This window comes from Lipophrys pholis (genome assembly GCF_963383615.2).
Source record: "Lipophrys pholis genome assembly, chromosome: 10".
Lineage (NCBI taxonomy): Eukaryota > Metazoa > Chordata > Actinopteri > Blenniiformes > Blenniidae > Lipophrys > Lipophrys pholis.
In genome coordinates this window covers 10659204-10731292 of record NC_137640.1, presented here as the reverse complement: position 1 = coordinate 10731292, position 72089 = coordinate 10659204, and the positions used below count along the sequence as shown (strand labels likewise).

The following is a 72089-nucleotide window of genomic DNA, read 5'->3' as shown; positions in this document are numbered from 1 at the left end:
TGGAGACCTGTCCAGGGTGTATCCTAGGGTTGGCTCCAGTGCCCTGCCACCCTGAACAGGGCGAAGTGGTATAGAATATAAATAAAAGGAATAGTGTGCAAGTGAATTGAATCGAAAGGCTGCTGGAAATGCATTTTGAAAGTGGCTAATAATGCAATAGAGTGGTTCTCGGGAAGAAAAAAAAAAGGACTTTGTACTATTGCTTGAGTATTTTTAACAGCCATATTTTCATTCTAATAAAAAAAGAAAATCTGTTCTCTTTCCACCTCCAATGTCATGAAATGGCGCAAACACATGGTAAATAAATGTTTTAATGTCGTGTAGTGCCAATAACTTAAACAACCAGGAGAGGGCGCCCTTTGTCAGCAGCTCATCCAGGAATTCTTACAGGCCCCTCACATACTCACACAATACTAAAGTTAATAGGGCTTCTTTTTTTTTTTACAAGTGTCATTTGTTTGTACATGCTGCGGGGTGAAAATTTAAAGACACTACTAATTTAATATTTGAAGATTGCTTCCCTATGAGCATGACACTTTGTTTAATATCCCACCACTTCAGAGGTGAGAGCAATTGAGAGGAAGGAAAGAAATACACCCACCTAACTCCTGGTGGCTCAGTGTCCTGGCTGTAGTCACAGCGTTGCACGTCACAGGGCTCAGCAGAGGTAATTGCCCTGTCTGCCCTGGACTGGCTCAAAGCAGCTGCATCATCCATCCACTCAATTTGCCCCCTTAATGCGTGTTACTGATTGAACCGGCAACAGCCAGGGCAGGAAAAATGAGGAGGCCGGATAGAATCACCTCCTCTGTCCCGCCGCCCCCCACCACTACCACCACCACCACACACACACACACACACACACACACACACACACACACACACACACACACACACACACACACACACACACACACACACACACACACACACACACACACACACACACACACACACACACACTTGCCATTTCCTTCCCAGCTTCCTTCCTGTGTTTAGTTTTGCACCATGTGAGACCCTCCAGCAGTTCATTAATGGGGAAGGCTGATGTTGGTGCACGCGCTGCTCATATAAACCGCACGCTCTCTCCTCTTAACCCAACCACCTCCCCCTTCTCTCTGGCCCCCCCTTTCCTCTGTGTCATCTTTTCCACTCTCTGTAGCACTCTCACTCTGCTGCCAGAGGAGGGCCCTGGCTCAGTCGTGACTGAGGGTCTCCCTCTGTGTCAGAGTGGCTGTTGTGCAGCTGATCCCTGCTGCGGGCTGAAATAACCCCGGGTATTAACCTCTCCATCAACACCATATGCTCCTACAGTCATAAGAATTTGTTTCAAGCTGTCAAATGTTTTTGTTGGTCTTTAAGAAACCCTAAATCTCTAGGAACACCACAAATAGACGTGACAATGTTGAAAATGCATCTATCTTCCCTTAAATTCTGAAGCTGATTGAGAATTCCACTGTTATTTCCTATGTTCACCTAAACCTAGTTAGAATGAGGTTTGTAACAACCAATAATGCAATAATTGCAATTAAAATGTAATTGGTGCCAATATGTAATAAGTTTGTCCTTTTTCATTGTTATTAAACACATAACGTAATAACCAATCTTGTAATAAGATATTTGATCCATTATCATAATTTTTGGTATTACATGATTGAGGTACATGAGCATTAAAAACATTCTTACAAAACGTAATAATTGTAGCCAAAAAGGGCTGCATTTCTTGGAAATAACGTGTTTTTTTTTGGGGGGGGGGGGGGGGGGGGGTTCAGGTTTTGGACGGTTTTCTCATGAAAAATAGGTATGGTGGTTGGGATTGTCATCATATTCATTCATTCATTCATTCATTCATTCATTCATTGAGGATACACATTTTGCAACACTCTCGATTTATTATATACAAGCCATTACTTTAACGTAACAATGTTACAGTGAAAATGAGCAGAATGATTACATTATTGACACTTATTATGTTATTGGCCATTTGTTTTCCGCTATTGGTTGTTACAGGGTTAAATTTTTGCATCATGGTTCATTTCAAACAGTTTATTTTTGAAGTCATAGTTGGTCCACCCTTCAATTATTGTTTCACTAGTACTGACTTGCCGGTTTGGTTCAAACTTCATTTCTTTACTTACAGTTATTTTCCAAATCTTGTGTTTGGCTCATGGTTTCCAGACTTTGGTTTGTGACATATGATTTGATTAAAACTTTTCCCCAAAATGACGAGTTTGCAAAAAAACTACAAAAGAGACTTCTTGAGAATAACTTACTCTCACCAGTTCAAACATTTCTGGAACTCTCTTGACTATCTTGGTATACAAATGATAAACATTTGTCTCATTTGTGTCACGGGGATGGATATGATGTTATAAATGCATGCCTAATGTCTTGTAAGTTTCCGCAGCAAAACATGCTCAACCAAATTTCTTTGAATTAAAACTATCTGGTTCATTGTGGATCTGGAGCACCCACAACTGACGCTGGTATTGAGTGAGTTAACATCCATATAGCCAACATTTTAGGCAACCAATAAAGTCATTGTCATGTAATCTTCATGTTCTGTAGAAAAAGGATCTAAATTGTTTTTTCATAACTGATGCCAGGGCCCTAGAATGCCTCAGTCGATAGTTGTCCCCATCGCAATGTATTAATTTCCTTAACAGTGTTATGAGTTGATGGACTACCAAGTGTGGGGACCGCTGCTGAAAAGGCCAGAGATTTTTTTTTTCCCCAGAGAAAATGATTCCTGTATATCGAGTCTCTTGCTGTGTAATTACTTACATCAATAACTGCCGCCACGTTTTCATTAGCGGAGTTTTCCTGCCAGGTGAAACTTGTGAGAGCAGATTGATCATAAGCTCACCTGGTGAAGAAGTCTGCTGCATGCTGGGGGCAAGAAATGTCCAAATATATTCGTTTTAGCGCCGTGAATGAAGCAACGCATTAGGAAAACGCCGCCGCTTTCAGCCGGTTCACTGATCGAGCTCATGTTTGGTAACACAGTTAGACTTACGGACGTTTCGTCAGACTTGTTCGTCGTATCGTACGTGAAAAGGAGTGGGAGAGCTGTAAAGTCTCTTTTACATTCGTTTTTTTTTTCTCCAGTGAAGAATAGCTCTGTTACCTGTCGTTTACTGAAGGACTGCCTTTTTCAACAAATGAACTCGGTCTTCTTTATAGCACCATGAAGGATGTAAATAACGTCAACATCCGCCTCTTTCTACAGTTGATTACATTTAATGCAGCAGTTATGAATAAACATGAGCTTGGATTCATTTAAAGGGATGTCTGCTGTTGTTTACACGTTGGTAGTTCGTCTCAGCCATTTTGTCGCTGCCTTTTCTTCCTATAATCAATCAATTAACTGATGGATGGAACATCTAACGTGCAGATTATAGAGCAGCACAGCTCAGCTACTGTGCTACAGCTCAAGTAATATAATACAGCTATGTGTGCATGATTTGAATGGTTTTAATTGAGAGAATAAAAAGTCAAAAGGCCAACGTTACTTTTCCAGGTTAGTTTTTAATTACAGTAAACGACAACATTATTCTACTCTGTTTGCTGTTAAAGGTGCAACAACCAATTGAAATTATTTTTTCTAATTTTTAATTTTATGAAATGCTGTGGATCTTATATATTTTTGGACCTGGTAAGAAACACTGGGTGACTGTTTGACTGTGAGTGTGACCACGATGCAAAATACCTTTGCAGCAGAAATGGCAACTGGCATAAAAACCAATCAAGACCAAAGGGCAGGTTACGATCACTTAGTAATCCCTGTTTTGTAAAGATAATCACCGGAAGTAATTGGTCTTTACTGAGTTGTTTTATATTCTCATTTCATGCCCCCTTACAACCAAACTACAACTTTGAAGATAGATACCCAAACATATATGTACATATTATGAGTTTAAAATGCATTACATTATGACATATTGCACCATTATTACATAATCTGGCACTACACATTCTAATCCAATGGAGAGTACACTAGAACCTATTCACGACCCTGGGAACAACCGTGGGAGTCAAAAATACATGAGGTTACAGTTGTAGGTAAGTGCAAACTAATGACCATTGAAGTTGGTCCCTGGGGAGGTTAAGTTTAAAAGGTTGCTGGGATGGTGGTGGTTGTGGGATCAAGAGTGGAGTTTGAAGGTGTAAGAGTTATTCTTGTTCGAGTGTTTGGTAAAAAGCTATTAGGTCTTCCTCGTGCAGCCTTGTATTTTTCTCTGACCTCAGCGGAGGATACGGCTGGCGAAAGGGATGAATATTGTCTTGACTTTTACACTGGTTGCTGAATTCCATTTTTGTATTGTGTAAAAAAAAAAAAAAAAAAAAAAAGTCACAACAACAATTAAAATGTAAGTCTAAATTGCCATGCAGTGTGATGCACTAATTGGTATTTGGTCTTAAAACAAATATGAGAAGTGAAGGATGACTTAACACAAATACATCACAACTCTACCATTTTTTCTATCACCTCCTCTAAGCCTAATCATGGTTTCAAAAATACTGAACTTTATTTTTCTTTACCCCTTTGAAAAATTGAATGTGAAATGATGAATTTGTTAAATTCAGACGACGGTAAATTCCAGCTGTGCCCTGATCATGGCTATACTGCAGCCATATTGGTCTGCCTGCCCTGCTCGTCCTGCCATCGCTGCAAACCATCTGCTGGCCTCGACACTTCAAGCTGCCTCGTGATGCTTTGAGAAACACTGTTTGACAGACTTCACTCGAAACTGCCATATCCAGTACTGCTAATTGGGATTCAATTTGATATGACTCATTTACTGTAGGCAGCCAGCCACTACTGACAGTAGTCACTTCCTGGACTGCTGTAGCAAAATTATATAATAGGGTAAGAAGGGAAACTCTCACCAAAGTTATGCTGATGTGTGCGAAACATAAAGTGCATTAGATAGAAAAAGAGGCTGAGGTTTTCCCAGCAATTCTGAAAATACATGTAGAGAAAATTGTGAAAGACCGAACCCTTGCTTTGAATTAATGCCTCAATGTCCATCTGTCCATCCATCTATTTATTCAGTTCATGGTTGCAGTGTAAACAAAACCAGTTTTGGGGAAAGAAAAAAGTATATACTGGTTTTAAAATAGAACCATTGAGGGGATAAAATCAATGCAGAGATTGTATCACTGTATCTGCTTTACTGTTAGGATGAATGACTGTTTTGGTCTATGTAGGGGTTTTATTTGGCGACCTGTCCAGGGTGGATCTCGCCCTGGCTCATAGTTAGCAGCGCCCAGGATGAAGTGGTAGAGAAGATGGATGGCCTACGTGGACGTTTGTCTTCATTCATGGTCATGTGGTTTTTTTTAATCTTGTATTTTAACCTTATCGTTAACTCAATTCTAGTTATTAATCCCGTCTCATCTTGACTTGTTTTAAAGGTTAGTTGTTCTCCTCTATCATGACCATTTGTGTCCCATTACATTTGTCAATCCTGTTGTGTTTAAAAAGTGGTTTGTCCTGTATCATCATTTGCTATTATCATTATTATTATTATTATTATTATTATTATTATTATTAGTAGTAGTAGTAGTAGTAGTAGTAGTAGCAGTAGCAGTAGCAGTAGTTGTTGTAGTATTAACATTATAATTACTATTGTTAAAGTTTCCCTTTCTCACACTCTCTCTCTCGCTCTCTCATGTGATGCTGTTGATTCAAATTGTGTCTACTCTGCCTCTCGCCCAATGTAAGTTTGGAAAAGTGTTTCGGTCCGTCTGTGGACCTAAAATGGATTTAAAAAACAAAAAGGGGTATAAGAGATTCGTGAATTTACAGAATCCTCTCTTTAACCCTCTGGATATCAACCCTGCCTTTTCTTTATCAGGCCATTTTAGTGCACTACTTTAGTTTGAGTTGTGAGTATAGTCACCTCTACGTCACCTCAAGGTGCAATCTGCATGAGTCACCAGTGTCTCCGCTAAGTCTTATATAAAGCTTTGTTCTCACCACACAATTGAGATATTCCTGCTCGCATTTGCCGCATTTATAGCCGAAAACGGAATGATTGGTTAGTTTGCATAAACATCAAAATGACGTCCTTCAGTTTATCAAGCGCTGTTAAAAACAACCGTGTCTGGTGAAAAAAACAAAAAAATCTTAAAAGAGCGGATAATGTGTTTGGCCTTGAATTACACTGAAACCACGGCCTCTCTCCGTTGTTCCAGTGGGCTTGAATATGACCTTGCAGAGAGGCTCCTGATGCAACACGCCACACAGCATAAGTAAGCAATCATTCTCCTGCCTCAGATGCAGCAATTACGCTCACCTTTTTACAGGTCTGAGAGAAAGAACTTCAAAAAAGAAGGCATACAAATGACATTTCAGATGGAAAGCAACAGTCCCTTCAGTAAATTTCATTTTGGGTGTGTGTGAGTGTGTGTGTGTGTGTGTGTGGGTGGGTGTGTGTGTGTGCGTCAGTATAAAGGGGCTTTTGTTTTGTTGTTTGTCTTTTTTTTGGCTAAAAGCATATTTGTTATGAGCCTTTCATCATCCTCTTACCTGTGTGTGAATGGATTTAGCAACACGACAGAGGAAACCACTCCTCAGATCACACAATGTAATATGAGACAGACAGGGGAAGTAGTTCAACACAGACAATACTAAACAATTATATGTCATCTAGTATCAAAAACATAAATTAAATGCCGTATTCTTGGAGTTTTTTCTCCTTCATGACACACTGTACTAGTAACCATGAAATAGGAATACAATGATTTCTTTGTTTGGTGTTTTACTCCTTATTTTCTATCATAGTTTTTAACTTCTTTATGTGAATTTTACAATCAGTTATGTTTCCTGTTTAATAGTTGCTGTATAAAAACAAATTTGATCATAAGAAATGTCATATTCACAAGAGAGTATTCTACAGCGTTTCGGATTTACATTTCTTATTCAGTAAAAAAAAAAAATTAAACGTTAAAGCTTCTGTTTATACTCGGGTCAATCATTATCAGACATATTACCATGTCGGCTGACCTCTTATTCCCCAAAGCTGCGAACTGATCAAAACATAAACACAGTGATGTATACATTGTGATGGGTGTCATTTGTGCAGGATTTTTTGGAATTTTGTGGAAAACTGATGCACATTTGCTTCACACTTCTCATAATATCGGGACTATTGCTGAGACTCTATAACTGCCATTAAGATCCCCTCATAGCTGAATCTTTCTTCACCTTGTTTCATCTGTTCGACATACAACTTGTGACAGAGTCACTATGTCCTTTAAAAATGACTAATATATCAAATTAAGACCTTTATTTGTCACAAGCACAATTATACACAGCATAACATGCAGTGAAATATGGTCAGCACCTGCTCCACATCTAAGCAACAAAGGTAATAGTACTTGGCAACAACATATTCTAATGTTTTTTAACAGTGTCATTCAATAGTACATATTTAGGATGTGGTAACAAGAACCTTCACTGAAAAACCGTCATTAATTCATCTTATGCAATAACACTATTGAGCTTCATACATTCAGAAATAGCTCCACTTCTGGTTAGTTTTACACTTACTAACATATTCTCTTATCTATGAATGGCATATAATATTTATTGTTACGGCTAACTTAACATATTCTTTAAGAAAAGTTGCATTTCCATTATTCTAAAGCTTGTCCTTGATAGGATTGGAAAAGATAAATTCTATTGTTTATTTAGTCGTACTGGATCTCCCAAAAAAACTCCTCTGTTTCCAGCCTCACAGCCCATGTCTGCGGCGAGCCCTTTAAAGACTCTTGACTGCAGAAAGAGCCCAGTGCTCATGGCAGCAGTTACCATGGCAACAGATGACTAACGTGTATCTGTTGCCATCGCTACGCTGAAAGCTGTTAGAAACAGATATTTAAAAGGCAATAGAGGAGGGGAAAGTTTTGATTCTCACTTTCAGTGCTTCGTGCCATGTGACAGCTCTGGGACTTTGGTTCAACAAACCATGACTCAAACGTGCACACACACACACACACACACACTGGTATTTGTTACTGCCACTGTTGATGCTAATTTCTTTCTACTGATCTGGATATTAGCAGCAGGTCTTTTTCTTTTGGTTGCAGTATGATGTTTGACAAGTTAATCAATGGGCTTCTGTGATTGTCAACAACCATGAATTATTTCAGAGAATTTAATCAATTTGTTTGCCTGATATTGGACTTGCTCTCTTACAGAGGCAGGAAGACCGGCTGATTGTCAATGAGAGCCAATGTAAAAAAAAAGAAAAAAAAAAGAAATACCTGACTGCTGTTTAAATATTTAAACAAGCAAAAGGGCAGATGGGTCTTTAGAATTAATTACCCTACTCAGTGTAAATATGAATGTTAGGAGCGACCTCATGAGGGGAGGCACCATGCTGGAGTCCATGCAGTATTAATGACAGGCTGCAAAGGCCCCTTACCTCTTAAAGTGGAATACGCTCTCTTGGGAACTGAGGCGCGCCTTCGGGGTAGCTCTGAGAAGAAATACCCCTACCACTGATATTTCAAAACACTTTCGCCAGAGTTCATGTTCACACAAAGGCTCCATGCAGAAATCGTGCTGAGTTGTACGAGGAGGGTACATTTTACTATTCACACAAGGCTGCAGAAAATCTTCCAAAACTGTTTTATGAGCGAAACATGGTGGAGTTACAAAAGTATAATGCAGGTACTGGTGTGTAGGTCAGCAAGAAACAAACAAGCAAAGAACCCTGTAGAAAATATGATGCTAAATATATTGTTGAGTTTATAAGTAGTGACAGTGTGACAATATCAAGGTGACGATAAAGTAAGGTTAGTTTTTTGGGGCAGCGGTGGCTGGAGAATCAGACTTGGGATTGGAAGTTTGCAGTTTCGATTCCCGCAGTGGAGAAGTCATCATCATCATCATCATGCTTTGAGCAAGACCCTATGTATATATAGACTGTGTTAAATGTTTAAAAAGAGAAAATAGAATATCATCAGATTCTTCATAGCTCTGGGATATTAGTCTCAAGCATCCCGTGTTCAACATGCAGGCGATAATTGGTGTTGAAGTGTCAGAAAGATTTGAAAATTCTCAAAATGGACTATTGGGAGAGGAAACATCGGATTTAGCACTTGCTCATTAAAAAGAGAGCTCTGCTAATTACACTGTGACATTAAATCACAGTGCATTATGCATGTGGAGAAACTTGTGAAGGAGCTGAGGCTAAAAACTGGGTTTTCATTTCAAACGGTAACAACAGTTGTGTTTTTCAGTTAATGCAAAAGGAGCTGCTTGTCTCTTTTTTAACACGCGTTAGATGATGGAGGTCTTTATAAATGTTTCTGTTCAATGTCTTAATGGTCGACCCTGCTTTTCATGCATCTACGGTTCATTACTAATTTGAATATGGTAACACACCATTGTGAGCTCCACTCTCAGGTGGGAAGGCCTGTTCGGGGAGGCTGAAGGATCAGACTAATGCCTACCTACAGTTCATTCACTGCCTGTGGAGGTGTTGAACCTGACTCTGGGTGCGTCCGAATAATCCCTCCTATCTCCTTTCCTATCTACTGGCGGCAATGGAAAGGAACGTTCAAATTCTCAATAAGCGAAGGAAAGGAGGCTTAATGCTTCCTTTATAACCTCCTTGAGCCAAGGAAACACTGATGCATCCTTTACCAAAGGAGACCAGATCATGTTGACCCCACACTTCTTTGCCAGCGACAACATATAAAGGGACCTGCTCGCCCAAGCGTTCAGGGAAACTCACGATGACTGAAAAGGGAGCAGATCATGTTAAGTTAACAATGCAGTAATTTACCTTGAACAACTTAAGATAATCTAAAACCCATATGCCACCTGTGAATGTTATGCAGATGTTGTAAAGCAAACAGGGTAAAGTAAAGGTTTTGTACATCACCAAGTGGAAGTGCGGTCCGATTGTCAAAACAACGTGATCGGCTTTCCCTAACTCCTTTAGGAAGCCTCCTAACACCTTTCCTTAACCCCCTGACGTTATCCAAGGGGTAAAGGAAAAGTCGATACATAAGGAGATAGGAGGGACTCTTCGGAAGCATCCTACTTCTAATCACCATTAGTAGCTTCCTGCTCCACATGCCTGTACTGAATTGTGTAAAAGGGATTTTGTCCACACTGCACCTTTTGCTTGGAATATATTTCAACTGAGTATATTGTTTATTTCATTGTCAGTTTTAAATCCAAACTCCATGTTGACTCCACAGTATGCACTTCTTAATTATAATGCGTGTAGTTTAAATTTGCTTTCACTTTTTCATTGTGTTGTATCTGTTTTCATTTTGTGTCATTTTGTATTTGTTTCTGCATATCTTGACAAGGATCTCCTTGAAAACAACATTTACAATCTCAAGTGATTTTCCCCAGTTCAGTAAAGGTTAATTAAAAACAATGTTTTAATCATTTGATTGGAGATATACGATGGGGTTTTGCTTTTAATAATATTGCTGCTGATGTAAATTTCCTCCTTAGTCCAGAAATACATGCTCAACACCAACAGTGCCTGTCAAAATATAGTCCAATAATACACCCAACTAACACGTCGCCATGACAACTTGTGACATTTTAATTGGCAGCATTGTCCAAATATAAACATTAAATTAGCTGTAGATAGAGGAGGAAATTATGTCCTTGTGACAAATTAAATACTAAAATACATTTTTGGTTGACTGTTCAATTCACAGATAATCGCTCCCTTTTCATGTTTTTTTTTCCCCATCTTATTCTTTCATAACCGCCGCGGTGGAGGAGTACGAAAAGGTGTTTAAACACTGGGAAATGGGAGTGGGTAGGAGAGCTCTTAGTCTCGGCCAAAAGGAGGAAAAAGTAATTTCCGGACATAATGGACACGGACGACTGAGAGAAGAAATAAAGTGGAACGATAACAAGGCGCGCAAACATGGACTGTACATGTGACCGCAGCCCAAAGAGCCAGAGCTTCTTACTGTCTACCTACAGTACATGAAAGCATACACATGCACCTCCCACGCATCACACACTCTTCACTACACTGACACCTACCACGCTTGTGCCCACGCATACACACATACTCGACTTCATGCGGCACAGTTATAAAAAAGCAACACACACACACACACACACACACACACACACACACACACACACACACACACACACACACACACACACACACACACACACACACACACACACACACACGCACACACACAGCAGTTGTCACTCACAACTATCTACCTCATGCGCCTGTGGCTCAGCTCTCAGCTGGCATCACTCATGCTCTCTGAGCGGTTACAAAACAAAAGGTCTTCATCTCGCCATCGACAAACATTACTCACTGCTCATGCAGGGAGGATGCTCCCTGTTACATGTTGTGTGCTTCTCTATTCAGTATTTCAGGATAGAGAGAGGACATGTGGGCCATTTTTGCCTCCTGGATGACACGTAATGCAAACAGAAGAAAGCCACCTACTGAGGACACATGGAGAAGACCATTATAGTGAAAACAACTATTATAAAACCATCTATTGTAAACTCTCCCTCTTTCCTTATTATAAATATAAAAAATCACACAACCATCCACCTCCTCCTCACCATTCATTTTTTTCCCCCTTGCCGTTATTTCCCTTCGCCTAAGCGACTGCACATTCTTTTCTCCGGTTTATTTGTTTGTCCTTCACAGATTTGTGACATTGTTTGTTTTTAGTTAACAAGTTCTCAGGAGCTTTATGTGTTGCTTTTGCATCTGCTCCAATTCAGAATGTCAGTTTAATGTTGTATTTATAACTACCGAAAAACATGTTCAAGACAAAGGGCCAAACCCCAAGATGATAGAAAAGATATTTAACATTTTGATTGTTGGCTGTGTTGCAAAAAAGGGGAAGAAAGACAAACACGAGTCTTCATCTGAAGAAAATGGTGTAATTTCCCTGTCGGTAAGTGTGTGCTATATAAGGCACTCCCCTGGAGAGTATGTGAGAAGATAATTGTAGGAGAGGGGCTGAAAGAGTTGAGACAGACATGACTGAAAGTGAACCCTGCCAAACCATTCACTTTTTTTAGTGTTTTGATCATTTTCTGCCTAAATTATTGGAAAATTTAATTTTTTTCCCCTTTCATCCCTCAATAACAACAAAGCTATTAACTTATATGCGCAATGCATAACATTCTAAACATGTACAGATAAAATATGGAGGGTAGTAGATGTGTTGTACAAGGCAATAAGGACTTGAAGTCAACATCAAGGAAACTGTTACATTACACAACATTTTTGGGCTCATTTTTGAATTAGATTTTGCATTTATCCTCAACTGAAAAATATGCGACAAATGTGTTTTCTTCTGCAGACTCTGCTCACTTTGATTGCTCCTTAATTAACTTTCTTAACCTGTTTGCCCTTCTCCTGTGTTCCTTTCTTGCATTGACAACGATTGAATCGCCTCTTGCCCTTCACTGACTCAGAGTGGAGCGCTTTCAGGAAAACGCCCCACACCTACACTCCAGCTGTGATGAAGCACCTCCTCATGCGCAGGATGTACAGGTGCAGGCTTGATGATGGGCTGGTAATGATCATCTGTTCCTTCGGGTATTTCTCCTTCACAGTTTTTCCCTTCACACTTTGATGCGACAGCCGGGGCCGATCAATGGGGGTCAACTGAAAGTGACAGACATCAAGGCTGCCAATGACAGCTGCCAGGGAAACTTTCACTCCCAGCCTTCGTTTTAGATTGTTCACTTTGTGCATTTATTGTTCCGTCTTGCTTTTGTTTGCCGAGATTGTTCTTTCTCTTTGTTAAAAAATGTTGCAGACGGTTTTTCACACGGTTCTTTTAGACATCTGCTGTTCCATTGCAATTAGTAAGCCGTTTAAGAGAATCCTGGACAGCTTGAGTGGTGTGAAACATACACGAAACTAGTCAACAGTTAACCATTTCTTTAAGCTTTTTTTTTTTTTTTTCTTTTCCAGTGGAATAATGTACGGAAAAAATCCTCAAAAGGGAAATCAAAAACATATCCAATAACCTTTTGCAGGGAACTCAGTAAAGGGTTAGGAATGTACTGATGACCTTTTCCAGGAGTTCTCTGCGTTTCACCCAGTGCCATCTCGGATTCACTTCAGCCCCCCATGATCCTAAACTGGATGAAGTGGTTGTCAGAGAAAAATGTTTTACATAATACTGTTTTTCAAGTTTTGCTGGTTTTCATAAGTACTACGTTTCCTAAAGATGCTCAAATACATAAAAAAAACAAAAAAAAAAACACTGTTGGTATATTGAACTGATCTTATAATGTGATAAGTTCTTTTAGCTTTCGGAGTAAAAAAGGTCTTCTTTCTTTCTTTCTTAATCTTTCACCGACCTACTGCGCACTGACTAACAGCTTCTGCTCATATTAGCATTTAATTTGAGAGAGCTCATCAGAAGACTACCAACTGAACACTTCTTCCACTTTCCTGCTAATTAAACCCGAATCACATTATTCTTTCTGACAAACCTCTAAGGAAAAAAAAAAAAACCCCAGTAACAGCAGTTGGAAATTACAGACTCATGAAAGACGCTACATCTCATCTTAGCTGTGCAGCATGCATTATATCGAACCCTGTATCACACATGGGAAGTGATTTTTTTTTTTTTTTAGATTTAGATTTATGCAGCAGCATAAAACGGTACGCGGCGCTGTTCGGGACCACACTGTAGTTGTGTCAGCCGTGATGGCCTGAAGAGGGATTTGCAGGCTGACTAACAGAAGGTGCTAGCAGCGCTCAATATGTCACTGTCTCTTGTTTGGCTAATTGCAGCATGGCGCTGGTGTCAGCCCTCCAGCAAGCCGACACACACAGACCCGCACCGCACGCACACACCGTAGCACAACGACCTGTCCAAGCAGAGAGCCACCACCTCTTAATCGGCTGGTCTTTCTTCACCGATCCCACTGTCACTTACGCTTGCTCATTGGAAAATTGTTGGGTCCATCCACTGATTCACTTTGTGTCCCACGTTATCCGGTTCAGGGCTGCAGCAGATTCCAGCTGACTCTAGGTGTGGGCAGGTTAAGACGATACATCACCTGGCAATTATAAAGACAGAGAAATTGAGAATTAAATACGAGATGGATTTTTGGACGGTGTGAAAAAAAAAAAAAAAACTGCATAGAAAGGCCCCAAAACCAAACTCAAACTGGCAACCTTCTCTGGCTGTAAGATGAGCGCAAGATAAGGAAAAAAGTGATTGTTATTTTTTTGTAGAGATTTGTAGGTTTCAAATCAAGAAAGGAAGTCAAACAATTTCAAGATCTGTTTGCATAAAAATGACTTTCCAAAGTCTAAATACATGAGCATCTTTAGTACGCCTGTTGCTTTTATTTTGTAAGTTTGTGTGCTGATCCTTCCTTAAACTTTCTTAAACATTTTCTCCCTGTTCCCGCTCTTATTAGAGGGTGTTTTTGTTGAGTCAAGTCGGGTGGAAATAGGCTGCGACGCCACCGTTTCTTTGGAGTCTGTTATAATCAGGATCCCCTCAATCACAAAGTCCTATGGCAAGTAGACGTGGTTCGAGAAAATTATCTTTTTATTTGCTCTTATTGCGTTTTTGTGTGACTGCACTCAAGTCAGATCCAGCTCAAGGGTCATGAGGGAAATTATGTCTATTTATTTATTAGCTTCTGTTGCTTTGTTGTGTTAGTGTTTGAATTGGAACATTTATTTTTCCACAGTGGAGCTTAATGAGCTGCCTGGAACTGTGACTGTGTCCACACAGGAACCAATTAAATTAAACACGAGGACCATCATTCTTTTCTCCCCCTCCCCCCGCCCCCTTTCTGTGTTTTGTGTTTCTGCCACCTCCAGAATAGTAGGACGTGGAGAGGGGCATGGTCTGATTCATTTTATATTGCCAATTAATTGTAGGTTAAGTATGTCAGACCGGAGCTTTGTTTATGTGTGTCGGTAAAATAGATGACATCTTTTTCCATCCATCTGCGGACACACATAAATTCAGCCTATTTCGGGGCCAACAAAGATCTATGGGTGGGGGGATAAAAAGTGCAAAGTGACAAAGTTTTAAATAAGATGGTATAATAAACGTGTTAGGATTCTTAAGCAGATCTGTCCTCTCGAAAGCCGAGACCAGAAAAAAATTAAAAGTTCATTATACAAAAATTTGGAGATTATGCCAAATCCCCCCCAAAGACACATGTTGTAGGCCAAAATACAAAAGGAAATTTGACCAAAACTCACATTCTGTGTGAAAGCATTTATACTATGTCTTTGAATCCCATTGGATTGGTATTGAGTGTATGTTACACATGTACGTTCACATGTATGTTGCAAGAAACTCAGCAGACATTCACACAGTACTTTTTTTTTGTGAATTTCTGTGCTGACATCTTTTAATGGAGACCCAAATGTCCTGCAACAGTTTCCAACATCTAACCAAGTAATTTAGGTTTTATCCAACAAATAGATGTACAAGGTGTCTCCCCAATCCCACAGCCAACATGTCAAGAAACATGAACATTACTAATATTTCTCATCCACTGAAACTCAGTTGATCAGGTTTCGAGACATCCAGAACAACCATTAAACTATTTTGAATGGAAAAAAAGTCCAAAAGAAAGGTTTGTAATTTAATTGAACGTGTCTAAAATATAAGCAATTCTTTTGTACTCACAGGCACTAGACAAGCAACAGGAAGACAGCATTATTTAAATGAAGGGGTGACTAATATGATGACAAAAAACCCCACATAAGATAGAATCAAAAAAACAACTTTGTTTTACAGGCCCAACAACACTGAAGCTTGCAACAGGTGTGGAACCCAAAAGCAGACTGAGGCAGAATCTGAGTATTTAACAGAGTTTATCTGCAACAGTGTCCAAAAGGGATAGAATAGTAGATGTACAACAGTAGATCGAGCTATGTGACGAGAGGAAAGGCGGTTTAAAGACAAAGGGGAATGGGGAGACAGGTGAATCACATTGAGACAAATTAGATGCACAGAAGAAGGCTGACAGAAAAGACAAATATGCGGCGATGTGGACAAGACAAACTCAAACAGGAAGTGACAAACTTGTACACTTGACTAATACCCAGAAGGGGGCCTGACATTAACGGGGTCTTTCCACTGCTATGCTTGCCTCGGTTTTCAGGCTTTTCCATCACGTGTTAGTACCTGATACCGAGTACCTTTCCTAATACCTCCTCGATTGCGGTTTCAAGCAAGTGGACAATGTGTTTCTCTTATTGTAACGTCAGCTGCTCACAGCTAGTAGCAGAAGTCGGTCACCAGTTAACAGGGAAACCAGTTAAGCCAGAACACTGGACACTAAGTCACATCTTTGACAATAAAGCATGATCGTAACGATCCACTTTTTGTCATATTAATAATTTCAGCTGATATCCAATATACAGTTGTAACGCCACCTTTCCGAATGCATGCAGGTATTTACTTTGCACGACGGGGAAAAGTTCTGACGACTCTGCCCATGCCTTGGTCGCACTATATTTTTATGGAAAACGACTTAAACCGATAAGGCCAGTAGTGATAAAACTGTGTCATTAAAGCGCCATTACTCCCAACTTATATGCATACAGTAATCTTTTAACACTCCCATATAATTCTACTGTCCATGGAGGGAATATTTTATCTCTTTTCACTCAGCATTATTATTTCATCATTCATTTCCATATTCACTTGCTCAGATGAGGAGATCTGTTAACAGAATGTTACAAAATGGGTCATCCTCAAATCCTGCCCACTGACAGCCCAGCAAGATATTGAAGGCTTCATTTTCATATTCATTTTGTAGTAGTTTTATAGTCATGTTTTCATTTTTTATCAGATCAGAAATGATTAGAAATATATCATTCATAGGGGACCTTTTCTCAACAGGAAAATTGAAAAACTTTTGTTGAGCATGAAGTCTAAAGTTGTTTTTTTCTTTCTTTCTGTCTTTCTTCTTCTTTTTTTTTGCTCTGTGGTGCGAGGCCAGACTTTATCCAACACGACTTTCCCTCACCAAGGGCATTTCAGCTCCACACCCACACACATCAGTCCACTACAGTGGATAAAGATGGAGCCACTGGCTTTCATACCGCAGTGCTGACAGCCACACAGACAAAGAAAGAAAGAAAGAAAGAAAGAAAGAAAGAAAGAAAGAAAGAAAGAAAGTAGGACAGAAAAGGAGAGAGAGAGAGAGAGAGAGAGAGAGAGAGAGAGAGAGAGAGAGAGAGAGAGAGAGAGAGAGAGAGAGAGAGAGACCACTGACTCGACACAAGCCTTTTGTATTTGCTTCGTTAAATCATCTATCTTTTTCATTTTTTTCTTTAAGCTCGCTGCCGATGCTCATTCGCTGCCCTCCTCGACCTCTTTATTCCCTTTGGTGATTCCCTAAAACCTGCGTTTGTCCCCGTTAGCCGTCACTCCTCCACCAGTTGTGGAAATTGCACATTAGAGGAGAGCGTGTCTTTAGGTTGTCATAGCAACAGGGTGAGTCATTCTGCTGCAGTGGGTTTAATCACACTCACACTGCCTGTATGTTTTCCTTTGTAGCTTTTTTCCATTTCACTGTCCCTCTGCCTTCACACACACACACACACACACACACACACACACACACACACACACACACACACACACACACACACACACACACACACACACACACACACACACACACACACACACACAAACAAACAAATAATTGTAAATTGTGGCCGTAAAAAGCTTGAGCAGGTGTGTATCTCTGGTGGATGTGAACGACACAGCGGTTTGATAACAAGGGTGAGATGAATGTTGTTGCATTTGTTTTGATTACTTATTTATAGAGCAGGCTAATCAGTAAACCCACAGTTTAAAAGCGCGGCATGAAGGAGGCTCCTGGAGAGACATGAGAGGCAAACAAGGGGGCCACCTAACACTCGTCGTCATCCAAAAACTCTTGTTTGCGCTAATTGAAAGAGCATAATTTGCAAGAAACAGATTTTCTTTTCTTTCCATTCCAAATCTCCTTTTTGGGAAGTGATTTCCTGTTTTCCTGTAGCAGGACTTGACAAGTTTACAGCTGCGTCTCCCAACATTAACACTACACCCCTGCTGAAGAAATGAATCATCAGACGCCTCATTGTCACTTAATTGTCAGAGAGCTCAGAAGATGACATGCTACTGCGAAGGAGAGAGAAACAACTTTTGAATTCATTGTCAAGGAGCGCCACAGATCTGCTAGAAGTAACTCGTTCAATCCATATTAGTCACCACCATTACAAGTAAGCGTGCAATTTAGACTGTGATTAGTTCTTAACTTCTTATTGGCTCGTTTGTCATTCCACTTCCTCAGGTCCCGTTTGACCTGTTCATATACTGATATCTCTGCGACGGAGATCATTTGAGTCATAACCCCCTGCTCATATCCCGATGGTGGTGTTGACATCGGTGTTGATGTTTTGTATTGCATTTCTCAGGATGTAGTGAGTCACGCTCATCTTTAATTTACCTCAGTGCGGTCCCATGTCTCCTCCAGAGTGGCCTAAGGAGGACTGAGGAGGTTATTAAGGTCACTCAGGTTGGGTAAATGAAGGCCGAGAGAGAGAGAGAGAGAGAGAGAGAGAGAGGTTATCTATGTGCAGGATCCCCCCCAAAAAAGGGATTAATCACAGAATACACACTGATCAAAAAGGTTAATATCATAAAATTATATGTTTTATTAACAATACAATATATTATTCACACTCATTAAAGTTGGGACAGAAGTAAAAAGGTAGAAGAAGAGAAGAAGTAGAGAGAAGACGGAGGTACTTATACAAAAAGACAGTACACAGACTGAGTGATCGTTACACGGGAAGTGTCACTGACATGACTGCTATAAAATGAGTATCTCTCTCTTGAGTCCACAACTTCAGTTTTGCCTGCTGATCCACCTGCAACATCTCACATCAGATTAGACAGTTCAATACATTTTTATTAATGAGTGACGGCCAGAGCAATACTGATATTAATCATTCTATTATTATTAGGAATTTATTCTATGTGATCCTTTTCATCAAAAGTGTCAATTGCTGATTATCTTTTAACCCTCATCATGTTCCTCATCGTTGTTTCATCTATATATTTCCATTCCCAGTTATAAAACGAAATTGAATCATCCTTTTGAATTTAATTTAACATTAATTTGAATTTAAAGTATTTTCTGTTTATCTTCTATTTGATGTCAACACATAAAAGCATCTCTAGTTGGATCACTGTGCACATCCTTCTCCTTTCCTGTGTCAGTGTCCCCCATGAGGCCTTTCATTCACAAAAACATCATCTGGCGAGGAGGTCACGTTTCCACCTCATACTCTGTGGCGTTTCCAGTGATGCCTCACATCAATCTCTGCAGAGAACCCACGTTCTGTCCTGAACCTTCCCTCTCAGGCAGGTGGCATTCCCTTATTATCATGAGGACAGGTTACGCCTGGACAGGTCTCCAGTCCATCACAGGACAAACACACATCGAGGGGGAATTTAGGGTCACCAGATAACCTCACATGCGTGTTATTATATAACAGAACCTTCATTCTCCTCCAAATAAACAAACACACACACACACACACACTCTTACATATAACACTCTACATCTATCACAGCACATGGCTATACAGCAAGAACCCAACATCAATGGTACAACAGTTTTCTTCCAAACTCGAGCAACTGGTCTATTTCCAGGCAGGACAGTGACAGAAAGGTGTCATAAAACGAGGCAATAAAGAGGAAATGCTCATATTAAACATGGCTTTATCTTTATTGAGCCGAGTCCCTGATACCGAACTCAAAAAGCTATCGTATATAATGGAATCAGGAAATGCCTAACTGTCTGAGATTTCCTCCATGTTTCATTGTGAATTAAATATCAGTTTGTAAGACTTGCAAATATTTGCATCTTGATTTCATTTACATTTTTCACATAGCTCCAACTTTTTGGGGATCTGCGTTGCGTGAAACTAATAACCACTCACTGCACCACTGAGGAGCCCTCATCATTCATTCTACTTAATGCAAATGTTCTCATATTACTCAGAAATGTTGCAAGCGTCATCGGGCAATCAAGTAAATTTGAATCTTTAAGTATGTGAAAATCCCAGTGCAATATTTCAGCAAACTTCGAAATACACATCGGGAGTTAAGTTAAAGGGATTTTACAAGCTGATTGATAAATAAATGTCTCTTTTGTATTTTTCGCCTTTTTCACAGTGGAGCCACCGTAAGCTGCAGCCTGTAATAACAAAGCTAAGCTGTGGAGAGTTCTGCTCCATCCCCAGAGAGATGAGAGGAGGCGTGCACGCTCACATGCACGCCCGCCCGCACGCACACAATGGGGAAAGCAGGATGACGCAGCTGAGAGAGGAAAGGGAGGGATGCATGGAGCAGAATCCTGAACGAGGAGATGAGGAGGTGGAGGAGGATGAAGAGGAGGTGGGGAGAGAGAGAGAGCGAGAAAGAAAGAGAGAAAAAGAGTGTGGGCAGACTGCGTGGGAAGGACTTGCTGCATAATCAGCTTTCTAGGGTTTTCTCCCACTCTCCTTTTCTCCTTACTTTCTTCACCCTATTTTTTTTTTTTCCTGGCAACAGTACCAGCCTATTCATCTCAGTCTGCCTGGCTGTTGTCCTCTTACCCGCTTGGTTTTCTTTTCATCGCTCCCCCAATTTTCACTCTGTTCTTTGTTTCCGCTCATTTCTTAGAATATATCATTTTGCTGTAAAAGATGAGGCACTTTAACCGAGCATCCTTGCACTGAAATTCCTTTGAAAATCGAACCACAAAGGAAAAACTGTTAAAATCGATAACAGTTTTCATCACCCCCAGTGCTAGTGTCTCCGGACAGACTTTACCCATAAAACGGAGAAAAGAGATGCTATTGCCATTGTCTTTCACTTCTATTATAGCATTTTCCTGTATCTTGAGTAATAAAAAAATTAAATAAAAGCAATATTTTGGTAGTGTATTTTTTTTCCTCAAAGGGCATTTCACAAAACAACAAGATAGTAGTGGAATCATTTTTTGCTTTAAAGGCTGTCTAACACACAGCTAAGTCTGCTCAGGCAGCATTTCTCACACCTAACAGCTTTTGGCATCCCCCCCCCTTTTTTTTTTCTTCCTTTTTCGCTTAGTATAATAAGTGAGAAAAATAAGAGTCATCTAATCGTGAGGAAAGAGTAACCCGATGAGTCATCGGCGTCTTTCGTAAAATGCCTGGAGCTGCGCTGTTAAAACGCAGCGTGGTATAAGAGGCAAAGAGAGAGGGGGAGAGGAAATGTGTGGGTGGAGGAGGGAGAGCAGAGCAGGTGATGGTGGTGCTGAGGGAGACAGAGGGAAGGGGGAGAGGGAAGGATTCCGGGGGGGTGGATGGGGTTTTCCTCTCAGCTGCATTCGTGAATACTGAGCATCTCCCTGAGCAGAGACTTCTGCTGGAGAGGGCAGGGCAGGTGGGGAGGTGTGGGAGATGTGGACTGCGGAGGCAAATATGTGCTCATTTATGTGTGTAAAGCAGACTCTGAATGCGCAGCATGTGGGTGGGTGTGAGAAGACGGGATACAAGGCAGGGAACACCGTTGCCGTCCCTGTGTGTAGTTTTTAGACGATGCAATAGTTAAGTTGTGAATGAGACAATCTGGATAAAGTTACAGTGTTTACTCAATGGACCGAGCATCAGCACAGATATCACACACCATGGCAGAGGAAGCCCTTCATAGCATCTGCACTCATGTTATTTTGATTTGAGCAGCTTGTCAGTTTGTCTCCAAAATCCCCCAAGATAGTTTAAGGACATATTTTTCCTTGCTAACATGACATCCAGCAATACATTCACAAAGCAGGAATGCTAAATAATTGGAGGATGGGGGATGTAATGCTTGGATGGACTTTCGTCTATACACGAGGTGAAAGTTCAACACCCCGGAGCAGCTGTTTTATCTTACAAAATCCCTGTAGAGAATACTTTGCAGTCTATTTTGAATAATATTCATCTGTTGAGAAAATATTGAAAAAGTGATCGGTTAATCTAATCATAGTAAAACCAAAAGTATGTGGATTAGTCTTTGTTTTGTTTTATGTTGCTCCATGCATACATGTAGCATTATAATGTTTTGTAGCTGGAGGTCAAAATTGTTGTTATTGTTTGTATGGGGGAAAATATAATTCTGAATGTAGCTGAATACACTAAGAGAAACATTTGCTGTTGCCTTGTTAAATGCACATGAAGCTTTAGGCACCTACACTCAAAGTCTTTCATACTGTACAGTAACTCGGAAACTACTCAGGCTCCTTGATCAAAAAAAAAAATCTATCTATATATATATTATTTTAAATCTAATCAGTTTGTGGTCCTTTGGTAAAATGCTACAGCTGTAATATTGTTATTATTATTATTATTATTATTATTATTATTATTATTATTATTATTATTATTATTATTATTATTATTATTATGTAATGAATTAATTAATTCATTCATTTTCAAAAAATCAATGTAAACACAAGCTATATTAAATCTATCCAAAGAATTCCTGCATTCATTCAAACAAAGTCAACAGATTATGTAATGGCGGTGGTAACTTTATAATCATCATGAAAGAGAAGTAAGCAATCATTATAGAGTAGATGTTTATTGAATGGGGTGTTTGATTTCTGTGTACAGCAGTATGTAACAGTTCTTCAGTTTGGCCAGCTAAATACCATGAGGAGCAGCACCTGCAGCATCTGCAGTGTAAAAACGACCTTCATATTCAATAACAAAAAGATGGATTTGATATGTTATAGGACGAGACTTGGAAATGAACACTGTATACCGAGAACCTCAAGGGAATGTTTCAGTGGATTTGTCACACAGACGGTGACGTAGCTACACATACTGAAGGAAACCCCTGTAAACGCCTTACAACTGGCTGACTTCAGCAGCGTCTGGCTCAGCGATTGGCTGGCACATACTGGAGATGGTGATGGGGGTCTGCTTCAGGATGATGCAAACAAGTGAAACAAATGGAAGAGGAGAGGCAGTATGAAACCATGGCTGTCTCCCTGTTTTTCAGAAAAGATTTATATGCATCTCACCCCTCCCCCACTTTGTAATGAATGAACGGAGCTTGTTTCAGTCTGCTCTTTTCACCCTGCTGTCCATCAGTGCTAATTACAAAGTGATGTGTACTAACTCAGCACACTGACATTTATTCAATCGACAACAATACATTTTCTCTTGTGACAACTGGCTTTACCATTTGAATGAAATAAACAGCTTAGACAGATAACAGGGACTGGTAGTCGGTCAGTTGAGTGTACGAGGGTTTTCCCATTGATTGTTGAGGTCTTCGGTTGTCACATCAACAACATAACTGCAAATATGATATGAATGAATAATTAAACGCACTCATGTACATGACATGATTTCTTTTCAGAATATCTCTAACATGCATCAATACTAATGCTGGGATCTTTCTTACCTGCATTAGGACTTTGTGTATTTCCCCTGCCTACTGTACATCTCAGCATACCAGCAACACTTTGCAGTTTACCTTGACAGTGATATATGGTTTTGAGTGGTAGGTTTGGCTGTAGCCCAGACTTGGATGAGGCCGTTTGTCACCTCTGCTGCAACAATACTAACCCAGTATTTCAAAAGTAAGGCTTTGCAATATGTTTGATCAGCCCTCCACCTTCGATTCCGGTGTCTGGATATAGTTTTCTTCTGTTTCAATTACAGCTAAAAACTGATATATTTGGCCTGGCAAAAGATGGGGATTTATTTAAATGTTGATTATCCAATAATTATTTATGTCACACCATCAGTGGGTCAACCTCATGTATGTATGTATGTATGTATGTATTTTACCTTTTGTTTTTGCAAAAAACACAGACCTGAATTAAATGAAATCTTCAGGGATGATTTGTCATCATCCAAGGATAGACAGCTCCTGAAGAAGTAAGATATTTACTCAGTTGTCAACACACCGGAGCTCCACGGTGAGCCGTCAGTCAGGGCTGCTGCATGGACAATATCACTCCGCTCCAACTGTGCAATAAGTGGTGCAATAACAATAATAATTTATAAAAACGTATTTACTATGTGCAATACATCCACCCCCATATTCTGTACTTGTCCACACTTATTTGCACCGTGTGCATAATATTTAATATCTATCTATTTCTATTTTATAATATTGTATTTTTTTTTAGTTTCTGCTATGTGTGCTTCTTTTCTTTTTTACTATCCTGTCTGTTGTACCACTGCAAATTTCTCCACATGTGCGATAAATAAAGGATATCTTATCTTATCTTATCTTATCTTATCTTATGGAAGCCGCCACGCAAACTCTGCTATGGAGCTCGCAGCTAATATCTCAGTTTGGCAAGTATCAAGAAGCACAGGTATGAGCGCACTGACTCAGGTAGTCCTTTATCAGTGTGCCCCCGCTCAGTGTTTTGCACAGTGATGTTGCTATTTGACAGGCTCGTTAGCATTGATATGCGCTAATGGCTAACAAGCAAGCGATGCTTACTCAGTTCCGCAAACAAATGTGGTGTTGGCAAAGGTCTACGCTCTACCTATTCTAGTTACGGGAGATTTAGTTTCCCTTCAACTTAACCATCCATCTATACAGCTGTACCTGATCAGGGTCATGGAGGGCCATGAAAAGATCCAACACAGATAGACAGGCATAATAATTCCTAATTCCTAATTAAATCATTTTTCACATGTAAAAACAGCTGATCCTGTAGACTTTCTCTTCATCAAGCTGACTGTCTGTTTGAGCATTACCAGTGACGAGCAGCAAAGCTCAATCTGCCAATTTGCTGATTTAACTCAGTCCAACTCAACACCATCAACAAGATGGCCCCCTGTAACAGACGTTACAACCAGGTCATATCCAGAGAGCCTGTCATGCACTAGCTATTTTTAAATTGGTACCCGCGTACCTCAGGTTCTGCATGCTTACATTGCTGCATGTTTGTGTTTCATCTCAGTTGTTTATTCTTGCCACTTCTTTTTATTGCTGTTATGTCATAAATCTGTTTCTTTCAGCAAACACCAACTTTAAGATATTACAGCATTTTCACTGACCGATGACATTTCCTTGAGTTAAAGCCTCAGCTGATGTTTCACAGCAACACGACAGCTCCCATTAGAAGCTGAACAGCATGAACTGAAGGAGTCATCTGCATGAGTGGTGAAAGATCTTCCATGACATATGACAATCCATTTGACCCGTTTTAAATTGCTTTGAGATGGCTCTGACCTTTACAAAAGAGTATTTGCAGCCATTGTATTTTTAGTACCAGTCTGATGATGATAAGGCTTTTAAAAAAATGCAGGTCTATCTTTCAAAAAAGTACTGAGTTGCCAATATAAGTCTTTCTGTAAGAGAGTATGTTGTACTGACAGGAAAAATAACTAATCAACATTAGAAAACAAGTAATTATTAAAAAAAAAAGAAGAAAGACTAGTACTTTCCCAGTATCTGTGTGGGACATATGTGTTTAGAAAAGTATGTACATCAATGTAAATAAAAGTTATCTTATTATAAATACATGCATGTGATAGGTAGAACAATTGTAGCCTCTTAATGTGGACATACCATTGCTGAAATACAAGCATTCAAGACACATATAAAGATTTGCAGAGGGTGGGTATCCCATGGATCAAATTCGAAAGACAAAATTAAAACTAACACAAAGAAAACAATTAAATGAGAGCGAAGCTTATTTGTGATCCATCCCCACACTTTTATTAACAATCATTCCTTGAAATAAAGCAGCACATAGCCATTTATGCTTCATTCATTTATTCACAGACTGGAAAACAACCCTAAAATAACACTTTTTTAAATGATTTGGTCCCTCAAGGCTCAATAGATTTGGATCAACAAAAAGCAAAGTTGTTAAGAAAGCACTTTTTTTTTTTTCTTTGAGAAATTAAGCAGTTTACTAACAAGCAAGGAATACATAAATACTTCTACTTTCAAAGAGATAAATCTCACAAAATCTTGTCGGTTACACCATCATAGCATGGCTCATAACAGAGGAGTCCATATAATGCAAAATCTCATTTCAAATGTTTTGACTGCTGCCTTGAACAATAAGCTATAACTATGGACTTGATCAGTTCGTACCATAATTCTGAGAAAACATGATTATTATTTTTTGTACTAAAATGGTAACTCTCATGCAGACCTACACATGGCTATGCATCGATGCATTTGACAGGCGACTGATTAGTATACAAACACCATTTACCACCAGTTATGTCCCCAGTTGTACAGTATCCGTCTAAACCTAAACAAGACAATTTGTTAGTCTAGCTCTTGTGACATTGTGCTTGTACACACAGCAAACTTCAATATTTGTACACATGTACTGATTTAGTTTTAAATCCATTTTCTATGGAGTAGCAGTACAGCTGTCATCTTGTACTGACACACTGACTTCTAGCTGATGCATTTAGATACAAGTGGCAAAAAGACAAGTCACCATTTCACCAGATTTGTTAGAATTAGCTCATGATCGAGAGGACGGGGGTTGTGATCATCCTGTTTCGTAGCACCGCCTTAACAAGAGCATCATTTGTTGACACAACATTGTGGCTGAGCAATGTGTTCTTTAAATGATGATATGATGCTTCAATGTGAGAAAGAAAGGAGAGAAGGATTTTTTATTATAATTATTATTTTTTTTTAAGTCAAAAGGATCTTCACTCTTTGTGCGAGTTCACTTGCTTTCATCTCACTCATTCGTCTCTTAATGAGGGCTGCAGCCTCTGGCTCTAAGTCCATTTAGCGACAAGAGGAGACTTCTTCAACGCACAGGAGGGAGACCAAATCTGGCCTGGCAGGAAAGGAGTATTATCATCATCAACCCAAACAAAACGAGAGGAGGATAATGTTTGTTCCTCTGATATTTCAATTCAGCTTTTCCAATTCAGTGCATGGCAACGACTTCAAAGAATAAGGAAAAGGGAGACGGAGGGGGGAGGGGTGCAAGAAGGGCTTCCCTTTTATGATTAATATTCATCACCATTTTGTGCAGTGATGCCCTAGACGCACAAGGGAGAGACCAAGAGCACTCCAGCCCCTTTGAAAAAGAGATTTCATGAGCTAAACTGGGTTACATTCAACCTGCTGTTGTTGCCGAGGACGTAAGAGCATATTATTAGCATAACCATGGCCATTACATGCTTTCTTTGCAAACACAATATATTCTGGAGATGGTGGTTTTAAGAAAATGGCAGCTCTGGTTTGGTTTAATTGCGAAAAAAACAGAAAAAAAAAAAAGTCACAGAAAATGTACAGTGAACTTAAACACGAATAAAACCCTTTGTTCTATTTGTCTTTCCTTTTTTTTTGGTTTTGTCCTTTTTAATGAGCTGTCAGGAAAGGACAGAGAGAGTCAGCAGCCCCTTGAGGAAGTAATCTGCTGCGCTGTCAACTTAGTTTCACAAAAAGAAAAGCGGATGCAGAGGAAATGAAGTACATACTGTATGCAGACGGATTAAGCCCGTCTTGTGAGTCCCGTGGACCAATAAATATGTCTTGTGAATTCAAAAAGGTCTTGGAGGACATTTTGATCGCTTTGATCTATTTGCCAACGTCATGGCGGCTGTAAACCCGTGCAAAAGGCTTGAGTCAGTTCTCCCAGTCAGGGCAGTTATATCTCATCAGTGCTCCCCAAAGTACCTAAGGTGATAGCTTATGAAGTCGTACTTCACTGTAAAAGCTGTGAGCGACACGTATACAGATATACTGCCAGAGCTCCAGAGTGTCTGTCAGGTTTGATAGTTCTGTGAGCACAGGACCTGTCCTCTTTGATCCACCCACAGTCTTGATTGTAACTGTCACTTAAGCAATGCGGACGTAGAAAAATATATTACTACCCGTTAAACAAACTGATAAAAAGTAAAGAGGAAGTTTGTCACAATGCTGGAAAGCATTTGTAGACAAAGTCAAAACAGCAAATATCATCACCACTCATACATCCAGTGAAGAAATTCAAAGATTATTTTTAATCTAAAAAAAAAAAAGAGAAGAGAAACTTTACTGACGTATTTCATATCTTACTTTTTTTGGGTGTTCCCTTGAGCGAACTCAACTCACTGATCCAAATTAACAGTCTGAATAATTGAAGTTAGGTTGAAACCATATCCGTAATGAACTTTGAAAAATTATGGCTCATGTAGTTTTGCAAGAATAACTGGGGGAATCTAATAAATCTTTCAGTTCATTATTATGAATCTATTTTCATGATACTGTGTCCCATAATGTCTGATAGTAGATAATTGTCGCTTCCAGTTTAGTGGCTTTCCACTTGTCTAATAGCACCTGGTTTCACAGTGGATCAACAAATACAAAGACCACACTGGTCCTCAGCTTCACTTATTCTAACGGTCAAGCGAAGACAGGAGAGACGCAAACCATGAATGAGGAAACAGTTATTACTGAAATTCAGATTTCTGATATGTTACCTCTATTCAACAATTATTTTTTTTCATCTGTAAAATTTAAAACTTCAACACTGAATGCCTCTGTGATGGTGAGACTATTACAAGGAGACTGTATACATTCCCAGTGGGCCAGCTGTATCGAAGAGTGTCTAAACAAAAAGGTGATTGAGGATTACATGGTCTCTTTACGAAGGTGGATCACATTATTCAAGCCCATCACAGAGAAACATTTAAACTGAGGCAAGGCAAACAAAACTGAAAAGACCATGTGCGTATAAGCAGGCGACAAGTTGGTGAGGAGGACGAAAGGAGCCCTGCTACACTGGGCTGTGGTCAGGAGAGGCGTGTGTGGCCGTCACCGTCACACACTCGGTGGCTGTGTCCTTGGTTCTGCGAAGTCCCGCGTACAGCCTCTCGTCAAGGTTAGCAGTTAGTTTGTCCGTGAGCTCCGCTGTGATGGTCTGCGGGCCATAGCCTGAGGAGTCGGGCAGCCGAGGGGGTGATCGCTCATCTGGTGGTTCGGGAAGTTGTGCGGACTGTTTGCTGTCCCCCTGAGGATCAAGGTGTTCCGCCGGTCCTCCGTCTTTCTCTAAGACAGACGTTGGAGGGGAAGAAGACATGTGGTCCTCGGTGTCTCTGATAGAGGCACCTCGCTCTTTGTCTTTTCGTTGTTCCTCAGTGATTGCTGGCTCGATCTTTGGAGTGTCAGGTGTGCTGCCGGTGCCATCGCTGGTCTCTTCATCGGGAGCGCTGACGATGCGTGGCAACGTGCTGTGGTAGCTTGTGTCCAGGGGGTAGTTGACGCTGTCGCCCCTCCGCAGTGGCGTGCGCTGCCTCTCAAAGGATGAATGGAAATGTCTGACACCGGGGTCGCTCCACTGCTTGTGGCGCTGCCACTGCTTACGAAGGTGGACTCGCGATCGGTGCTTCCTCAGCGGTGACTCCTGCTGGTCAAACTGAGGATCGTGCCGGAGAAACTCGTGGAAGAGTGCATCGGTTTTCTCATCTATGCTGTAGTCTCGCCGGTGCAGGGTCAGCGGTGGGAATGGAGGCTGCGCAGCCTCTCGAGGCGTCAGCATCTGACCATATGGAAGCCAGCTCAACGAGCCAGCACTCGGTTCAATGGAAACTCCTCCACTGGCACCCAATATCAACTCATCCTCAGGTTCTTCATCACAAAGATGAGACTCAAAACTCTCACCAATAGTGCCAGTCCGCCCTGCGCTGGTAAAATGGTGCCTTTTCTCATGAGCTGTTCTGTCTTTGGGGCTGCTGCTAATGCTGGCACTGCCAAACAGTCTCAGATCTTCTGGACCTCGAGATGGAGCCTCAATTGACGCATAGCCACTGTCCATCTGAAGTAATTTACGAGTCCCCGTTTCACCATCACTGGACCCTCGCTCTGATTCTGTGCTTCCTTGTTTTCTCTTTTGTCTCTCTTTCATTCCCAACTTCTCATCCACGTATATAAAAAAGTCCTTGTCAGCCTCCCCACACTCTGCCTCATCGCCTAAATCCTGGGAAGGGTTACTAGGAAGTCCTGCTCGTTCTGCCTCCGTGCGTCCGCCCAGCGAACAAACACTGTCAGCATCACTGCAGACTGAGATCCTGTCATTGTTGCTGCTCTGGTCTGAGGCGGCGTACTGTTCGAGTGTTGCCCGCAGTGACCAGATGTCTCTGTAAAGTGACTGAGGGTCCTGGTTTTCAAGGGTATCCAACGTGTTTGCGCCTTCGTTTCTTGCGACAGACAGTATTTCATCCTGGGGATCAGGGGACAGGCCAATCACCCCTGCTCCTCCATGGCTGCAGCTGGGCTCCACCATCACCTCTACCTCTACCCTGTAGTTTGCACACAAGTGTGGCAAGACGAGGCAAAATTAAGCAAAAGTGAGAAAAGAAACAGGTGGTACAAGAAAGATATAACACGCAAGTGTCAGTGCAAGATTAACCACTTGAACGGCGCATTCATCTGAGACATGGCTATGTTCACAGAGCACAAAATGATTGTTATGACTTGAAATGGCTGCTGTGGCATGTCCTTAAACTGAACTCAGCTGTACAGCTGAAGACTTGTGAGCAGAAGAAATAGCTTTAAAAAACAAAACAAAAAAAGAAACAACTTTTATCCTTACAAATCAAATCCAAATTCACGAATATATATTGCATGGAACACAGCAAGTCTTGCATTAATAAGCTTGAGTGTCATAAAACTGTTTTGTCGTGTCTGCATCCTGGACATTTTTTTTTAAAAATCAAATATCATAACGTATACAGGAAACACTGGATCTGTTTAATCTAATATAACATAGGAAAATAAAGATTATATTTTAGAAGTTTCCTTATTCTTGCTGGAAAAAGTACTGCTCCATAAAATAAGCTCTATGAATAGCTAATTGGAGTGACCACTGAACTCTTGAGGAAATCAAGACATTATCAAACCATGTCAGCGATGAAATGGTATCTTATGCCGGATATAAAGAGAAACCCTGCATCCTAATCCTCCACTCCAGTCTGGGAAAAATCCACACGGGGAATCCCCTGCATCCGGCTCAAATTCACGTCACTGGTTGAAAAAGAGGTCTTGCATACTACGGGGACCTCAGTAATTATAGATCAGACAATGAGTTTACTGTATTTACATTTACTCTCTTTGTGTATGGTAATCCATTTACTCACACAAAAATAGAGTTTCAACCCCAATTGGTGTGTTAGAAACCAAATAGTTAGGCTTTCCCCTTATATATCCGTGACATTTGTAGTTCTATTCTCCTCATATGAAATAATGAAACAGTTTTGCAATAATGCCTACCACTTTAAATAAAATGCATTTTGATATTTTTACAGAATGGTGGAGAATTGGGACTTAGAGCCGCAGCCTACTCTAAACCGTTAGCAGCAACTTTCTAGCTGCTGTATACAACAATGAGTGCAAGGCAGCAAAGCAGTGGACAGGATGAATGGCAAGGGAATTAAAGATACCTGCCGAGGGAGGGGGATGGCGTGGAAGGAGATGAGAGGAGGCGTGTAGTGGGCTGGCTGGTGCAGTAGGTGATGTCCTGGGTGCGTGCAATGTATTGGATAAGGTCGATATGGTGTGCGTCGTTATCATCTTGGTCCATACTCTCACTGGCGGCTCGCTGACGCTGGAACTGTCTCCTCTTTGGAGAGCCTGACTCACACCAGAGACCAAAAAAGAAGGTTCGTTATGAGAGTGGCGTGGCAGCTGGAGTGTGGAGACACTTTATTCATCAAAAGCTTTGATCAACTGTGGAGGGACTTTGTGATCTTTTTTAGTCTTGTGATATGACAGAGAAGGTGTGTTTGGGGAGGAGAGAACTGTGTATTTATAGGATGAAAGGGGGATCGGCAGGGTGTATTCACTCAGGGGCTCAAATTGATTTGGTAAGACTGAACCCTGCGTCATCGAACCATCTGTCATGTATGCGTGTGTGTGTGTATGTGTGTGTGTGTGTGTGTCTGAAACAGCCAAAAAAACAGCTCACAGTTGGTCTTCAAAGCTTCCAGCTTAACTATTGTCTATGTCTATAGACCAACAGGGAATTTATGCAAAATAATCACCACACAGATAAACAGAAAAATGTGTCTAATAAAAGAAGCTCGAAACCTTGTAATTGTAGATTTATTGTGACAGTTTTAGAAGGGGCAGCAGATTATTGTTGCACACCTCGGCAACATTACCACAGCCTTTTCTAATAATAAAACAATAAAAATACACTGCCAATCCATTACCTCTGGTGTCCAGACTCGACGCTCTCTGGCTGCTGTCCAGCTTCCATTTCTTAATCTTTAAGTAGGGACTGGCCCCCTCCAGACTGGCATGGCGCCGAAGTTTGGTGAAGAACTGCAGCATTGGCCTCTGGCTCCCTGCACCGCCACTGGCAGGAGAAGCGCTGCTCCCCACTGTGCCTCCTTCTCCAACACTGACGCTGCTGCCCCTGCCCCGCGGCCCCACTCCCATCATCTCAATCTGAACAGAAATGGAAACACGGTCACAAAGAAAACTTGCCAAGAATGGTGGAGTGGTAGTCTCTGTGTAATCTTGTCTCACAGTGATGTCCTACACAGATATCCATGTTTAACTATCAGTCATCAATCTTGTTGGTCCTCCCTCAGGCTCTGTGACCCTCTAATGTCTGTCTGAATGAGTCAGCAGGCTGACTGGATGGTGGGTGGAGAGAGTGGCCGACTGGAGAAAATACATTGCTCTGCTAATGACTACAGCTCTCTCTCTGCACATTATAAATTGGCCTAGATTCCAAACTCAATCCTTGCTTTTTTTGGGGGGGGAGAAAATTATACGTTTTTACAAATAATTTGAATTCATGCTCGGCTCCTGGCTGTGGTGAGAGTTTTGCAATAACTTACGGAGCAAGTGCTGGGCTCCTTGGCACTGAGAGCCACATTGTTGTCATGGAAGCGGGCGTCCACCACAGAGTTGAGTGTGTCTCCAGGGAGGGCACAGCTGGGATTGACACTAAGGCTGGTCAGCGCTGTTTGTGGTAGAGGACACAACATCGGCTGGAAGGAAACACACAGACACACACAAAATATGAAATCCCACTTGTTCTTTGATTTGTTTTGAGTTCACGCTGACATTGCTAACATTAGACCAAAGGGTGTAAGCCAACTGGACATGCTGGACAGCTGCTTATTCAATTACACAATTTGACAACATAACTTTTCTCACTTTACCTACTTAATTAACTAAATACTACCATTACATGGTATTATTGTTCAGGTTTCTTTTTTCAAACAACTCCGCAGTATAATTTAATGTGTTTACCAGTGACTGAAACGTCATCGGGGATTTTTTACTTCTTTAAAAAGCAATGGAGTCAATTTCCGAGTTAGTTTGAATAATAGTAGTTACAAGTGCACATTGTTGTATTGTAGTGTCGTTGTGATACAGGAGCTGAACTGTCAGCAGTGTGTGGTCCAATCTAATAACTGACTGCATAATTACATTTACTTGAATTTACACTTAGTTGGAGGAAGTAGGGCTGCATCATTGATGATATCGCCTTATAAAAGAACTGGATTCATGAACTAGAGACAATGGAAGAAACAAAAAGCACTTGACTACAAACAAGCGCCCGGCAGAGACAACACATGCCAAGGTAAGCAAATGTCTGTGTAAACAAAGCCTGATATTGATGTCGTAAATAGTAGTTTAGTGGCATGGTAACATTCAAAACACTAGCTTCACTTAGCGCTTTCATTACTGTAATTAGTTACGAGCCTGCAACTGACAAAAGTAGGAGCTTTACAGTAAAACTTCTCTTCATTATAATATATTATGTCCAATAGCAGGCTCATCGCCAACAAGTTTTTTTTTCCCATTTCATTTCATAAAACCACCAAAGCAGAAGTGCTGCAGAGAACGCTTGTTACATCCTGTAGTGATTACAGTCCATGTCGTTTTCATACTTTAATTCATTTGTTCTTGAGATTGATTCAACATTCTTGGCTTTCTTGTTTAGTTTCAGGAACTACATACGTAATGGCTTAAACCCAAGACGTTAAAAATACATTTCTTCATTTTCTGCTCATGTGTTTTTGGTTTATTGTTTAGTTCTCTCTTGATTTATACACATTCACATACACATATTTTAGTATTTCATCATATCATCCCTCCTATTCTTCCTGAACAACAGCATACAAATGTCTGATGACTCATCCTGCCTTTATAGGACAGTCACTGCTTTTGTGTCCAATTGAAAATTAAGCAAAATCCCTGATTCTTGTGTTTGGAGACATTAGATAAATACATTTACATGACCTGGACCCCGGGGACTGATGTTGTAATCGGCACTGGTCGAGACTAATGATATGCCTGAACTAATAGCAGGTCAAGGCTGTTACCTGGAAGATGGAGAGCGCTGACTTAGCAACGGGCCGTGTTGTCATAGTGATGGTGTTCTCGGCCGAATCACACTCATGGATGGTGACAATCTTGAGGGCGGGGGGAGGTATATGGAGGTGCGTAAGCCGGGCGTTCTTTAGGTGGTGAAAATCTCCCTCTGTCAGGGTGTACCTGAAGTGGACAACGTTGAGTTATATTAGGACGAAAAAGAAAAAAAAAATGGTTGAAAACTCTGCAGAATGAGACATCAGCTGAGGACGCTCTCAGTAAGTATAACATCATGAGGCGTATCCTTGCACAGAAGACAGAAAGCAGCAGGGAGAGATCTGACTTCAAACACATAACGGCTGCACTGCTATCAGGATTTAGCCTTACATTCCTTTTGAAGAATTTGCATATTAGACTGAGGGCTTCAGAAGGAAAGTAGAGCAGTAAAATAATGAGAAAGGGGTGAATGCGTTTTTCTGCTCACAGCATTCGTAAAGCTCTGAATTCCTTCTGCAACCTTAAACTCACATAGAAGAATGTTGAACCCTGTCGAATGTTTACGTTCCTTGACTTCAGAAACCAGCAAGCGTGAAATTAATCAGAGTGCCAAAGGAAAAGCAGCGTGTGTGTGTGTGTGTGTGTGTGTGTGTGTGTGTGTGTGTGTGTGTGTGTGTGTGTGTGTGTGTGTGTGTGTGTGTGTGTGTGTGTGTGTGTGTGTGTGTGTGTGTGTGTGTGTTGTGTGTTGAAATTCTCACCTTCGGCCTTTCTCCTGGGTCTTCTTGCCATGATCGAAGAGCGCAGCCTCGTTGAAGGAGACTCGCCGGCCTGTGGGCCCCGTGGAGAGGAACCGCTCCGTCTCTTGGTCATGAGAGCTGACCATGGACAGGCAGTCTGACTCATCCACCCTGATGGTGATTTCTACCCACAGACACCAGAAAACAGAGACAGATAATTAGGTAGGCAGAGAGTCGAGGAAAGTGACAAAAGAATCATTCAAAGTTAGCGAGGTCAGAGTTCTCAGCTGTGTTCCAGTCAGTCGGTGAGTTCACTGCATTTATCCAAACCAAAGTGTTAATGAAAACCACACTGGGTGTGATGAGTGCCTATCGTTGAAATGTCTCAGGATTTTTGAAGCTATAAGGATTGGTGACAGATGAAGACTGGTGGCAGACTGTTTGCAGTCAATGTGCTCAGAGGAAATTATTATTATTATTATTATTGTTATTATTAATAATAATAATAATAATAATAATAATAATAATAATAATAATAATAATAATAATAATCTCGAAGTAACTGCAGTAACTCTGCTGTTTTAAATTACATGTTTCAAACAGCACAGATCAGGTTGTGATGACACAGGCTGTAAAATTTATCAGTGAAGGATTATGATTGTATAATGATTGTATAAGTCAACCAAAAACCAAAGTTATGCTAGCTATTTTTTAATTATTATTGATAATAATACATTACATTACATCATATCATATCATATCATATCATATCATATCATATCATATCATATCATATCATATCATATTATATTATATTATATTATATTAACTGAAATAGGGGTGCACCCACTGGTCCCAAGTGTCAAAATGTGTTCCAGGAATGGCATGACCACTTTAGATTAATCAAATATGAATCACAATATTTTAATGGAGTTATAATATAACACTTTGATGTGTATGTGACAAAAAAGATCCCAGCTTCCGTCACTACATATTGCACATTCCCTGTCGCCATTTCTCCTTCTCATTCCTCAGCTCCTCGCCTTTTCATCTGTTCCTCTGTCCCTCCCCCACTACACTGCTGCTTCTTTGTCCTGTTTGCATCTTACCATGGGTGGGCTGAGACTCCTCCATGTAGGTGGTGTTGGTTTTCTCAGGGTCATCGTTGGCCCTGGGGCACAGAGAGAAACATTCAGATCAATGCAGTGACATGATTGCTCCTGAAGTCTGTTTTTTATCTGACAGACACCCTCTGAAGCAGGCAGACACACGGGACGCCACAGTGCAAGGCTTTCTGATAAGCAGATCAGTTTGAACCTCCTTATTTATGGGAACAAAACAACTGTACTTTGAAAATACAGGATGACATTAGGTCTTAACCTTTAGTGTTGGGGACTTGGGTGTGAATCCCCACAGGAAGGGCATCCGGCGGAAAAATGAGTCTACAGGGCAAGTCGCTCCCTCTAAAACTGTGCAGCTGTATAAACACTTTAACTCTGAATTGAAATTTAGGCGTCAAAAGTTTGAATATTCTTCTATAGAACCAGACAAATGAGGTAAAAGGGCTGCATTTTTGTCTTAACAGCTGGCTTAATGATCATTACCAGAATCACTGCTGGTAACTTGATAACCTTTAGGGCCAGGGGACTTCTCAAGCTGACAATGCATCGTGCCGTATCACAGTTTAAGGTTCCACTCCTATTCAAGGACTGCTTATAGTCTCACTCGAGGAAAACTTGGGTGTAATGAACATCATATTGTTAAGCAGATTATGTTATATCAATGTCTTCACATCATTAATAGCTTGCGATTTTCCATTTGACGGTATAAATCATGCACAAAATGAACATGAAGAAAGCTCTTTCCAATCATTTCTCTCCATCTTATATGCCTGCACCGCTACGATTTAGAAGTGTGTCCTCATTGGATGTGTATTGTACGTGTGAAGGGACTCGAGGGATTTCTCCATCCACACAGATCTGTGCTTCTCCCCGTCTTTCATTTCCTGTGTGGCTCCTGCTGCCTCATACGTGTGAGTGTATTTGTGTGTGTATACTCTTCATGAGCACGAGGCGCCGGGGTTGAGACACAGGATTATTCACTGCCGATGGCTTCTATAAAATCTCATTACGCTCATCATTTGTACCAGCTTGCCCGACTCTCCCCTTGTCTTTTCACGCCTCAACCTGCGCTGCTCTGTTCATCTGCATCTTGCTGGTGTGCTCTTGTGTATGGAGTGCATGTGTTGATGCATGTGGCTGTGGAGAGGGACAAAGAGTCTCGAGGGCGAGTTGTCTCGCTGATGAATGAACACAGATGAATCACAAATAGATGAGCATGAATATTAATAGAGTTTTCTACAACGTCTTTTCATAACATGAGAGTCATGACACTCAAAGGAAGGATGTGTATGATGAGTGAAAGCACTGTGGTGTCCTGCTTTGACACGCTTACGGGTCCAGACCAGGGCATTTGTTTCCTGCAACCTTTATTGATTGTGAGGAAGCAGCAATAATGATTTTGAAGAATCTCTGCCTCAAGTTCCAGAAAATAACACTCGGGAACATTTACATGTGAGGTCAGCGAGAGTTGTCCCTGTCAACAGTTCAGTTCGCACTTTTTATTCATTCACATGAATACCTTGAAGTTAGTGTCGTTGATTTAAGTTGTGTTAGACTGCATGCTTGGAGGGTTGAGGGGGCAATATATAACAGCAACCCAAAGCAACAATATCGGATATTAAACTTAAAATCAATGCAATGACAGATTCTGTAGCTTGAACATCACCAGTCTACCGAGGCACAAAGAGTACACAGAGTGAGCATCGCAGGCGTCATATCGTTATCATTTCGTACAGTGCGCTTGTTATTAAATTACACGGCTGCTGCTGTTATCATATCCACCCCTGGTATCAGACGTTGGTTGGGTTTTCTTATGGCGTTTTGGACCTTACATATTGCCGTGAGTAAAATAACACAACTTGATGAAAGTGTCATATCAAACCTCATATTGGCAACGCACCTGTCACAGCATTTTCCTCTTCGATAGCAACGGCGGCAAGTGATGAGGAAGACAGAGATGAAGATCAGTGTTCCTACCAGGATCAAGAGAAGGAGCACATGGCTGTTTTGTTTGCCCTCAACCTCAAAGGGGATCTCCTGTGGTAAAAGAAGAGAGAGAAAAAAAATCTGAAATTGGATGGATGGATGGATGGTTGGATGGATGGATGGATGGATGGATGGATGGATGGATGGATGGATGGATGGATGGATGGATGGATGGATAAACAGACAGACATCAAAAATGCCATACAATCATACGTAACAACAAGAATAACACCATATATGGAACATTATACAGATGCGGGCACTTGGCATTTTCATTAAATGACAGGTCGACATTTGGCTCCACGTGAAATGCCTGACACTTCAGCAGTGAACAGGATTTGCAGCTGTTTTACAAGTGCTGTTACACAGTCGGGATAAAGAAGCAGATTTATTTAGCATCACGGCTGCTCAGTCCCTGGTTTGAGTGGGGAATTGTGGCCCTTCTGTTTGGACTTTACAGGTTCTCCCGGTGTACGCTTGATTTTTTTAGTTGTTTTTATTTTATTTTATGGAGACCCTCTTGTCCTCCCCTAAAGCATAATACAAAGTTGACTGGTGTCTCAAAAGTCCCCGTATGTGCGACTGTCTGTCTCCGTGTTTGCCCTGTGATAGTGATCTGCCTTCACCCATGGCCATGTGGAATATACTAAGTTAGCAGGACAGATCACGGGTGGATATTTAATACTATTGGTTTGTTGGCCTGCAAACAGTGTGTCTAAATATATGATGGCTATCATTCAATAAATGTTAAGGCTATTAACCTCTCTATTACATACCATAGCTATAGAACAGCTCTTAAAGAGAAGACTCTGGCTGAGTGAATTAATCACAGACATGCTTGCATTGGCAGATGCTACGGTTAATGGCTTCAAATAATTCCAGTCAGCCAACCAGGCGTTCACATACAGAAAGTAAGATCCATCTATCTATCCATTTCTAATACCTCTTTATGCTGGGTTTATCAATGGGTGCAAGACCTGATTCTAGTTAACTACAGGCAAAAGCAAATCTGGGACGGCTCGCCAGTCCATCACAGAGTAGCATGTGTAAATGAATTACAATTTTTGTATTTTATTCTCCAAATTGAAGACCAGTTATTTCATAGTCGCTCAATGATGAGCAATAATGGGTGCGTACAGAAGCTACAGATGCTTTTGGCATGGTGCACTTTGCTGTGTTAGATTATAATCCGCAACAAGCAACCGGAAAGAGCGTCTTTCTTGCATTATCATTACAGAAATGTCTCACGTTCAGACGGCAACGTTTTGATGAACTTGCGTGTTAATTCACAATAATTCAATCACTCACATGTCATATGAACGAACAACCACACTATTTGTTTTTGTCTTTGTCCTGTAACATATCTCTCTCTTTCTCTCTCTTCACTCTCTCACTCTCTCTTCAAAAAAATTATTGCAGTTAATTGATTCAATATACAATCAGATCCCCAATACAGCCCTGATACCAAAAGGTTGGAATTGTGTGTGTAGAGTATATAAGACCAGAATGCACTGATTGAAAATAAAAAAATAAATGACAAACCTTTTATTAAACAATCACTCATTTTGAAGGTTCACTGATTTTTTAAAATGTTTTCATTAACGCATCCTGTTAGTTTTTTCATAGATGTATTTTGTATATATATCTCGACTATACTTCAAAATGATAGACACAGTCTGTAAAAGTGAATAAATGGAAAGATATACACACGGGCATTCACACATCACTTAGTGTATGGACTGTGTGATTACACACACACAGGTGGACGCATAAAGCTATCAAAAATATGTGTAAGTAAACGACGAGGCTAAAGCATATTTCATAAAGTTGAATAAAGACAAGAAATCTGTTGCAGAGCTCGTCCGTGACAAGACCAAAGTTCAAAACATGTGGTTGGATTGGACGTTTGTTACTCGAAGAAGAGCGAGCCAATCAGAAGAAAGCGTAATTGATACCGGTGTTCCTTAAAGATACAGAGCAGCTTGTTCTGGAAGAGATCCAGAGGAAAGCCTAAGAGATGAGATCGAGATGGTTTGGGATATTCAAAACCACAAACTTTTCTGCATGTGGGTATCGACAGCTCGGATGAAACACTTAAAAAGTGGAACAGATGAGAACTTTAAGTGGGCATGTCAAGAACTACATAGAACCTCAATAGCTTTTTCAAGATGAAGCCATTTAGAAATCTCGCCCTTATATAGCGGATGGCAAAACTCAGTGACTTTAAGGTTGTGCAATCTCTGATTGAATTTCTAATGGTACAAATTTGCAGGGTTTTTTTTGTTTTTTTTGTTGCTTCTATCTTCTACAAAACAGGGATTGAAAGTGGTTGAGTAAAACGTTGGATGGCAAAATGAGTGGGAGAGTGGAGAGTATCAGAGTGATATGATAGCCAAGGTTATATAAAGATAACAGACTCTCAACCGGCAAGATCACAATGATAATGTTTTAGGCAGCGAGTTTTGCCAAGCTCTGTGAGGAAGAACAAGTGTTAATGAGCGCTAACCTCTGACGTCATGCTGTAATTTCTCTGCAAGGGGAAATTAAAGCTGAGATTAGATCAGAGATTTAATTATTTCAGGTCCAGGTCAGGATGTTCTCTATTAGCCAGTCAGTCGTCCAGAAGAGAATATAAGGGAAAGTATGGTTCTGGCGGGGACAGACACACACACACACACACACACACACACACACACACACACACACACACACACACACACACACACACACACACACACACACACACACACACACACACACACACAGGAAGTTTGAGAATAGGCAAGTGGTGAAAGGCAGACTTACTGTGGAGTTTTCTGGTAAGATGTTCCAGACGGTAGACTCATTGCTCATGGTCCAGGCCAACTAAAGAGTCCCCCTGAGAGATAACACATGCACACACACACACACACACACACACACACACACACACACACACACACACACACACACACACACACACACACACACACACACACACACACACGCACACACACGCACCCACGCACGCACGCACAAAAAATACACAAAGGAAATGACTGTTACTGGAGCTGTTCATCAAATCACAACTACCAAATGTACTGCGTTGTCTCTGTAGGAACAGATCTCGATTTACTTGACATTTGAGCCTTAAACAGCCATAAACACTGACATTTTATAAGATGGGCAGCTCATTTTATTTCCAATGTTGCACAATGTTTTGGATGCTCCTTGCAAGGTAGCACAGTTTTATGAACACCCCCCCCCCCCCCCCCCCCCCACCACCACCACCCCACCCCCCACCCCCAAAAGAAAATACTGCAAGAAGAGGCCTGGTGTATATTATTGTTTGCATGGATGCGTTAAAAAAAAACACAGAAGGTGCAAGTGCATTTTTGCTGTTAATTATCACCCATGATTCCATATGAGCATAAACACCCTCAGCTACCTTCAGCCTCTACGTACACACAGAACAGAGAGAAACGCCAGCTTTCATTAAACCCTGGCTTCAGCAACTGGGCTCCACTACGGATGCTGCTGCTGCTGCTGCTGCTATGCGTTTGCTCTCACAGATCACAGCCATTAATACTGCTACTGCTGCGCCAAACACCCACACATATGCGCGCACACACAAACACACACACACACACACACACACACACCTTGTGTGGCTCTACTCACCCAGCAAGCAGAAGCAACATGCCAGCAGCATTCACAGCACTCCTTGCTCGCCAGCCAGTCACTGCAGCGCTGAACTTCAGCACCACAACCTGTAAGCTGTTTGCTGCCAGCCTATGTAACTGCCTGCATCCACCGTAGGAGCGTGAAAAACTCTTACGGGTAAAACCATCACAGCTGTGACCAGAATTGCTTTCCTTTGCTTTGCAGTTCTGCACCACATCCTGCTTTCTGCCAATCCAGTGGTCTTACCCTGATGGAGGGCAGTGCGCATGCAGCAGCTCTGAATGTGTGTTGTCAGGCTGTGGTCCTGGAGTATCCTCCTCGGCTCCCTCGCTGCATCCTCAACCAGCTCAGCCCACCCAGCTGACGGAGTCTGAGCGGCAGTGTTTCCCTCCTCAGGGCTGGCCCACCGGCCCTGGAGCAACAGGACAGCAGCGCTGCATGGCTGATCACAAAGCAGAATGATGATGGTTAATTATTCAGTTGTTTGAAGTTTTACATTACATAAGTGCCTGCATTGAACTCCACATCGTTCACTGACAGCCTGCCCCATCACTATTTGATATTTTATATATATTTGTTTATACTTATGGAAATATACTATTTATCAGGGCTTGTTCTCTGAAAAACATTCAAACTTATTGTGTTTTCAACATAAACCTTCATTAAACTGAATGACTCTTTGGCAGGCACCTGGTAATGACAGGTAACCTACAGTCACAGTGGGCAGTCTTTACTCTGCTGTAAGCCATCTAGTAATTTAGGGGAAAATGTAATATTCATGAAGACAGGGCTGCTCAAATTATTGCATTCCAATGCGTTATTGAACATTTCTTACTTTTGTTGTGTGGCAGACCCTGTTTATTGCTCTCCTGATGAGTTGCCGGAACAGATGGTGAGACATAGGTGTCCCAGAAATTCCACATCCCACGATGCTTAATAGAACAAAATTCAGCCTATACCAGCAGCATCGCAGGTATCATAAAGCATGCTGTATTTATTCATACATTTCACGCCAGTGATAACCGGACTGCAGTTAAGCGATAAGTACCGTGTGATGAAGTGTTTATTATGAGAGATGTCTTCACATCCCATTTCATAATGCTCGGCGCACCGTTATTCATTTCCACGGAACAAAATAATGAGCTCAGGCGGTGGCAGCTGTTTCCTCCTGGAGGATTGTTCTTTTTTCTTTGCTAATATAATCTGTTGCGAGAAGGCGAAGTCACAGGATCTTACATGGGGCCACGATGCGGACAGTACATTTACAAACGGGAATAAAAAAACGGCTTGATTCCGATCGGCGCCGCGAGATTAAAGTGCCATCTTGATATTTCACAGGCGCGCATGATTTTCCTCCTTCCAGGCAGAGAAAAGCAGCCGGCTCACGGCATGAATTCGCTGCACACACACGCACACACACGCACACACACACACACACACACACAAACACACACACAAAAGCTCACATACGCACAAACACACACACACACACACACACACGCACATATATAAACACATGCATACAGTAGACATGCATCGGTAGTCGCACTCACCTACAGAACCAACCTGGTCCACGCGGGAGTGGAAAGGCGACGCTAATAACGCGAAATTCGCCTGTGAACACTTTAACGTGGACTTGAAAGCCTAAAAGTATTTATGAATGAAACCCCACTGTTTAAGACACGCCCACCACCCCGTCAGAGGCGCACCACGTGACGCAAAGAGTGAGGTAAAACTGAGTGATGGGGGGGCATTTTTTTTCTTCTTAAATTATACAGAGGCTCGATCATTTTTAACAGTTTTTAAGCCCCAGTGCTTGTAAAGTGATATATTTCCCAAAAGCCATCCATATGTGAAAAAAAAGAATACAACGTAATTTTACTGTTCGTCGTGTTTTGCTTCTTTCATAACACAAGTGTAAAAGAATGGGGCAGAATGAAATGACTATACTCTAATCAAATCTCTCTCTCTGTCTCTCCAACGCACGGGGGAGAACGTGCAAACTCCACGGATGGCCGGTAGTCGAACCAGTTGTGAGACGCGAGCGCTACCATTGCGCCACCGTGCGGCCTTATATATGATTCTATTGTAGTGTATTATTATTGAATGAACTATGCCATAATGAAGTGGAAGAGGTTCTGATAGGTGCTGCTTTGTGAGTAGCAAACTCTCCCTCTCTGTTTGTAAGTTTTATTAAATAAATTGTCTTGAAAATATCTGAAACTTGATCCCACTGACACATTAAAAGCATACTTCTCATCCTCTGTGTAGGAACTGACAAAAGGGGTCTTGGCACCATCTCCTGGCAATAACTGCTCATTAATCTTCTAGAATTGAATCGCTGGATTTTGTTTGCTTGCATTTTAAGTACCGTAGATGTCCTTGTCCACCACCCCCGCCTCCTACACAAATCTGACATTTAACAGACAACAGCTCATTCAATCCATTTGGACAGTCAGGAGCAAGTATTCTATTCTATTCAATATATTTTGGGTTAACAATATCTATATCCGTGCAGCATTAGTTTTTATAGGATACCAAATATGGACCAGGGGGAGACGGTAAAGTTCATTCCTGTTCATACAAATTCTTCTGTAATGTTTACAATCAGAAAAGGGGAAAATGTCAAATGAAAATCTTTTTCAGCAAATGACGAACATTTGCGGGTGAATTCACATGTTGTATTATGTTTTTGTAATTAATGTTCACACATAGAAAAATCTGTGTCATGCCATCTGACAGCATTTTTCTTTGCTTCGTGTAAACAGGTACTTGATTCGTGATTTGACGTGTTATACTGATGTGAAATATAGTTTTTGTTGTTGAGGTTTTGGTTGTTGTTTTCAAATGTAAAGCTAGGAAATAATAAAATATTTTCACATTATTTGTGCCGTTTCGCTGGATGGATGTATTCCAAAACAGTATTTCAATTCAGGTGACGTACTGATGTCAGAATACATTTTTATGACCCCAGTAGTACAATTTTTGAAAATGTGTTTAACAATTTTTAAAAAGTGTTAATTGAAGTCACGTGATCTTTTTTCAATAAACTTTATTGCACTTAGTGATATTACAGAAAAAATGCAAAACTGTTCCAATCAACCTATACTTATTGTACTTTAAAGTAACAGCAAGTGCAATATGAAAAAGGAGACAAGAGATAGAAAGAAAGATAAAAAAAAAGAAGAAAGAAAGAAAACAAACAAATAAACAAAAAACAAACAAACAAACGAATGAATGACTGAATAAATACATACAAAATTAAACCGGTAAGTATTATGAACTATGTCTTATTATTATCAACTATGTCGGTCACGTGAGCTCCGGCCTTCAAAAACTACATTACCCTTCTCCTTTGCGCTGCCGCAGTGGCTGATGGGTACTTCTCCAACGTCCTTGTCCGGCCACACTGACTGACTGCCTGCACGCCAGGGCTCCGGGAATTTCTGTCATTCACTTCAGCGTGAATTAAACCAACTTTTCAGACATGATGGCAGCGAGGTTTCTCCGTCGTGCTCTGCCCGTGGTGAGGCAGGCTCGCTCCTACGCCGAGGCCGCCACCGGAGCCCCGCAGATGTCCTTCACTTTCGCCTCCCCGACACAGGTAGCCCTCCGCCACTAGCTAACGCTAGAGACGAGGCTCGGCGGGCCTGCTTGGCTCCTCGGCTGGTCTAAAACTCAAATGCATCGCAAGACTCTCGTCCTCTGGAGCGAATTGTGCACGTTTTCAATTGCATTGTCCGTCGGTCGCCCACAAACCCGTGCAGATTGTATTAGATGGCGATAAAGAACACGCTCCCAGGGATTAGCTCTGCGAGCTAGCTTAGCTGTCATTCTCTGTCTTTGACCAGTAAAGTAGAACCAGTTGCCTCCTTAAAGGCGAAATCATTGTTTTAAGCAACTTTGGATCACTGATAGCTTTCAAATCTCTTTGAATCATCTCAATTGTGCAGGTTCAACGTGGTGAAACTTTGACAACTGCGATAAACACTGAACTGTAACCTTGACATTTGTGTCAGTGGGACTTAAACAAATGAGTAGTGAACATGAGTTCACTATTCATTACATGAACAAATGCAGGATATTTTAACAGTTTGACCTTTTGATGCACAACAAATGTATTAAACTTAGTGCCATAGAACCTTTTCCCACCCGTCATATGGCGCTGTAGTCTTTAATGGAGGATGTTTTGGGACTGATCGTCCTTTGGACTCTTTAAAGCTTTGTCAATGTGATCCTCTAGATTAGAACGTGTGTATAAATTCAAATGCACCATTTTTCTAATGAACTTGAATAGAGGTCAGAAATGCCACTACAATTTAGAACAGTGTTTATGCTATTAATCAATCCAATTTTTTTATCTTAAACTAAATTTGTAAAATCCCCATTGATGCCAGTTGATCGATAGTGGTTAACCATTGTTCAAGTGATTATGGGGATATTGCTTTGTCGTAGAAATATTAGCATTTTGTATACTGCACTCATTTTGCAGCCACTAATATTAGTGGGCAGTGGTGATTCTTGAAGCAAGCTTGTGACTGAAATGTAGCTGGTTTGAATCCCTCTTCCAGGCTACCACCGAGGGTCACTGAGCAATGTCCTTACCCTCAAACCAGGTCTTGGGTATTGTCGAGAAGTGTGTCTGGCCGAAAACTGCCTAATCAGCGACAACTATTAAAAAGTAAATGTGGCTGTAAACTTATGTGTGATTTAAAGGGGGGGTGCCCCTCGTAGATTGTCCTTGTGGCAAGACATTCCTTCCCAAGTTGCCCCCGACGGTGTGTGAACACCTTGTATAGAAATCATTGTGAGCATGAATGTGACAGATCACGATCAAGTGTGTAGACACTGCTCAAGTTGTTAAATGTGCTATCTGAATTAATAGGATTGTGAAACTCACTCATTGCGTGTGTTTTCTCTTCCAGGTCTATTTCAAGGAGGCCAGTGTGAAGCAGGTCGACGTTCCCACGCTCAATGGAGCATTCGGTATTCTGCCCGCCCATGTACCAACCCTGCAGGTGCTTCGACCTGGCGTTGTCACAGTCTTCAATGATGATGGCTCCGCTGCAAAGTATTTTGGTAAGACCCCCCCCCACACCCCCGCCCCCCCCCACCCCCCCACGTTAAATGAGTTAATAGAGCTTTTCTGCCACTGAAGCTGCTCGTCTTGCATGTCAATGATCTTTCCCTGCTCAGACATACCCCTTTTCAAATTGATGCATCACCACTGAGCTCTGCTTCCATTGAGTGTGTTGGTGTAGGCACAAACGTAAAGTGTTTCAAGCTGTGCTTCCTCGGCAGTAGAAAAGCAACGCAGTTGTCCTGCAGTGAAGTTGTCAAATGCTGATTAATCTCCAAAGGTTGATTTTTTAAAAAAAAAAAAAAAAAAAAAAAAAGTAAACTTTTACTCACTGTTTTGGTTTAAATATTTACACAGATGAGATTAATTTTAATCTAATTAAATGCCACATTAAAAATGAAAGGTTAAAAAACTGTCTTTATCGAATGATGTATTTACTGTTTTGCGCACGCAGTGAGCAGTGGGTCGATCACAGTCAACGCTGATTCTTCAGTGCAGCTGCTGGCGGAGGAGGCCGTCCCTCTGGACCAGCTGGACATTGCAGTGAGTATATTGTCTCACTTGTTGATATCCATGAGTCTTAACCGGTTGCATAATCAGTCTTATTTGTATCCAGATTTGATTTGAGCGATGTCCTTTTTTTTTTTTTTTTTTTGTTCTTACAATATAAAAGTCCCCATTTATTTCTTTTTTGCAGCCAGATTAAATTTCTTTGACTTTGCACTGAAAATGATGCATCGGTCCGATCAGTTTGGTGTAATGTGAAATTAAATGGGTTTTTTTGTGCCGGTCTCAGGTTAATTTAGCCGATCCCACAACAAATGTACAACTGGAAACACGAGCGACCACTTACGTTAAAAGTTTTAGTTGTTTCACGATATACTGAACATTTAAAAAAAACCTGAATTTATGAGGGATTCAATAATTCATCACTTTGACCCCTAACAAAGTAGCTGATTTATTTATTTTTCCTTATTTAATGTCTCACACACATTGGATGCCCCAAATTAGGATATTTCACACAGAAGACGTGATTGGCACGAACAAATTAAAACGACGAATTTGACTCGTGAGCTTAATGCAAGTTTTGAACAAATGAAGAAACCAGACCCAGAGAAGGAAAGTGTCGGGATTAGGGATGCACAAATATGGAAAACTTGAACCCATATCTATAACCGATTATTAACTGCTTCTCATGACACATACTGACAAGCGATGAGTTCAAATCTTTATATTTTATATAACTTTACAGCAATCTCCAGTTTTGCACCTCGGAGAATCAAAACATTTTAATGGAGTGATCGGGGGGGGGTAGTACTTGCTCTGGCCCGACAGTAATGGCACACAACAATACAGCCTCTTAAGAATCTATCTTTGTGGAAAATATCACAAACAGTTCACATGAATAACGCACTGTGCATTTTCTCTAACAAAAATAAACCAAACTAAAATCTCCTGTGCTTGTTCTCACCGGCTGTTACCTAATGCCTGCGGCTCGTTGCTGTAAATGAAAACGAAGTCTGTATTTTAAATGTGCCGACAAGAAATCCCAACTAAAGGGACATCGAATCCCTCAAAAGGTTTTCACAGAACTGACTGGTTTATCTGCAGATAACAAGCCCACTCTCCTCCTTGGCCATATTAGGCACATTATCCCCGAGTGCAATATGCACTTTGTTGTCGTACTCCCACTTTTCGGAATATCAATACCGCTGGCTGCTTCGTATTCTCTTAATGAAGAATTTTCACCTTTTTGTTTTGTAAAGAAATCCCGTTTTAAAGGATATCGTCAGATTATCGTTATCGGCAAATTTAAAAAAGATTAGCGAGATATTTCGTTTATTCTGTCGCACACGTCTCCTTAACAAGTACTGGGAAATGGAGGGGGGGGGGGGGGGGGGGGGGGGGGGGGACTGCCACAAGGAAATGTCTGATTTGAACTGAAGAGACAAGTTGACAAACATCAAGTGGTGGGAGTGGCAGGACGCAAAGTAGACGCACACAACAAAAAGCTGGATTCCCGATGTTGATTACGGGGAGCTGCGATCGACATGGGATGATAATTCATGTATCATATGCTCATTTAAAGAACAATAATTACTCCCAGACATTCAAATGAAACAACCTTTTAAACAAAAAATACATCAAGATGTGTCCGGAAGTGATGACGCAGACATGCAATTCGTATTTCAAAATAAAAAAGTGTACCTGAAAGACTGCCATGTATATCAAAAGTTTCACTTATGTATATATATATATATATATATATATATATATAAAATCGATCAATACAGTCTGATTCAGCTCCAGCACATATTATGTGATGGAAGTTCTTGATAATGTAGTGATTAACTCTGTATTTTAATTACTCTATCAGGGATCCAGAAACTTGACTGAAGGTTCCCAAAGTGGTATTGAGTTTTCTAATTGTAAACTGTGTATCAAGTATTGTGTTTTTGTTTCCTCACTGTTTCCAAAACAGTATATAAAACAGGTGTTTTAGATAAAAGTTCTTACATGAATGAGAAGTGACTTTTTTTTTTTTTTTTTTTTGATGTGATCTCCCACTCTTGGATTTTGGCTCCTGAATTCTGGATCGATTGTCTTTGATTTTGATTTCCTCTGTAGCTCTGGCTTTCTTTCACTATAAAGGTGGATGGCCGACTTGATCGCTTTTTTATTTTTTTAATTACCGGTAGATTTATTTTTTATTTTTTTTTTTTATGTGGTAACCGGAGCATACAAGTTGGGTTTGTGGCAGGAAAGCTTAATGTCAAAGTGTTGCTGTACAAGTGAGGGAAGCCACTGACCCAGTCACTTTAAGGTGCATTTTCTCACAAACTGTGTGGGGAAAGAAGAAATCAGGTTACACACAGGCTCTCCTGTGGTTGTGTCTTTCTGGGTTGCTGTTTGTGTAATTCAAATGTTTCACTTTTGAAAACATTGCAGGTGAGATTGCTTGCTTGTGTGTGTGTGTGGGTGTGTGTGTGTGTCTCAGATCCTCAGGATGTTGGGTGGGTCAGTCGATTCTTTATGGATCGTTGATGTTTTAATTAGATTTCAATCTTATTTCTGCAGCACTTTTCATACAACATGTACAATGAGTGCCTAGATCCAATTTGCCTGCATACCCCCCCCCCCCCCAACCCCTCTGGTCTTGGTCTTTGACGGCAGACGGCATAATTTGAACCCATAATCCATTATTTCCCTTCGATTTGGATGTGCGGGGCTGACGAGCGCCTCCCAGCTGATGATGCTTCATCTGATGGGAGCGCTGCAGTCTGTCTTCAGCTTCTCGTCCTCGTTTAAATGTCAGTCTTGTTAATGCTCGGCTGCGTTATTATGCGCTCGCCGTGGAGGTGTCCGTCTTTGACCTTGGGCTGCGCCACTGTCACTGTCAAGTTGACTTCATAGCAGCAAATGAGTTATTTTTTGGCCACGCGGCAGTAACAATGCACATGGGCCCACACTGTTAATAAGGAGGGAAAGGTCAGTCACTGTTGAGTTATAGCAGATGTGTCAAATCCCTACTGGGAGACCTTTAACTTCCAGCTATGTTTGGCATTTCTGGTTTCTAATCGTGACTGTGACAAATGGAGCTTTCAGAGCAAAGAGGCAGTGGAGATTTTCTCTGCTCGTCTTTCTCCTCACTTCTGACTCTCTGTGTTCAGCTTCACTGCGCTGCTTTTACGTCCCTCAAACGATCCTTCTGAGATGGTTTGCAGGGGATTTCAGCACCACTTTTTCTTTTTTTTTCAGTAAAGTTACACACAAGAAGACTGTGTTTGACATGGAGTACACATGAATGATGTGGCTTCAGAGGACAGGATTAAACATTCTACAAAGACTTGACTAAAAAACAAAAGTCCGACTGATTTATCAATGTGTTAATTTACTTACCTGGTTTTTATTTTATGACTTCATGTTGTGGTTTCCCCCCCCCCCCCCCCCCCCCCCCCGATTTTCAGGCAGCCAAGGCTAACCTGGAGAAGGCCCAGTCTGAAATGGCCGGGACATCCGACGAGGCCTTGAGGGCAGAAGTTCAGATCAGCATAGACGCCAACGAGGCCATCGTCAAGGCCCTGGAGTAAATCTATGGTACGAGCTCGCTCTGCTTAGGGCTGCTCCGTAATTTCATTATTACAGGGATCTTCCGCTGTTCAATCTCACAACATGGAAACAGGGGCAGCTCTTTGCAGTTGTTCGTATTGAACGTGGTAACTGGTGACGACTGACGGCTTTTATTTGTGGTATGAAACTGAGTCGCAGTATTTTCTTTTCTAGGTAATGTTTTTCTGTTGCTTCGATGGGAATCACTGCTCCACCTGTGTTTCCTGCTCAGTCACGTCAGTGTCCAGAAGATTCCATTGCTTTCTTTGTACAGTGGATGAACTAAAAAAATAAATTTATTTGAATTACAAGCTTGAGTCTTGGCACTTTCTTATCCTATTATAGATCATTAATTTAGCTATTGGGAAATCAAGCATTCCATTTTCTGGTTTTCACAATATTAATCTGAGCTCCCAGATTTTGGTATTCTCACAAGTCCCACCTTAATGTTTCCCCCCCCCTATGGTGCGACTGTCATCAACTGATCGGTGTGAGTTTTAGGAAGAGCCCAGAAGTTACTGAATGTGGTCACTTGTCTGATGAAGGGTTAATGATGTCTGTGTGGGTTTGGGTGAATATTTGAGCCAAATAGATCCCTGCATCACTTCACAAGCTTTTATCATTAGGTGACATGAATGTTGTGAAAAATGAAAAATCCCTGTTGTGCTTCATGTCGCCACTTGAGGGCAGCAGATAACAGGTTCTTCCAAAGCATTTCAGTTGATCAAGATTCTTTTTTTTTTTTTTTTTTAATCTGCAAACCACAGTTTCAGGGAAGGAGCAGTCACAGTCATGCAACTGCTGAAGAATCTGATTGTGGTCACGGGAAGTCATTCATGGAGGCAGAAAAACTTGCTGTGTCAGGAGTATCCACTATAATCTCTTGTTTACTGAAAGCTTGGTTGCTTTGCAGGTTTGAAAGGAGCTGGAATCCACTGTTGCGTGGTTTGAATTATTTGGCAGGGCTGGTTTGTTGTGAGGGACGACTTCAGGCTTCAGTGATGCGCAGGAAAAGTTCTTCACTCGTGGGGGGGGCGGGGGATGGGGGGTGGCGGGGGGGGGGCTTTTCTCTTGTTTCAGCTAAATTCATTCATGCACTTACTTGTGGCTCTAAGAGCCAACAAACCACAACCGGTTTATTTTGAATGTCAAAAGTCTGGAGGGCCTTAAGTGAACTGGGAGTCGGGTGTTCTCAGAAATGCTCGGGATTTCTAGCACGTTTAGAAAGTCACATGTTTATCTGCATTAACGTCTGATTACTCACTTTTTGTTACGTGCCCGGTGTGTTGAAATGTCTTCCTTGGGTAAAGACAAACTGTACAGACTTGACAAAAACAAAATAGTTGGCACCTTTCACACGTCCTGCCGTCTGTTTAATCTCCGTTTAATCTGACTCTTGCATCAAAACCCTTCTTCTTTTCATCCCCCAAACTCCGTGCTCTCAGACACACACTGATGCACAGTGCACACACTCGCGCTCACTCATCGCTGAGCCTCGGGGCCTGGAGACGTGAGTAACGCTTCAGACAGAGGAGATGAAACGGTCATGTCAAAACCACCACCTCTTCAATCCAGATTTATGATGCGCGGTGTTGAAACCGAGCTCCACGACGTCGTTTTTCCTGCTCCATGGATTTTCATCTCCACTTCTGTCAAAAAGCAAAGCAGGAAGTTGACCAGGTGTTTTCCCACGCGAACACTCGGTTCCTTCAAATTTGGGTGAAGTTAAAGCGGAGCGAGGTGTTCCTGCCTTTTTGCCTGTAAATAAAAAGCAATTCAACACTTTTTTTTTTTGTAGCTTAAGTTTTTACATATTTTACTGACTGCTGCAAAAGGAAAAGATCGTGTCCTCATGTCTGACCCACACGGTGGAAGTTCTGCACGGTGATATATAAAAGCATTGAAGTGCTGTACATGCATAAAGAATGAGTATCCAGTGAGAACCCTTGCTCAAGAGCCACTTGGTGACGTTTTGAGGGCTGATGGGACCTGCAGGAACAAGTCGCTGTCTATCTCCGGTGGACGTGCTGTAATTAAAAGATTGTACAATCTGTACCCGGGAGAGAAAAACATGATACACACTGGGACAATTCGTGGTGTCATCTTGGAGTGGTACTCGCTACACGAGGCAGCTCACGGCTTTGGGGGTGTTCGTGTGTTGAGCCAGCTGAAGGAGCTGAAGAGAGAAGAGAGAGCGGCCCATTTTGAATGTGAATGATTGTGTTTAGGATGATGTCATTGTGTGTCAATTATAATAACATAGTAGGAGAAACCACAACCGTAAATGTCTTTAGTGTCACTGACATCCAAACAATATGATTCTCAAGAATGTGGTAATGCAGCGTGGAAACTGTCACTTATCCATAACCTGATTCACTTCCTCATTGCGTAATGTATGGGGTAATGATTAAGGCGTGAAAGTGGATTGTATTCATATGAGAAAAAGAAGAAAAGGGTGCTTCAAAAATCCTCCCTGAAGATGACTTGCTTGCAGTATCACCTGATTGCTTTTCCAGTTGGGACTGCTTTTTACTCTGACGCGTCAATCTCCTCTCAGCCCTCGCACACAAATGGCCTGTTCAGTAAAATGACCAAATAATAACCTTTAAATAACGTCAAATTTAGTACCAGTATGAAAGACTCGTCAAAAATGCTCACGTTAAATAAACAAAAGTTTGCTTATTGTACATTCAGAATAAAAAATAAATAAATCATGTGTGAAATCTTGTTTGCCACAGAGTCTGACAGAGTTGCCAAAAGTACTCACAGCTTTTTACTTCAGAAGTACAGATATGTAAAAAAAAAAATGAAATAACGGTACCTTTTCAACTTCTGTATATAAGTAAAAGCAAGAAAGACAGCTATTTAAGCATTTTTCTCCCATTTATACATCACCGATAAGGTTTTGTGGTGGTGAGGGTAGCGATGTGTCTATCCACTTCGGATAGTATACAATCAAAATACTATATCAATCCCAGAAGGACATTTTGTACAAATTCTTTATAGACGGGCATAGACGATGTCATCACAGAGACCAGCCTAATCATTAGCGTCACACTAACGTTGTCATCGATGATGATGGAACTCAAATAAGGAGTTATAAGTCAGACACTTAATCTTAGAAGAAAAAAAGAAGGCACTCAGGGCCTTTATTTGATTTAATAATAAAACAATAATAAGCTAAAACCTTCAGTTGGGAATGCCATTTGATTTTGAAAAGGAAGCAAGAAATGTGGCATTCAAGTATCGTTGATGTAACTTGAGCCGCTCTTGAACTGATCAGTTGCAGCTTCAGTGTGGATAACTGACACCGTCAGCTGCTTTCACTGCAACAAGTCAAGACTTAATGATGAGAGAGTTGGAGGAGAACGGGATATTTGTACGCAAAACGTAGGAAGTAAAAGTTTTCAGGAAGAAAAAGAAATACTCAAGCATGGTCCAGATACCTCACAAATCGACTTAGGTATGATAAAGTATAAATAATCTGTTAGATTAGATGGATCCCCTGGCAGGGCAGTTAAATCTGCAGGTCACATTATATTATTAGAAATGTGAAGCAAAAAGGAAGTTACAAACTATGGTCACATGTCAGATAAAGGGGAAAGTACAGGAATTGTACTTTTGCGATAATTACTTCAAAAGAAAGTACAAATGCTGATTGGACTTCTCGTGCAAAAGTTAAACGTTCAGACTCGGAATGCTCAGAAATGATCTTTAAACATTAAAAGCATTCTGTGTGTCTGTGCTGTGAGCTAACAAATGGTCGAGTTTTCTTATATCGTCTTTATCAAAGTCGACTCATCGAAAACACAAAGAAATCAAATATTCATATGACTCGGTGGGAACCACTGGATGATTGATCCTCCCACCAAAATACATTTGGAGATGTTGTCTGATAATTATGGATTAAACCAACAGCTTGTGCATGGCAACACTTTAATATTGTTTCATGCTTTTTAAAGTTGTGAATTGAATTACTGCACTAATATTATTACATATCTATGGGAGTATTATATAAATATCTGAAATAGTATCTGTCCCATGAAGCCCTGTACCCACTGTACTCATTCATTATGTCTGTAGTGAACGTGAAGGTTTGTGGCCAAGTTTGTGTAACGACATCGGTGAAGTGGCCACTGAATGAATCATGAAGTCAAAGGGGGGGGGGGGGGGGGGGGGGGGGGGGGGGAATAAAACTGAGACTCAAGCTTTTCTTTCAATACGGGCAGAGGCTCCAAGGTGACACACTGACTGTGTGACACTGTGACATGTTCCCGTAAGCCTTCAGAGCATCTTGATCTGAGATTAGTCACCATCTGTATGGGTGGAGATGTGTGGTGAATTTAACCTCATCAGACCTGAAACACAGATGAGAGTCTCTCATTGAATACTCAAACCCAAAACCCCTTCATCTCTTTCATATCAGCGCTCTTATTAGCCTCGCAAAATCGTAGGTCACACTTCACATGCAGCCACCCCCCCACCCCCCCACCCCAACACCATTGACATTTCACTCCTTGTGTTAATGATAATTCACGCTTTTTGAGAGCAATGTGAGACCTGTTAATTTATCAGGGATGAGAATGACAAATCAAACTGTGTAATAGGTGAGTAATAAGGGAGTTATGCAAAAGGAAAAAAACAAAAAACCCTGGGGGAGTGACAGCTGACACATCAGGAGAGTGATCTGATTTTTTTTAACAGGTGCTCTGACGCAGCAAAAAAAAAAAAAAAAAAGAAAAAAACCCAAAGAAAACGCTTGGACACACTTCCCTTTGATTTTAACAAAAGATGTTATGTCATGCTTTAGACGGCACATGTACCAAAGAGTAGATGGATCAGCAGGAAAACAAATGGCAATGAGTTGTTTATTACTGGGCTGCACGTCACTGTGTTGTCATAGGAAATAATATCTGTAACACAGTTTAGGTATACTTATAGAGGAAAAAGAAGCAGGATATTGTAAGCCCCTGATGTGTGAAGTCAAATAAGAGACCTGATGAGGAAGTGAGAGGAAATTAGAGGACTGGAAAATTGAAACACTTGGAGCAAGGAGCCAGCTCTCAGGAATTTTCCACACATCAAAGTGCGCCCAAATTACACATATCATCCAGCATGCATAATCATCTGCCGTGGAAATGTAATGAACTGTGGATGTTCGCATGGTACAGACAACATGAGCACATTTGGATGCTGCTTCCTTTGAAAAGGGAAAATTTCCACCTGTGTGTTGTGGTCAAGCATGGCCAAGTGTGTATCAAGGGGTGGGGGCAAATTGAGGCTTTGCAGCGGTATGAGAGAGAAAGAGGCATCCAGAGAGCAGAGCTGATTGAAGTGCTGACCTTTTGGTGAGGCTGTGTAAAGAGGGGGCCTGCAGACTCTCAGTCAGCTGTCAGATACTGCATCCAGCCTGGTAGTGGGAGTTGGGCCCTGACTCCAGCCTCCCACCACTCTGCCCTGTTTGTGTCATCCATCCCTCCATTCTTACAGCCTTCCATTCCACATAAACACCCACCTACCCACCAAACACACACACACACACACACACACACACACACACACACACACACACACACACACACACACACACACACACACACACACACACACACACACACACACACACACACACACACACACACACACACACACACACACAACCAAGCAAAGCCACAAACACTCACCCAGACGCAAACATCCACACAAACACAAAGCTATTTCAACCTGTGCCAGCTAGGTAACGTTTCTACAAATAGCAGTGTGGGCATTTGGGAGAGGAAAAAAAAAATCGCAAAGCTGCAAACACAGCCTGCTGTAGAGGTGAGATAATCAGCTCTGTGGTAATAGCAAATGGCCCCCTGAGTGGCAAGGCAGGTAATCATTGCACTGCGTTTCTGTGGGAGAGGGGGAGAGTGCTTCTTTTTTTTTTTTTTTTTTTTTTCCACCCGTATGTGTGTGTGCGTGTGTGTGTGTCTATGCATATTCACACAGAAAGAAGCAGTCATCTCAAAAACAAGCACGTATTAAAGTACCACACATTCTCCCTTCTGAGATGACTTACTCGAAATATACATATAAATGGCATGATTGCTTCTCTATGACTTGTGGTGTTTACACCAAAATAGCTCAGGATAAGGCCGTGTGGCACCGCGATGCATGAAGTGTCTCACGATCACTGCAGCGCAATGCTAGAAAGGCTCAAAAACATTTCTCTAATGCCTTCAGAGCCACATTTCCTAGAAGCAGCACAGGTGGGGCACATTCACATGAGAGGCAAAAAAAAAAAAAACATGCTGCAGATTTGCTTAAATTAAGCTTGGAGTCTCTCCATATCCCCTGTCTGTTTCCAGTTTCGCAGTGCTTTGATGATCTTCACTGAATTACTCATTACCAAAGAAAACATCCACTTATTCCCTTTTGTAAATTCAAGGCTCTAATTAGCAGATTTGAGTGGTTTCATGCACATTTTACCAGCAGTACACATGAAATGGGACTGAAAGATGCAATAGCTGTCAACAAAAAGCAATCCGAGTGGAATTAAATCTTCCCTTGAAGACAGATTGAGTAAAGAAAAAGAGTGAAAGATGTGTTTTCATGCATGTCTGTATGAAAGAATAGAGGGGCCGACTTTGGCAATGACAAACGCGTAAAATATCGGTCTTACCCTGGAGCTGCTGACAATGGTAATTGTGGCTGTTTGACATTCCAACTGGAGGTGTCACATGTTGCAGGGGAGTGCATCAACTGGGTGGGACCAATCCTGTGTGAGTACATCATATGCAGCACAACTCAACCAGGCATGTATACCTGTGTGGGGAACCTAAATAAGGTCAGAAGGAAGGATGATGCACAAATGAAATGGTGGGATTTCAAAATGAGTGTCATTACATAAGGTTAAAACCAGCTTGAACCAGCCAACACACGCACGCACACACACACACACACACACACACACACACACACACACACACACACACACACACACACACACACACACACACACACACACACACACACACACACACACACACACACACACACACACACACACACTAGCTTTACATTTCTCGTGACACTCAAACTAAATCCTACAAAAGCTGAAAAGCGCTTGAAGCAAATCTGAGTCTTTTAAGATTTTCTGCAGTTGCTTGACCTTAGAAAGCCAGAAGAAGTGATTCTACTAATTTGTGGCAAGAGTTATCATACCTGACACATCGCAATTGTATCAGCTAGTACACATAAAGGCTTGGCATGCAAGAGAGCCAGGAGGTTAAATATTTTTCTATTATCGGATCAAAGAAATTGTTTGATTCGAGTCTAAGAAGCTCTTCAAATAAATTATGATCAAGGATCAATTTTCTTTCAAACATACTCTCTCGTGAGATCATCATCAAGCACAGACACTCCTGTGCCCGTAACACCGTCCAGATCTTCAATCAATCAATCAACTTTATTGGGATAGCACAACACAACCAGGGTTAACCAAAGTGCTTCAGTGTTAAAAAAAATAAATAAATCAATGACAAAACAATCTGTCACTGAAAGCCGGGTAAAAAACAAAACAAAAAACAAGCCACAATATTACAGTGTCAGCCCTCAACTAGTGTTAAAAGCCAGCTAATACATGTGTGTCGGCCTTTGTGGGACTCCAGAGACCGAGTGGTCCTAATTTGGGCAGGCAAGCAATTCCACGGACGGGATGCAGCCACGGAAAAAGCACTAGCCTCTGTTTTGTTTTCCTGTTTTTATCTTCATGAGGGATGCCGAGCTGCTCCAAGACCAAATTAGATATATAATCCCTCCAGTGGGCCCTGGGGATGAGCCTGAGAGACCTTTAATGTGAGGCATCCCACCTGAACTGGCTCCTCTCAGAGATGGCTGAACTCCGACCACGAAGTATGTTCGCCCACCTCGCTGCAGAAAACCCCGCAGATTTAACGTGCTTGAATCCACAATCTTTTTCTTTTGGTCATGGCCACAGTTCATGGTAATGGGAATGTAGACCACCCTGTGAACAGAGAGCTTTATTTTACAGCTCGGCTCCTTCTTCACCACAGTCCTTGACAACAACTGTATTCTTGCAGCTCGCTGTCTGAATCTGAGGAGACCGAATCACTTGTAAATAAGACCCCATGATACTTCAAAATCTCCCACATGTGAAAACTTTTCCCACCCAACCTGGAGAGGGCGTACTACCCTTCCCTGTCAAAGCAAAAAGCAGTTAGAATGACCCTGATCACTCCTTACCTTTGCCATCGGAAGTTAGGGCGAAGGTCATGTTTTTGTCAGCGTGTAATTTATTGGTTTGTATACATGTATGTATGTATGTATTTTGCCAACTTTTCTCAAAAACTATGAACCCGAATTGCATTTAATCTTCAGGGATGATTTGTCATCATTCAAGAACCAATCGATCACATTTGGGGATATTAACGGCTTACTGTTTCTGAATAAATCCCAAACAACTGCAATAAGAAAATGTCCTGCACAATGTCCCATGAGAGGCACCTCATAGATTGCCTCTCATAGATTGAGGTTAATTGAACTTAACATTGCAAAGTGGCACTGGCACTACCGAGCGCCCGCTCTAGTTTAAAATAGATACGCTCCTGGCTCCTGCAGAGTAGCACCATCAATCCACTCCACCTCAAATGCTGAACGCGTGGTGCAAATAATATCTGATCACTCCTCGGTCCTTTTGTAGGGTTAGTCATGTTTTAAATAATTGCAGTTTTCCTGGAGACTGGAGACTCTTTCCCCTCACCGATGCTCAGATCACTCACTCCCATGTGGTGTGTGTGTGTGTGTGTGTGTGTGTGTGTGTGTGTGTGTGTGTGTGTGTGTGTGTGTGTGTGTGTGTGTGTGTGCGTGTGGGTGTGTGTTCTCTTTCTGCCCCCTGGGGCTTTTTCACACACATTTTCCTGTAGGTTAAGCTGCTCTACCCCCTTTTTCCACAACATCAACTGGATGTGTCTCAGCACTTGAAGTCTCATTCACACGCTAGAGAACTCGCGCATGCACACACACGCACACATGCACGCACGCACACACTCACGCGTACACATTTCTTTAATTGCATGGTTTGCACAGGTGAAGGCCCTGTTGTATGACTGTTCGTGTGTGTGTGTGCTCGTGTGTTTATACATATACTAACCCACAACATGCCAAAAGAGGAAGCAGAGTGTAAATGACACCAGAGGATCACCTCAGGGTTGCCTTTCCTTCCTCTTAAGCGGTGTTGAAATCCTCATGTCAAGGTATCTGTTCTGCCACCTGTGCTGTTTTGAAACTTTCCAACTGACGCTGAGTTTCTTAAAATCTCACGTAGGATATGACATTTCCGGTAAGTATATAATAATGGTGAAACTCGATGACGTCACTCCAACTGAAGTTGGCTGGTTGTATTCCAGATTGTCACAATGCGGTGTTAAAAACTGCTGGGTTAAATATAACTCAGTTATACGGGTAACTCAGTCGCCAAGAAAAGTATCGGCTGTTTTTTGGTTTGTTATAATCAAGTAAGATAAAGGTGATGAACCATTGGTGGCGGGGTCCGGCTGGATGATAGTCACCCCTCTGCTGCCACGCAGATCTTGTTGAAAGACAACCTGGTGCTAAATGTCCTACTGCAGGGTCAGGTTTTCAACTGAGCTTGCAACTGCAAGGGAAAAGAAAAACATGATTAATGCACACTGTATGTTTTTTTTTGTTTGTTGTTGTTGTTGTCATATCTTTCAAATTTTCACATTTGTTATTAAGTTAAACAGCAAAAGAAGCCGACGATCTTCTCCGACGATTGACGTCAAAGTTGTTGGACACTGTTTGGACAGCATCATATGTTTTGTGTCTGTATTTATGTTCATTGTCTTTGTTATCAGTGCAGTGGTTGATGGCATATGTGGATTTGGGGGCATCAGATTCAGATTTACATGTTTGCTCACCATACACTATACTGTTGCAAATGCTACAGTGACTTCTAACACAGCTCGTGAAATCCAACACAACAGTAGAAAAACCCCTTTAAATAAACACTTGTCACCAAATCATAGAGATGAAATACATGTGACTTGTGTGCTTCATGACCGGTCTGTATGTACTCCTCCTTTAACCTTCAGTGGTCCAGCTAATCCCCCCCAGCTGGGTGATGTTCACTTCCGTACCCAAAGTGAGTGACAACTCATCGTGGCTTCATAGTCACACGCTTCTCTGCTGAGGCACTGTAGGAAAATATGCCAACACGTTACTTTCCACACCCAAAGCAGGCAGAAATAACTCCATTAACACGCATGGACCTACTTCGGTCTGGATTCCAGGGCTGGATCATCACGTGTACACCACCTGTGGCTTGAGTCCAATTTAAAAGTTGACAGTGTCCGTTGAATAATGAAGACACGGTCTATTTTCAATACACTTTGAGGTTGGTATGTGAGTAATTTTGAATACGAATAAGATATCCATTATGTACATTTTACAGTTTGGTTTTTCCACTTTTCTTTTTTTAAATAAAAGAACTAAAACTCCAGTCCATACACACTTTCCCAGAAAGGCATGCATGATTTTTTTTTTAATATCTAGCAGATACTAAATCTAGCACCCTGTCTGTTTTCTTAATCAAATGAGCAAATGCCCATGTAGATTCTCTCCCCTACACAGAAGTTTCCCCCCACCCCACGCCACCCCTATCTCTTCACTTGAAACTGTCTACAGTGTCCATTCCACCTTGGGTTTTCCAGTCAAACAGCATCTGTGGGATAGCACCGTAATGACACTAACTGAGGATCAAATGTCCATAAATACATCATCACATGCAGAGTCATTTGTGCTTTAGACATCAAAAGCTCATCTTTACTCTATTTCACTATCAGCCCATGTACAGTAAACTCTGCTCTTGCGTGTTGTGTTGTAACAAGCAGCCCATGTCCCTGTTGAGCGTGTTTGGCATTGGGTTCAGTCCAGGTCAGACATGCTCTGAATGCAGCTACTGGCTGATTTCACACGTGGAGAGGTTGTTCCATGACTCCAAATAGAAAGGCAAGGTGCGTTCAGCACTGAAAAGGTCACATAGATGGATTCCAGTACAGAAACGATTCTACGTACAGAAACTATTTATAATTCATATTTTCAGAAAACACCCCAACGAGAGAACTGACCCAGAGCATTACACATTTTCCAGTATGCTATATTTAGCATTTTAGGGAACTTTTAGAAATGCCAGGAAAAAAAAAGTCAACTAGGTTTCCTGTTTTATAATAAGACTGATATCACTTGCATGCCTGTGTGTTTTACACAAACAGTTTCTTCAGTTCAGAATAGCACAACTATTTGACAAGTACACTCTGTTCAAAGTAAATGCCACACCTTTATTCACAATACCATCTCTAATTGTTGACTTAGTCACATCTCAAATGGATATTATCAGAAAGAAAGAAAAAATAGGTTAGTCATGATATCACATTACTAACATTTAGAATTGCTCCCAGGCCCTGGACATCAAGAAGCTAAGATGGGGGGTAAATACAACAACATAAAACTGACTGACATACAAATGCCATTATGACAGTGCTGGAACTGTTTTTTTTTTTTGTTTTTTTTAAGTTTTACCCCAATGAAGTTTAAAAATTGCAATTTCATCCAGCCTCTTTCTTAAAACACAGAACAGACACTGATATGCGCTTCCCGAGGTAGTGGCATTCGTACAAGCGTTAAGGAGCAGGATTATTTGGTTGTTAATCTGAATGTCACCATGTGACCACTCTTCCACACGTTGTTTCACCCCAACCCAACCATCCTGTCACAGCAGTGTGTTGGCCTGCCAGCATGAAGTTCAACTTTTCCAGCAATGTTCAGTGAAGCAACATTCTGATGTCTTTAAAACATTCTTTCGTCAGATTTAGCTTTCCTGCATGAAATGCAACACGAATGGCACAATGACTAAATACACAGACAAAATGTACCTGTATGTCACAGTGGCCATGGTTTAAAAATACATTTGAAAGGGATTTTTAAAAAAAAAGAAATATCACAACGAGACTGAAAAGATTCTAGACTGAATGCCGCAGCAATGGTACGTATTTGCCAAGCAGACCTTAGTTTGCTAACTCTCTCTAGCACAGAAGTTATCACCCAAACAAGCAAGCAAGGAAAGTTCTATTGGGAAAACAAACAAAAAAAAAGAAAAAGAAATCCTGTAATTACGTGCCTTCTGGGATGAGCGGCTATAAAACTGTCATTAAATTAAGCAAATCAACTAAATAAATAAATTGAAATTGAAATTCATCTTCGTCGGGTGAGTATTGAAAATGTCTTGCAATTTCTATCTGAGTAAATAATAAGTTCATATTTGTTCTATCAATCAATTTTAAAAAAAAAATATCGGCACAACACAAAACACTGTTCCTGTTTGCTGTGTGTGTTTGTTTAAAACATTTAAATATCCTCTTGTAGGTGATGTGTTGGCAAATTTGTGACACATACTGGAGACATATGGCTATACAGTCCATGTTTAGTATGCTGCCAACAACTCAAAGGTCAATGTTATTACGGCTCATTGCCCACATTATGTTAGCTCTAGCAATGATAGTATGAGGAAGTTGAAGAAAAAGTAGGTAATAAATGTTGTGAGTCCATGATAGGAGAAATTATTACCTTAATTGTGTTTGAGTGCATTTGGGAATACCCTTGGAGCTTCATCAGCGACCATGTTTTACATTATCATACATGGACTCCGTCGCAGCCACTACAATCAAAGTCCTGAATTAACCTGTTCCGAGACTATTGCCTCACATGACACTCCTTTTATCATGATACACCATGTACCAGTGAATTCTTGCCTCCACCCCCATTTGTATTCTCAAATCCCCCTTTAAACGGCCTCTGAACTACACACATCACAGCCAGCCCACCACCAAATGCGTCCGATGACATACATTTTTCAGTGTCGTTCTTGCTTTTGTGTGACAAACACTGGTGGAAACTCGATAAACACATCCTTAACAAGCAGTCAACACTAGACACGTCAGCTGGTAGAGTATATAAATAGACACAACTGACTAATTAACTGTGAACTCATAGTTGGCCAACTGGCTGTATCGAGTAACATCAAAGAGAAAGAATAGACACATGATGAAATGTAGACAGGGAAAAGGCCTCTTGGAGTGAGTGAAGTGACGTTAGTTGTCATTTAGTGCATACTGTCGGCATGATGATGTCCTGGATGGCAGCGAGAGATGGGACCAGGATGATAGTCAGTCAGTAAGAAGGGTGATGTCTGTTGTTTTTCATAGAGAGCTATTTTCAACATGCTATTGTTTCTGATTAATCCCAGTCCATTACGTGCAGGTGACTAAACTAAAGGAAGTGATGCTAGTGCAGCGTCTCTGTGAAGGTAATCCTGATTGGACATATAATTGCTACAAGCTAAACAAGCCTAACATCCTTCCATTCATCCATCCATCCATCCAAACTCACACACTTCATGCAGAGTTGTAATTGTGGAAACCAAACTCAGCTGGTGTTGGACTGCACCCTGCACTTGTTAAAAATAGTTTTTATATTTAACATTCAAATTCACCACATGAGTAAAAACGACCACGAGTAAAAACGAAGTAAGTGTATCTTCAGGGAACCACAGAAGTCTCTCCGTATATTAATTTAGTCAGCATGTTGTGGTTGGTGCCACTGTGGTGAAGCGATAAGGACTGATGAGCCTAATCTGAGCCCGAAATACATTAATGATGTAATCCATGTTGTTGGGGGGAACATTTTTTTTATCCAAAATGGGTTTAAGGGTTTTGGGGAAGACCATAAAAATCAAACATTACCAGGAATATCAGACCCAGACTATGGCAATGACAAAATTAAAGATCATGGTTCAGCAATTTACCAATTATCTACAAAGTATTGCTTTGGTGCAGTAGTATATCCAGTATATAGCACTACTATCCAAACCGAACCCTTGTTGTCATGTCAATTGCTATTGTTTGTAGTTAGCCGTGGCTCGTAGCAGGCCATCACATAGGTGTAGAGAGAAAGCGGCAGTGAAACGTCTGAAACTGTCACAAGTTTATCTCAGGCTGTCTGTGGTTAGATGACAATGACTATGGTTATCTGCGAACCCCTCTCACTGTATATCAAAACACAAGAGGTTTCAGTCATAAATGAACCTAAAAACCCTGTCTTTAGACAGTGAAACATTGCCAGAGTATCCTGATAAAACACAGACATCACAGTGTGAACACTGGACACTCTAACCCGTAAATTCTAATGAGTAACCTCTTGCTTTCACGCAAATACACAAACCAATGGCAATTGCTGTGACACAAGCCAAGAGAACAATTACCTGCTGACACGACATGGGGTGTGTCCACTGCTGTCAGTGTTTTTTCTCCTGGCTCCTCCTCCTCACCGTTTGTTCCTTCCTTCACTGGCCAGCAGGCAATTGGCAATCAGTGGGGAATATAAGGGACGGCAGAGCGAGAGAGAGAATGGTTGGAGAATGAACGACAGACGACGAGCGAGTTCGCCTCGTTTTGTTTAAACTTTAAGGCGCAATCCCTAATTTTTCCCTCTGGCCCTACTGGCGGAGTTCTTTGTTAGTCTATTATTTTGACTTGAGTTCGAGGTCATCTGACTAAAGACTCTTCTCTGTTTAGTTTGAGGGAAGTGCGAGGTGTAACGACCACATAGCGGTTGGCCCTGCACCTCCCTCTCTTTTGTTGTTTTAGGCTGGGGTCTCCATCTCTTTTTGGTTTCTTCTTTTAGCAGTAACTTTTTGTTGTTACTTTTTCCTCCCTCAGCTGGAGATCCAAAACTGCTGAAATAATGTCTAATTGTCTTTTCAAACCTCAAACTTTGCATGGCCACCCTTTATGTTAAGGCCTCATGCAGCCTAGACATGACATTTATTTATTTTATGTGACTGTAATATATATATATAAAATTAAAACATTTTATTCATTAAGCACATTGATGGAAAAATACAATCAAACACTTGTGTTTGCCATTACACTTTCAATTCTCTTGTTTGTACTTCAGCAGCTCCTCATTCAGTCTATTTCTTCGGCCATCACTTTGTTTTGCTTTTTCAACTCAGCACGGTCGACACAAGGATGTGTTTGGGCAGTTGGACCCTGTCTCTGAGACGCTGCTGCAGACTCAGGGTTGCTCGATTAAACAACAGGATCCATTTTCAGCTTCTTTGGTGATGGCACTGCCTCAATCCTTAGTCAGGGATGTTACTTTGTGCTTGTGCATGGCCTCTGGTTGCAGGCATCTTGAGACCTGGGGTGATTCTCTGGATGCCCAAAGGAATGTCACTCTCTTGTGGCTTCCGCGAACTGGTTAAATATATATATATATATATATATATATATATATATATATATATATATTCCACTTTCATCCATGACTTTTCTTACTGTCAGTTCTCCTAAGCAACTCTTTTGTTGTTGAATTGGATCTGTTTTCTCTTAGGAAGACAACCAGAAGAGTGAGTTGTTAAGTTGATCATTGCCTTGGTTAAATCTTCCCAGCACTAATGACAGTTTGACATACACCCTGAAAAGGAACCAGATAGCCATTGTGTGGGTAGCGGAGAACAAACGCTGTCTGTATGGAGCTAAATTGAAGCCTCACCTTTGATCATTAGTTACACAGATACAGAGGGTCAGCAAAGCCTTCTCTTTGTGAGTCACATTTGCTTCACAGGCTTACGCCCATACACAGTAAATATTTAACTACACGTCATTGGTGGTATCCAGTATCCAGTATCCAAATGCCCCTCTTCTCCGAAATGACTGTGGCAGGTCATTAATTTCAAGGGTTTAAAGTTGTACTTTTTCAAGTATTGGGAAAAGTGCCGGGTCACCAAAGGATACAGTCATTTGCATTTTCATGTTATCATATTTCAGATGGAGTGCCTTAAAGGAGATTTCAGTGATGGGAGCTGTTGTGCAACAAGACTTACATTTTCAGCCAACAGTGACAGATAGATGGTTGCTGAGCAGCAATCAGTACAAAGTGCAATGAACCCTCTTTTATGGAATTACTGCTGTTATCCTGAAACATAAGAAGACCGCAAAGAGTAAGAAGAAAACAAGGGTAGAGTGGCAAAGTCTGTTGAGGACATGGAAGGTGGAAATAGAAAAGGGGGACGGGGGGGGGGCAGTAAGATAAGAGGGGGTGGGTGTAAGGGGGCCACAGAGGTAGGACTCGATGACGTCGTCAGTGGGGATACTTTTGGCTATTTTAGGAATGTGATAGGGAGGATGCCGCTGCGCACTCCCCTGAACTGACGTCACAGATGAGATCAACTCCCGGTATAACCTGCCAGCCTGATCATGTGACCTGCAATGACCTTCACTATCTGTGATTAGATTACCGCATGTCAACAGGAGAGTGCAGACCTGCTGCTGGGCGCAGACGCACTGCCACAGTGAATGCAAAAGGAAAGTAGAGAAAGCAAAACTTGATAGAAGAATGAAAAAGTACTTCTCAAAAGGCAGAAATTTGGGGGGGGGGGGGGGGGGGGTTGACAGCAGAAGAAAATACATAGAGAAAAAATAATTAGCAAGAGTGTGAGTTTAAGGACCAAAGGTGGAAGGATAAAGACGCCGGGTGAGATATAAAGTAGTGCAGCACCAGCTAAGATTGAATTAGCCTGCAGCTTTGGCTACCCCTAAGCCTAGGATGGAGGAGGATTAGTGGGCTGGGATAGCAGTTGTGTGTGTGTGTGTGTGTGTGTGTGTGTGTGTGTGTGTGTGTGTGTGTGTGTGTGTGTGTGTGTGTGTGTGTGTGTGTGTGTGTGTGTGTGGAGTCTGTGGACGTTTTCAACCGTGTGGGAGGAGAGCAGGGCGATTTGGCAAGCTCTGAACTTGCTTGCACCAACAAAGGAAATGCCTGCATCTGGTATTCATCATCACCAGTTTGTACCGTACACACACACACACACACACACACACACACACACACACACACACACACACACACACACACACACACACACACACACACACACACACACACACACACACACACACACACACAGCTATTATTACATTATCTGCTTTATGTCTGTGCAGAAGTGTTGGGAGTGCTGTTGCACATCATAACCTGTTGCTCGTACACTGAATCGGTGTCCCCTCCACACACGCTGACCTCAAAGAGCACAGTTTTTACAACTGATACTACTCAGTGAATGGGTAGAGCCATTGCAAAAGTCATATCTTTGTTTCACCAGAAGTAATGTGCAAGAAGTCCATTCTGCCTTGCCAAAACCACCTACCCAACCACCCACACTTCCTGCCCTGAGTCTCTCTCATCTTCATTCTCTCACTCCTATTTCCTCCAGTCTCTCTCGCACCCTCTCGCTCTCCTTCTTTCGGCATGGTTCTATTTAATACACTCAGCGCTGACACCTAACCTTTGTCGGACCACCACTCCCTTTAACGCTATGCCGTGGGCTGTCAAACAGACAGATAAACAAACAGATACAGCGAGCACCCTCCCAGCTTGGCCGAGTTTCTCAGCTATAAAGGTTCTTATCGTGCCCGTCTTGGATCCTGTGGGTGGATTTCATTAGCTTATTTAGCACATTCAGCCCAGTTCCAGGCTGTCCTATTGTGGGCCTTTTAGTGTGAGCAGACCAGCTCTGTAAAAGGCAGCAATTATCAGGTCTACTCTGCGAAGGTGTCAAAGTTACACCATGCATGAGGCCATGCAGTAAGCATTTGATGAGTCCAGATCTGGGCTTTTCGGGAGTGCGAGTGCAACACCACCAGCATCCTGTGAGTCCCGTGGCGTCACGACACAAGAGAGACTGTGAACAAGACAAATGTTTCACCGCACATGGACAGAATATGGAACATAGTGCAAAGTGTCCTGTTACAAACGTGATAGGCTAAGCCATAGCAGTACATTGCATTCTTACAGGATTCACGTGGAGGCTCAGAACACAGTGGCATGCTGACTCACATTACTCTGCTACTACAAGGCATTGCATTATATTGTAAATACTACAACAAGGAGCAAATCCACATACTGGGCAGTATTTTGGGTGGATTTAAATAAGACGAAACACAAGCCTGAAAGCAGTTAAGATACTGGAACTTTGCACAGGGCCTCTGCTTCTATCTTTTTTCATTGGTTGAAAGTGATAAGTGAAGTATAAATAAAACCGTGTGTGTTGAATAAGACTAGGCCTGACCCTGATTCCATTTTCAATTTTAAGAACAAGTTTCTGAGAGCACAACAACAACTGAAGGAAATGTTTTGCATGGAAATGTTTAGGATGCTGTTAGCTTATTAACATGTAACCAAGTGGAGTTTTTCAACCGACTATAGATGTTAACAGTATAAAATACTGTTTTGACAAAGAGAAAGATTAACTTAAATATTTTACATTCTCCTTATTGAAAAGTCTAGAGTTTAGAAGAATTAGTTAGTTTGTTTATTCATTAAGTTGGATATAATGTCTGTCTGCAAATCCTTATTATTGTCCATTTTTTGTATTCATAATATAAGTTCTTGACTTTAAATGCATAAGTAAGTCATTTAAAGTTGAATCCACTCATTAGTCTAAACATCAAAGAGATGTACAGATTTTTTTTTTGGGGGGGGGGAGGGGGGGGGGCATCGGGGGTAATTCTGGGGCAGGCAAAAAACTGTCCCGACCTGATTATAACCAATGCCAGTTAATCGACTTCATAATCAGAGCAGAGCTGATGTAAAGATTATGATTACATAGTTTGTAACAGTTGTCCATGTCACATGATAAAGGCATTCTGATTACATGTTAGCTATCTAAAATATGTCTCGTCAAATTTACTTTCCTCTTGGGAATGTTTTGACTAAGGATAGAGTGACTAACATGCTATAAGTGTTACAGTAGCAAAACAGCACTTAATATTACTCATAGTGACACACACACACACACGCACACACACACACACGCGCGCACACACACACACACACACACACACACACACACACACACACACACACACACACACACACACACACACACACACACACACTAACACAAACACGTGCATGCATGCACATCATACCATACCATATGAATGTGCTCTCTGTGGGCTCAATTGTGAAACGTTTGGACTGTGTCCAGTGAGCCTGATGTCATCTTCTTCTTCTTCTTCTTCTTCTTCTTCTTCTTCTTCTTCTTCTTCTTCTTCTTCTTCTTCTTCTTCTTCTTCCTCTTCCTCTTCTTCTTCCTCTTCTTCCTCTCTCTTTCCCTGACACCCTCTCCGGCACATTGTCTGGTTCAGTGTGTAAACCCGCAGAGTTCGAAATGTGTCATCAATCATCTGTGCTGTGAGCTGAGTGGGGGAGCGAGCACCAGCACTTCAAACGTGACTCCTTCTGCAGGTGTGGGATCAGAGGCCCTGTCCAGACTGAAACACTTCCCACTCAACTGTTCACCCCATAACGCTCTCATGCCTCTTTTTTTTTTTTTACTTTATCCTAAAATATGAAAGCGGCATCGTTTTAAAAAAATTCTACACAATATATTTCAACAATACTTACTTTGTTAAAAGTGCAATAAACCACTACGAAGAGCTTTTAAGAGGTAAGATTTAACATTAGCTCGATGCTGACTTGTTTTGTACCTGAACATTTTCTAACTACAAATTCATATGTTTTCATATTCATCACGGTTTAAGATTACGCACATCTTTGCATCTAAGACCTTTCCTAATACTGCCAGTACTTACTTGTGGCTTGTCACTCGTCAATATGTGCACGTCATGTCAGCGTAGGAGGCGTCCCATCAATCAAAAGCAACTGTCGACCGTATAACTGGCTCTGCCGTATTTTTCTTGATGAGACAATAGTGAAACGTGGCAGCGTGAAATACAATAGGAAAGTACTCTGTGACCAAACGACGCACTCCAGAAAGAAGACATTCATAAATGAAAACTATCGGTATGAACCTTACAACTCTCGCAATGAAATAGTGGTAAAATGAACAGTTTCTTTACAGACATCATAAATTCAACAAATAGTCGCAGGAACGAGATCAGCTCTGAAAAACTGTTTTGAAATCACTCAAACTGTACTGACTCATATAAGAGTTGTGTGCAGTCAATGGTACTCTTGGCTCACAGTGAGAAGAGCTCTGGTTGGATTAGAGATATATTCCTTCAACATTCCAGAGACAGGGTTATTCGCTGGACTCAACTGGAAATTGGCCGAAGATGTGAATACGTGTAAAAGTTTTGATGTCTTTCCCCATGTTTCCGCATACTGAGTAGGATAGTCTGTGTGTCAAAGACGAATCAACACATTCCAAATTTAGACCGAAATAAATCATCATAACATAATCAAAGACAAATGAAATGTTGTCTGCTGCATAGTGGGATAGTGTTTAGCACCTCTGCTGCTTAGCTTCCGGCTAGTAGTAGCAGCTAAGTAGCTTGAGACTAATTAACAGCGAACAAGCAAACAATAGTGATAAGAGTAAGAGATTCTGGAACTCATACAGATAAAAGGTTTTATATATATATACATATAGACGTTCAAAATATCAGTTGGCAACAATGCACAGGTTACTGTACATTTTGCTTGCCGTATTGTTAGCCTTTGATTAACATCCATCCATCCATTTTCTACACTGTTTATCCCGTTCAGGGTTGCTGGACCGAATCCCAGCTGACTATGGGTGAGGACAGGATACAGTTTTGATTGGCATTATGTAGTCATTTTACTGATGAGCAAATAAAATACACGACATTGAAATACTCATATCCTCTGATCTCTGACAAGCAGTTGGTACTGCAACTGGACTGATGCTTGTCATGATGCTTGTCATGAAATGAACCGGGGTTGCGTGTAAACAAAATGTCCTGACTATTATTTAACAGGCAGTATTCTGAACAGTGTCGTAGCTACAACCTGTAAGGATTTGTTCTTGGGAATTTCACGAAATAGTGGTTTTGTTATCTGTTCTCAGACTTGAAGAGCGACGAGGAAAGCAAAAATAATTGTACAGAAGCCTATTACACATGTATTATGCATGTGCAAAGCATAGAAAAGGGATGTTTTCATAATATG

At 41.3% G+C, this 72089-nt stretch overlaps 2 protein-coding genes across 2 annotated transcripts; one reads left to right on the top strand and one right to left on the bottom strand.

Annotated features, from left to right (window-relative positions):
• Positions 1-28771: 28771 nt before the first annotated feature.
• cbarpb (CACN subunit beta associated regulatory protein b) lies at positions 28772-41020 on the bottom strand (the record flags this gene model as incomplete). Its single annotated transcript, XM_080474029.1, has 9 exons — positions 28772-30293; positions 31434-31623; positions 32205-32442; positions 32841-32993; positions 34338-34509; positions 35082-35244; positions 36170-36231; positions 38082-38218; positions 40973-41020. The coding sequence occupies 9 exons, from the start codon at positions 41018-41020 to the stop codon at positions 28772-28774; spliced, it is 2685 nt and encodes an 894-aa protein (XP_080330155.1).
• Positions 41021-45189: 4169 nt separating this feature from the next.
• atp5f1d (ATP synthase F1 subunit delta) lies at positions 45190-51329 on the top strand. Its single transcript, XM_080474223.1, has 5 exons — positions 45190-45434; positions 46756-46909; positions 47365-47453; positions 50879-51008; positions 51195-51329. Exons 1-4 carry the CDS (start codon positions 45318-45320, stop codon positions 50999-51001), a joined length of 483 nt encoding a protein of 160 aa, XP_080330349.1. The 5' UTR covers positions 45190-45317; the 3' UTR covers positions 51002-51008; positions 51195-51329.
• Positions 51330-72089: the final 20760 nt, after the last annotated feature.

Bases quoted from the DNA above. Each gene is read 5' to 3' on its own strand.
- atp5f1d (XM_080474223.1), top strand. From the start codon at position 45,318: ATGATGGCAGCGAGGTTTCTCCGTCGTGCTCTGCCCGTGGTGAGGCAG. The intron at 45,435-46,755 runs GTAGCCCTCCGC...TTTCTCTTCCAG, and splicing joins CTTTCGCCTCCCCGACACAG to GTCTATTTCAAGGAGGCCAG. The intron at 46,910-47,364 runs GTAAGACCCCCC...TTGCGCACGCAG, and splicing joins CTCCGCTGCAAAGTATTTTG to TGAGCAGTGGGTCGATCACA.